The sequence below is a fragment of the Schistocerca cancellata genome, chromosome 11 (genome assembly GCF_023864275.1).
Source record: "Schistocerca cancellata isolate TAMUIC-IGC-003103 chromosome 11, iqSchCanc2.1, whole genome shotgun sequence".
In the NCBI taxonomy this organism is placed as follows: Eukaryota; Metazoa; Arthropoda; class Insecta; order Orthoptera; family Acrididae; genus Schistocerca; species Schistocerca cancellata.
Window position 1 is genome coordinate 129,789,535 of NC_064636.1, and position 72,089 is coordinate 129,861,623.

The 72,089-nt window shown below is 46.7% G+C and overlaps 1 protein-coding gene across 1 annotated transcript; it reads right to left on the reverse strand.

Moving 5' to 3' along the window:
* Positions 1-18,219: 18,219 nt before the first annotated feature.
* On the reverse strand, positions 18,220-42,254 carry LOC126108334 (WAS/WASL-interacting protein family member 3-like). The gene is made up of 7 exons (XM_049913551.1): positions 41,776-42,254; positions 31,079-31,316; positions 30,554-30,679; positions 30,186-30,347; positions 29,909-30,008; positions 29,532-29,676; positions 18,220-18,391 (listed from the first exon to the last, which is right to left on the reverse strand). Exons 1-7 carry the CDS (start codon positions 42,252-42,254, stop codon positions 18,220-18,222), a joined length of 1,422 nt encoding a protein of 473 aa, XP_049769508.1.
* Between the last annotated feature and the right edge of the window lie 29,835 nt (positions 42,255-72,089).

The window sequence follows — 72,089 nt, forward strand, 5'->3', positions numbered from 1 at the left end:
AGAGCGGCATACTAAGCTGCAGCGCCAGCAGGGAGGCGCGGATAGCCATTACTTACCCGACGATTGCCGACACACATGTTTTGCGTGGGGACGACTTTGGTTGACCGTCGGTCTGTCGTCTTATTAGGCGACGTGTATTTGGCCGGCGATTGGCTCTGAGCGCCGACTCGTGGTTCGTCCTCGTTACTGCTCAGTCACTCCCGTGAGCATCGTCTAGGCCTCGTCCAGATGTTCGTGCGGCTGTGTGCAGTTTATGTGATTTATACTGACAAGTTTATTTAAGGGGCTCTGGAAAGGCTCAAAATCATGAAAAGTTCCAGTTTTACTTTTTTGCGTTTTCTGAATCTGCATACTATTACCTTTTAATAGATATATAATTTATTCAATTCCGAAGACTACAACTATTTTTAAATTTTTTTTGAAATGTGTTCTACATGGGCGTGACCCACTGTGGCGCTGTTAAACTGCTGTCAAATGGTGTTATTATTAACGTCCGTGTTCATCAGGTACATTTTAGTGATGTGAGATAAAGTATGTGTTGTGGCTAACCTGTGATGGTTCAATATATATCGCTGGTGTGATTGTCGATTGTTTCATGTTTATTTACTCTGTCGTTATCTCGAAAATATTCATAATTAATTCTGTTTCTTGAGTCTCTGTTTTGTTGAAGTATAATAATGAGTAAAAGTAAAGTTATTAGAAATCCTCTGAAGGCTTTTAAGAAAATGAGAAATGTTGGAAAGCCAAAGGTATGCGTTATTACTGTAAATAATAACATTCTAACATGGTAGGAGCGATGCTTGCTTTAGACAAGGAACGCCTTCGGGCTGCAGACAGGGCTGTAAAGAGTCTAGAAATACAAGCAAGAGTAAACAGGAGGAGGAACAAGAGGAAGCTGGAGGAGGAGTTTGCAGAGGATGAAGATAATCCATCCTATGGACCTGGAATGCACTAAAAAGTTAATCCAATCTTTGTCGCTCGATTCCCAAAACTTTTATTTTCTCATACTAATTACATGTTTTCTAAGGATCTTCCAAACATATTTGTTTCAAACTTTCAGTAAATGTTACACAGTACCTTCTGCATAATTTAACACAGCCTTTTTCCAAAAAACTGTATATTTTTGAATATATAAATAAAAAATTGCAAAAAAATGTTGTGAATTTTCATTACATTTGAAAAAAAATCATCTTTAATAACTGAACTAAAATTTTGTAAAATCCCTTTGTTAAGTTGTAGCCCATATTCCAATAAATAATCTGTAAAAATTTCAACTTCCTACCTTAAATACTTTGTGAGGAAAGATGTAATTTATAAGCGTTATTTTAACATTGCAAGTATAGGGCGTTCCGGAGCCCCTTAAGTGTTGAGGGCGTACTGCCTCTGAGTTAGTCGGTCGTTTGATTAAACGACGTGGGTTTTCGAGTCGTCTACCCCTTATGGGTTGTCTGGGATCCGTTCCTGTTTGGTTCCACGGTCTCTGCTGTCAGCATCGTTGGACGTTTGGTGCAAGTGTGGAGCATTGGTCTGTTGACGGTCTGTCGGTTGGGTTGCCGTCGGATTGAGCGTGGTGCGGCCGACTGCCTGTCTCACCTAAGTGAACGTCACTGTTTCAAGCGCTGGCCGACCCCCGAAACTTCTGAGCGCCGTTCGCTGCACTGCCTTTTCTTCTTTTCTGTTGTGCGTATTTGTGTGGCTCACAGCCGGTGGTTTTGAATTAAAGGTGAATTGTTTTAAGTCATGGACCTTCAGCCTCTTTAAAATTAAAATTCCTTGCTTGTCAAGTGTTAGATTGTTTGAGGCCTTCAGCCTAATTTAAGATAAGGCTTTGTTGTGTACATTTATTTTACTTTGAGTTTTAAGACATGGGGCCTTCAGCTGTTTATAAATTAAAGTTCTTGTCTTTGAAGCATCAGACTGTTTGGGGCCTACAGCCTAATTGGAAATAAGGCTTTCTGCTGTGTGTTTCTTCTTTTTTTTAAATTAATTTTACCTGCAGTCTTAAATCATGGGGCTTCAGCCGTCCTTAAATTAAACTTGTTTGCTTTTCAAGTGTTAGATTTGTTGGGCCTTCAGCCAAGTTATAGAATTTACTTATGTGAGGCCTTCTGCCTGCTAAATATTCTGTTTTGGGTCTTAATCTTAAGTTAATGGCATTCAGCCGTTTTTAAATTTAAGTGGTTGTGCCCTTAAGGCATAAGATAGTGTGGCCTTTTAGCCGATAACTAAGTTCAAAGATTTGTGGTGTAACGTTTGGTCAAATAATAAAGTTATATGTGTTCGAGTGTAACTGACAGCAGCTCATTTTGGCCCCTTTCCACAATTCCAACTACCTGTCCTGTGGTGCAGAGTGTCTCAGGGCCTATGAGCTGGTGGTTCACTGCCACACACCACACGAATGCTGATGTTGCACTTGACGAAGCCAATGTGGATTGTCAACAGACCAATAGTACATGTTTTGGCAGTTTACCTGACCATGACTGGTAAATGTGACTTTATCATCAGACAAGGTCAGCCTACATCATACGTCTGGAGTATGCTGTTCTAATGCCTATGTACAGAAGGTAACACGATTCTCCCAATCGTTTCCGTGCAGCTCTCGATGGAGCCAGATGTGATGCGGATGGGACCTACGTCTATGGAGCATGCATAGGACACTTGCCTGACTCATGCCACTACATTCTACGGTTTCGCGAGGGCTAAAGTCCGGATCAGGCGCAACAGCAGCAACAACATTAACTTTCCTCCCCGTCTGGTGTTACTTGTTTCCTTCTGTTAGGTTGTCCAGATGTTGGACTGACACTTTCAAGTAACTGGTTGAAGAGGTTGACTTGTAACAACCGAGATGCTTGACGTCTGTTGGGATACCTTGGCGCATACACTGTACAAAAACGAACTGCATTACATCTACAGTCCCCGTATACCACGACCGTGTCGGCTTTTTCTGCATTGCGAAGTCCCAGCGACCACTCACGTCATACTGTTTAGACTGTCACTCAGTAACTAACTATCAAATCGTTATGCACTCAAGGAACACACAAGAAGCAAACAAATGTTGACCACGAAACAAACAAAACTTATCCGAATCTGAGGAAAAAATTAATATTTGGGTCAACAATTGTAAAACTCTGTTTCCTGTCTGTCAAACCCCACCGTTTGGGGCGACAGGGAGAGTTTTAGTTTTAGCGAATCAAAATTTAAGAAGTAAAGAAGTATTTTTTGTTTATCCGCAACCATATTCCACGCAAAAATGAGAACATACATTTTCTTGAGTTACAGGGCCAGCTACCAAGAATGAAAACAAATTTTTAAGACAAAATGTACGTAGTCTTTTATGTAGAATCTGATTCTGTAATAAAAAATGGGGGTTCCCATGTGAAATTTTAAAGTTTCCTCCCGCCGCACCCTGATAGGACTTGGGTGGCGGGCTCATTTTAGCACCAGCAGATGTCCCCCTCGAAAATAATCAACTTTGGATCCTACATATTTTTTCGTGTGAACCTTATTTTTCTAGTTATTCTGGGTTGTCAATTTAAAATTTACACCCTGTATACAAAAGTAAAACTGAAATAATTTTGTAGTATGTAGTACTAAAAAAAAACGTAAAAAAACGAAAAACACAGATAAGCTTTCTCACAGTCTTCTAGACTCAAAAAATGGTGCAAATTGCTCTGAACACTATGGGACAACATCTGAGGTCATCAGTCCCGTAGAACTTAGAACTACTTAAACCTAACTGACGTAAGGACATCACACACATCCATGCCCGAGGCAGGATTCGAACCTGCGACCGTAGCAGTCGCGCGGGTCCAGACTGAAGCGCCTAGAACCGCTCGGCCACACCGGCCGGCCTTCTAGACTCATCAGCACTTCGTTTCGACTGTGGGAACGAAAAATTAACGCACGAAAATTTCTAGCCTAGAGAAGATGTGCGTCACTGCACAGAATGAGGGGGCGTGGCAGTCGCAGATGCTCAAAGAAACATTTTTTTAAAATTATTTCTAGCCAGAAGTCGATCATGAAACTGTGCGATGCTATTCTTAAAGAACCGACCTAATGAATTTCGCATTAAAATATCTGAACTTTTTGTTTCCACAGGTTTCACCTGTGTCTGCCCTCAACGCCACAACACAGAGGGCTGCGTTGGGAGTGGTGCCGTGGCTGGGAAGCACGGACTGCTGGGGAGCGGCAGCCACTGTGTCCAGCGATGAGCCGCGGCTGTGACGGCCACAGCCGCCGAATATGGCGGCGGCCGGCGTACGGGTTCCACTCGTCCTGTGTTTCGGGGAGGCACAGCGGCGCCGCACGTGACGTCACGACGGCGTGGCCAGCCGTCGGGAGTCCCTTCAGGCCACGGCTGTTAGTGGCAGGTGCTACTGTGACGGCACAGCGGCACTTCATACTAGAGATGGGCAAAACTGTTCTTTTCAGAGATTGGATCAGAACTGTTCACTCCCTGAAATGAATTAGCTCTTTTTCATGACTCACCACTCATTTACAATAGAAAATAAATGGAAGGCACATTGCCCTTTAAACTTGGTTTATCCCAGTACTATACCTGTATTTTGAGGTTATTTGATCCTATTTTGAAGTAACACAGATAATGAGTAAGAATTTTGTATTGTTTATTGAAATTTCCATGATATGACAAAGTTTTTGATTATTGATTTATTTTGCACTATCGTGGTTTTTTGGGTGATCGGAAAATGTTGTAACTTGAGATTTACATTAACAATATATTTGGCTATAATGTATTAAAATTTCGTTAACCTCATACAAATACATCGCAAGCCATATATTTTTAAAGTGAACGTTTCCTTCCGAAGACGCCTAAAATCGCAAAATCCGTACCAGAATAAGAAAAACATATATAAATTTGACTGTAAAACGAAAGTGCTGCATATAGCCTTACGCAGAATAAAACAAGGAAAATATTGGTGTATCACATTTTGCGATACGTTTATCGGTTCGCTCGTAATTAAAGCGTAAATTCGACTGTCCATAATAAAAATCCTATAGTAAGAGGAGTCGTCAGGAACCTAATCTAATCAGTTTAAACAAATAAAAATAAAATAAAAACAATTGATGTATACATAACATAATAATGTAATATACATAGCGGTATTACTACGAAGAACAATATCCAGTAGGGACGAACTCCGATGCAGAGGCGCTGAGTCGAGCAGGTCGAGCCGCGAGCTGTATTACTGCGTGAGCTGAGACCGCAGAGACCAGCCGTGACACCTAAGTCGCTTTGCTCGACGCTCTGGCTAGAGTCGAGACGGTGGGGTGAGCGTTGAGCGGGCGAGTTCCGAGGGTGGGGGGAGCGGTGAACTAACCCGCTCCGAGACAAATCGTCCGTTCCCTTGCGAGCAGGTTGTTGCAAGTAGTTCCTATGTTATCCGCTAGGTGGCTCTCTGTCCTGTTGCTCGCATCAACTGCCCAGAGGGCAGGACGTGCGACTGAAACGATCGCCGACAGAGTGCGATGCGAAGTTAAGCTGCGCCAGACACTGCACGCGGCAGACGACGCACAGAGACGGCACGGCATATGAGAAACACAAAATCCAATGGGGCACTGCACAATGCAGGCAGCCAAGGTAGAAGCAGGGCAGAGGCCGGCGCCGGCTGTGTTGTGTGGCGTGCACTGTGCTCTGACCAGCAGAGGCGCTGCTGATATGCTCCGTCTCTCTCTCTCTCTCTCTCTCTCTGCCGTGGGAAACGTTTGGAGCTACCGTTCTTTTTTTCTGAATCACTGATTGTTCACTCCTTTGAAAGATTCAACTCTATGAATTAGTTCAAGAGCGGATCACCCATCTCTACTTCATACCCATCCAGCACTGAGGCGCCAGGGAAACTGGTACAGCCATGCGTGTTCAAACTCAGAGATATGCAAACACGCAAATACGGCGCTGCGATCGGCAACGCCTATGTAACACAAGTGTGTGGCGCTACAACAGATCTAAGTGGGTTTCGATGTGGTGTTATAATCGGCGCACGAGCGGTGGGAAACAGCATCTCCGAGGTAGCGATGGAGTGGGGATTTTCCCGTATCACCATTTCACGAGTGTACCGCGAATATCAGGAATCTGGTAGAACATCAGCTCTCCGACATCGCCGTGGCTGGAAAAAGACCCCGACAGAACGGGACCGACGATGACTGAAGAGAATCGTTCAACCTGACAGACGTGCAACCGTTCCGCAAATTGCTGATGATTTCAGTGCTGGGCCATCAACAAGTGTCAGCGTGCGAACCATTCAACAAAACATCACTGATACGGGTTTTCGGACTCGAAGGCCCACTCGTGTATCCTTGATGTCTGGACGACACTTACTTTATCCTCGCCTGGGGCCGTCATCACCGACATTGGACTGTTGATGACTGGAAACAAGTTGCGTGATGGGACGAGTGTTGTTTCACATTGTATCGAGCCTATGGACGTGTATGGGTGTGGAGACAACCTCAGGAATTCATGGACCCTGCATGTCAGCAGCGGACTGTTCTAGCTTTTGCAGGCTGTGTAACAGTGTGGGGCGTGTGCAGTTGTAGTGAGTTTCGGCCCCTGATACGTCTAGATACGAGTCTAACAGGTGAAACGTAGGTAAGCATCCTATCTGATCACCAGCATCCATTCGTGTCCACTGTGCATTCCGACGGACTTGAGAAATTCCAGTAAGACAATGCCACACTTCCCACACATGCAGAATTGCAACAGGGGGGCTCCAGGAACACTCTTCTGAGTTTAAACACTTCTGATGACCACCATAAACCCCAGACACGAACAATATTGAGTATATCTGGGATGCCTTGCAATGTGCTGTTCTTGAGATCTCCATCCCCTCGTTCTCTTGCGGATTTATGGACAGCGCTGCAGGATTCGTGGTGTCAGTTCCCTCCAGTACTACGTCAGACATTAGTTGAGTCCATGCCACGTCGTGTTGCGGCACTTCTGTGTGCTTGCGGTGGCCCTACACGATATGAGGTGTACAAGTTTCTTTGGCTCTTCAGTGTATTTCAGGGTGTTACCTCCCATGTAATACGCAGGGTGTTATCTCCCATGTCCTGCCCCCCCCCCTCCCCCTCCCCCTCCCCCACCCATGAACCATGGATCTTGCCGCTGGTGGGGAGGCTTGCGTGCCTCAGCGATACAGATGGCCGTACCGTAGGTGCAACCACAACGGAGGGGTATCTGTGGACAGGCCAGACAAACGTGTGGTTCCTGAAGAGGGGCAGCAGCCTTTTCAGTAGTTCAGGGGCAACAGTCTGCATGATTGACTCATCTGGCCTTGTAACGCTAACCAAAACGGCCTTCCTGTGCTGGTACTGCGAACGGCTGAAAGCAAGGGGAAACTACGGGCCCGTAATTTTTTCACCGAGGGCACGCAGCTTTACTGTATGGATAATTGATGATGGCGTCCTCTTGGGTAAAATATTCCAGAGGTAAAACAGTCCCCCATTCGTATCTCCGAGCGGGGACTACTCAGGAGGACGTTGTTATCAGGAGAAAGAAAACTGGCGTTCTACGGATCGGAGCGTGGAATGTCAGATCCCTTAATCGGGCAGGTGGGTTAGAAAATTTAAAAAGGGAAGTGGATAGGTTGAAGTTACATATAGTGGGAATTAGTGAAGTTCAGTGGCAGGAGGAACAAGACTTCTGATCAGGTGAATATAAGGTTATAAATACAAAATCAAATGGGGGTAACGCAGGAGTAGGTTTAATAATGAATAGGAAAATAGGAGTGCGGGTAAACTACTACAAACAGCACAGTGAACGCAGTATTGTGGCCAAGATAGATACGAAGCCCACAGCTACGACATTAGTACAATTATATATGCCAACTAGCTCAGCAGATGACGAAGAGATTGATGAAATGTGTGATGAGATAAAAGAAATTATTCAGGTAGTGAAGGGAGACGAAAATTTAATAGTCATGTGTGACTGAAACTCGACAGTGGGAAAAGGAAGAGAACGAAACGTAGTAGGTGAATATGGAATGGGAGTAAGGAATGAAAGAGGAAGCCGCCTGGTACAATTTCGCACAGAGCATAACTTAACCATAGCTAACACTTGGTTCAAGAGTCATAAAAGAAGGTTGTATACATGTAAGAAGCCTGGAGATACTAAAAGACAGATTATATAATGGTAAGACAGAGATTCAGAAACCAGGTTTTAAATTATAAGACATTTCCAGTGGCAGATGTGGACTCTGAGCGCAATCTATTGGTTATGAACTGTAGATCAAAACTGAAGAAATTGCAAAAGGTGGGAAATTGATGAGATGGGACCTGGATAAACTGACTAAACCAGAGGTTGTAGGGAGCTTCAGGGAGAGCATTAGAGAACGATTGACAAGAAAGCGGGAAAGAAATACAGTAGAAGAAGAAGAATGGGCAGCTTTGAGAGATGCAATAGTGAAGATAGCAGAGGATCAAATAGGTAAAAAGACGAGGGCTAATATAAATCCTTGGGTAACAGAAGAGATATTGAATTTAATTGATGAAAGGAGAAAATACAAAAATGCAGTAAATGAAGCAGGCAAGAAGGAATACAAACGTCTGATAAATGAGACCGACAGGAAGTGCAAAATGGCTAAGCGTGGATGGCTAGAGGACAAATGTAAGGATGTAGAGGCTTATCTCACTAGGGGCAAGATAGATACTGCCTACAAAAAAATTAAAGAGACCTTTGGAGAAAAGAGGATGACTTGCATGAATATCAAGAGCACAGATGGAAACTCAGTACTAAGCAAAGAAGGGAAACAAAAAGGTGGAAGGAGTATAAAGAGGGTCTATACAAGGGCATTGTTCTTGAGGACAATATTATAGAAATGGAAGAGAATGTAAATGAAGATGAAATGGGAGATATGATACTACGTGAAGAGTTTGACAGGAATACTCTCTTTCAAATTGTGAAGGTTGCAGGGGTAAAATAAAGGGAGCAAAAGGCCATTTACAATTGTTTTAGAAACCAAATGGCAGTTATAAGAGTCGAGGGACATGAAAGGGAAGCAGTGGTTGGGAAGGGAGTGGGACAGGGTTAGAACCTATCCCCGATGTTGCTCAACAGGTATATTGAGCAAGCAGTAAAGGAAACAAAAAAAAAAAAAAAAAATTCGGAGTAGGAATTAAAATCCATGGAGAAGAAATTAAAACTTTGAGATTCACCGATGAGATTGTAATTCTGTCAGAGACAGCAAAGGACTTGGAAGAGCAGCTGAACGGAATGGACAGTATCTTGAAAGGAGGGTATAAGATGAACATCAACAAAAGCAAAACGAGGATAATGGAATGTTGTCGAATTAAATAAGGTGATACTGAGGGAATTAGATCAGCAGATGAGACACTTAAAGTAGTAAATGAGTTTTGCTATTTGGGGAGCAGAATAACTGATGATGGTCGAAGTAGAGAGGATATAAAATGTAGACTGGCAATGGCAAGGAAAGCATTTCTGAAGAAGAAAACTTTGTTAACATCGAGTATAGATTTAAGTGTCAGGAAGTCGTTTCTGAAAGTATTTGTATGGAGTGTAGCCATGTATGGAAGTGAAACATGGACGATAAAGAGTTTTGACAAGAAGAGAATAGAAGCTTTCGAAATGTGGTGCTACAGAAGAATGCTGAAGATTACATGGGTAGATCACGTAACTAATGAGGAGGTATTGAATAGAATAGGATGGAAGGTGCCCGAAGGATCCGTTACCACAGGAATGTGGGCAGATTACTTGTCTCGAAAGCAGTTCAAATAAATACACTGTACTCAACTCGTGCAAAAGTGCTGCTGCTTTGCTGACTGACAACCTTTGGCAGGCGCGGCAGAGGCGCGCACCTAAGTGCATCGAAGGTTTCCATCGAAGCTTTCCCTGTGGGACTACCTGTCAACAACTCAGTGTTAACATTCGGCACGAACCAGCAACTAGATTTAATCTTGAACTGGAAGTCAGGCTACGATGACGTACCCGGGTAATATGACGTAGCGGGCCTATGGACGAAGCCACTTGCACTGAGCTGTGTAGAAACGTCGGTTGGCAACGCTGTTGGTCGACGAGCTGCCATCTTCCGTTTCGGTACCCTGAACGAAAAACTTAATAGCCAACCTTTTTTACTTTTATTCACATTTATTCATTCATCTGTACTGTAGGTAATTACATGTTTGAGAAAAGTATAAGCTATCTTGTAGAGCATACTTCTAGCTATGTTTAGAGAGGTAGAATGTTGTGCTAAACCACGCAGTAGTTGAACGTTTCTCGAATGAATCAAAGAAGGCGTTTCAGGCCACAGTGACATACCGTGTGTAAACTAAAATGACACGTTATGTCATTTAACCCTGACGTGCGTTCTAGTTCTGTTCTGGGTGATGTCTGATATCAGTTAAGCTATTTATTTTATGTATCTGTTCAAAATTAGCAACTGTGGGTCACTCTATAATGAAGTAAATGAAACATTAACATGAATTGATAAATGTGCAGTGATACACAACTTGAATGAATTTACATAGGCCAGATATAAGTACGTGAATTTCCTCTTTCAGACGGCAAGCAGTAGAGTAAGGAAACTGTCGATGCGGTGCAGACGCGGCAGGCAGAGGCGATACGGGACGGTTGCGGGCGTCGAAAGCATTCGGAGCGCCCCAGGATACGCCTATAAGACGAACTAGTCACACGATCAAAATCTTCAGTAGTGGCCACAAAGGCCTGAGTACATTGCAGCCATCTTTCAGCACTGCACTGGAGCGTGAAATGGAACTATTCGAGTCCCTCACTGAAAATTTAAACATTTTTTTAGCTGTGATGCAGCTACCATACGCTATTTAATTACAGGACATATACACTACTCACCATAAAAATTGCTACACCAAGAAGAAATGCGGATGATAAACGGGTATTCATTGGACAAATATATTATACTAGAACCGACATGTGATTACATTTTCACGCAAGTTGGGTGCATAGATCCTGAGAAACCAGTACCCAGAACAACCACCTCTCGTCGTAATAACGGCCTTGATACGCCTGGGCGTTGAGTCAAACAGAGCTTGGATGACGTGTACAGGTACAGCTGCCCATGCAGCTTCAACACGATACCACAGTTCATCAAGAGTAGTGACTGGCGTATTGTGACGAGCCAGTTGCTCGGCCACCATTGACCAGACGTTTACAATTGGTGAGAGATCTGGAGAATGTGCCGGTCAGGGCAGCAATCGAACATTTTCTGTATCCAGAAAGGCCCGTACAGGACCTGCAACATGCGGTCGTGCATTATCCTGCTCAAATGTAGGGTTTCGCAGGGATCGAATGAAGGGTAGATCCACGGGTCGTAACACATCTGAAATGTAACGTCCACTGTTCAAATTGCCGTCAATGCGAACAAGAGGTGACCGAGACGTGTAACCAATGGCACCACAAACCATCACGCCAGGTGATACGCCAGTATGGTGATGACGAATACACGCTTCGAATGTGCGTTCACCCAGATGTCACCAAACACGGATGCGACCATTATGATGCTGCAAACAGAACCTGGATTCATCCGAAAAAATGACGTTTTGCCATTCGTGCACCCAGGTTCGTCGTCGAGTACACCATCGCAGGCGCTCCTGTCTGTGATGCAGCGTCAAGGATAACCGCAACCACGGTCACCGAGCTGATAGTCCGTGCTGCTGCAAACGTCGTCGAAGTGTCCGTGCAGATGGTTGTTGTCTTGCGAACGTCCTCATCTGTAGACTCAGGGATAGAGACGTGGCTGCACGATCCGTTACAGTCATGCGGATAAGACACCTGTCACCTCGACTGCTAGTGATACGAAGCCGTTGGGATCCAGCACGACTTTCCGTATTACCCTCCTGAACCCACCGATTCCATATTCTGCTAACAGTCATTGGATCTCGACCAACGCGAGCAGCAATGACGCGATACGATAAACCGCAATCGCGATAGGCTACAATCCGACCTTTATCAAAGTCGGAAACGTGATGGTACGCATTTCTCCTCCTTACACGAGGCATCACAACACCGTTTCACCAGGCAACGCCGGTCAACTGCTGTTTGTGTATGAGAAATCGGTTGGAAACTTTCCTCGTGTCAGCACGCTGTAGGTGTCGCAACCGGTGCCAAGCTTGTGTGAATGCTCTGAAAAGCTAATCATTTGCATATGACAGCATCTTCTTCCTGTCGGTTAAATTTCGCCCCTGTAGCACGTCATCTTAGTGGTGTAGCAATTTTAATGGCCAGTAGTGTACGAGTATACAGCAACTTAGGCTGCACTTAATTTTGGCAATTGACCATTTTTTCGACTCCACTAGGGCAATCATCATCAGAATAAAGAGTTACGTGCATTACGTATAATCACACATTAGTTTAAAAGTCTTAGCAGAAGTGCTCTCGTCAAATGACATTTCTGTTTGATGACACGTAGTACATGTAACTTTTCAATCTGATGAAGATTCCGCTAGTGGAGTCGAAACAGTGGTCAATTGGCAAAATTTTGTGTAGCCGAATGGCTGTATGTACGTCCTGTAATTATATGGAGTCGCCATGTTTGGTAAGGTTGTGAAGTACAAGAGACCCTTTGCATTCCAAACAGCCGCGAAAGGCAAAACGCACAGAACACTGGTTAAGGGTCGAGCAGAGTACTTTGTGGGCACACGTTGAATGTGCTGGAGTAAGCCACGGAAAAAAAATCTTTGTTTATGATCTCTGCGAAATTATAGGATTGGGAAGAATTACTTTTTTCGAGAACGGAAGTAATTTTCTTTTTTCACCGATTTTTTTTTTTTTTTTTCTGGGTCATGAGTCTACTGACTGGTTTGATGCGGCCCGCCACGAATTCCTTTCCTTCATCTCAGAGTAGCAATTGCAACCTACGTCCTCAATTACTTTTTGACGTATTCCAATCTCTGTCTTCCTCTACAGTTTTTGCCCTCTACAACTCCTTCTAGTACCATGGAAGTCATTCCCTCATGCCTTAGCAGATGTCCTATCATCCTGTCCCTTCTCCTTACCAGCGTTTTCCACATATTCCTTTCCTCTCCGATTCTGCGTAGAACCTCCTCATTCCTTACCTTATCAGTCCACCTAATTTTCAACATTCGTCTATAGCACCACATCTCAAATGCTTCGATTCTCTTCTGTTCCAATTTTCCCACAGTCCATGTTTCACTACCATACAATGCTGTACTCCAGACGTACATCCTCAGAAATTTCTTCCTCAAATTAAGGCCGGTATTTGATATTAGTAGACTTCTCTTGGTCAGAAATGCCATTTTTGCCATAGCGAGTCTACTTTTGATGTCCTCCTTGCTCCGACCGTCATTGGTTATTTTACTGCCTAGGTAGCAGAATTCCTTAACTTCATTGACTTCGTGACCATCAATCCTGATGTTAAGTTTCTCGCTGTTTTCATTTCTAGTACTTCTCATTACCTTCGCCTTTCTCCGATTTACTCTCAAACCATACTGTGAACTCATTAGACTGTTCATTCCGTTCAGCAAATCATTTAATTCTTCTTCACTTTCACTCAGGATAGCAATGTCATCAGCGAATTGTATCATTGATATCCTTTCACCTTGTGTTTTAATTCCACTCCTGAACCTTTCTTTTATTTCCATCATTGCTTCCTCGTTGTACAGATTGAAGAGTAGGGGTGAAAGGCTACAACCTTGTCTTACACTGGATCCAATATCTCTTCTAAATCGACTCCTGTTTCTTCTTCTATCACATCAGACAAATCTTCACCCTCATAGAGGCTTTCAATGTATTCTTTCCACCTGTCTGCTCTCTCCTCTGCATTTACCAGTGGAATTCCCGTTGCACTCTTAATGTTACCACCGTTGCTTTTAATGTCACCAAAGGTTGTTTTGACTTTCCTGTATGCTGAGTCTGTCCTTCCGACAATCATATCTTTTTCGATGTCTTCACATTTTTCCTGCAGCCACTTCGTCTTAGCTTCCCTGCACTTCCTATTTATTTCATTCCTCAGCGACTTGTATTTCTGTATTCCTGATTTTCCCGGAACATGTTTGTACTTCCTCCTTTCATCAATCAACTGAAGTATTTCTTCTGTTACCCATGGTTTCTTCGCGGCTACCTTCTTTGTAGCTATGTTTTCCTTCCCAACTTCTGTGATGGCCCTTTTTAGAGATGTCCATTCCTCTTCAACTGTACTGTCTACTGCGCTATTCCTTATTGCTGTATCTATAGCGTTAGAGAACTTCAAACGTATCTCGTCATTTCTTAGTACTTCCGTATCTCACTTCTTTGCGTATTGATTCTTGCTGACTAATGTCTTGAACTTCAGCCTACTCTTCATCACTACTATATTGTGATCTGAGTCTATATCTGCTCCTGGGTACGCCTTACAATCCAGTATCTGATTTCGGAATCTCTGTCTGAGCATGATGTAATCTAATTGAAATCTTCCCGTATCTCCAGGCCTTTTCCAAGTATACCTCCTCCTCTTGTGATTCTTGAACAGGGCATTCGCTATTACTAGCTGAAACTTGTTACGGAACTCAATTAGTCTTTCTCCTCTTTCATTCCTTGTCCCAAGCCCATATTCTCCTGCAACCTTTTCTTCTACTCCTTCCCCTACAACTGCATTCCAGTCGCCCGTGACTATTAGATTTTCGTCCCACTTTACATATTGCATTACCCTTTCAATATCCTCATACGCTTTCTCTACCTGTTCATCTTCAGCTTGCAACGTCGGCACATATACCTGAACTATCGTTGTCGGTGTTGGTCTACTGTCGATTCTGATTAGAACAACCCGGTCACTGAACTGTTCACAGTAACACACCCGCTGCCCTACCTTCCTATTCATAACGAATCCTACACCTGTTATACCATTTTCTGCTGCTGTTGATATTACCCGATACTCATCTGACCAGAAATCCTTGTCTTCCTTCCACTTCACTTCACTGACCCCTACTATATCTAGATTGGGCCTTTGCATTTCCCTTTTCAGATTTTCTAGTTTCCCTACCACGTTCAATCTTCTGACATCCCACGCCCCGACTCGTAGAACGTTATCCTTTCGTTGATTATTCAATCTTTTTCTCATGGTAACCTCCCCCTTGGCAGTCCCCTCCCGGAGATCCGAATGGGGGACTATTCCGGAATCTTTTGCCAATGGAGAGGTCATCATGACACTTCTTCGATTATAGGCCACATGTTACGTGTCTTTAATGCAGTGGTTTCCATTGCCTTCTGCATCCTCATGTCGTTGATCATTGCTGATTCTTCCGCCTTTAGGGGCAATTTCCCACCCCTAGGACAAGAGAGTGCCCTGAACCTCTATCCGCTCCTCCGCCGTCTTTGACAATTCCGTTGGCAGAATGAGGCTGACTTCTTATGCCGGAAGTCTTCGGCCGCCAATGCTGATTATTTATCAAAGTTTAGGCAGTGGCGGGGATCGAACCCGGGACCAAAGATGTTTTGATTATGAATCAAAGACGCTACCTATAGACCACGGGTCTACCTTTCATCGATTAGAATTTGTAATTCTACGTTGTCTTCACATTTTGTATGACTGAACTGAGAAACGACAATTGATGGTGTTGGATAATTTTTTCAGCAATAGTCTTCAATTCGTTCTTAAGTGTAAATCTATTAAATATATCAATTATGAAATGTTTATCTCAATGTCTTACTTTGTCTTACTCCTATGTCGTTTTACCCTGACATCGGTCTAAAATGGTAAGTTATCCAGTATTTCAAAAAGGTATGGTTTATATTGCTTCAAAAACATGCCAGCAAGATAGAGAAACCTACAAGTGAATGAATCGCGATCCTGATATAAATTTTATTCGACATCGTTGTTTATGAAGCAATAATGACCTAAAAACAAATTGGTTCGTCATTTAGGCGGACTTCCCCTACCCACATGCGCGCCGGTTATATCATCATCTTGGCGGTCTTCACTCATTGGTCACGCTGGACCAGCATTCGGGAGAACGACGGTTCAAACCCGCGTCAGGCCATCCTGGTTTTGGTTTTCCGTGATTTCCATAAATCGCTTTAAGGCCGGGATGGTTCCTGTGAAAGGGCACGGCCGACTTGCTTCCCCACCTTTCCCCAAGCCGATGGGTTCGCTGTCTGGTTCCCTCCCCCAAATCAAGCAAGCAAGCCTTCATTGGGCGCGTCCTCTTATTAATGGCGAAGTTCAAAGCGGCCCACGCAGCAGTCTTTGAGGCTACGATACTACACGTAGCGCGCTGTTTAATTACTAACACCGCTGTTCTGAGTTTTTTCTTTGGTTTTTTTATCTGGTACTACACTGATGTGCCGGCCGGTGTGGCCGTGCGGTTCTAGGCGCTTAGTCTGGAACCGCGTGACCGCTACGGTCGCAGGTTCGAATCCTGCCTCGGGCATGGATGTGTGTGATGTCCTTAGGTTAGTTAGGTTTGAGTAGTTCTAAGTCCTAGGGGACTGATGACCACGGATGTTAAGTCCCATAGTGCTCAGAGCCATTTGAACTACAGTGATGCGCCCAAGAAACATATAACTACGCGTATTCAAGTGCAGAGGTATGTAAACATGAGCAATACGGCACTGCGGTCGGCACCGCGTCTGGCGCAGTTGTTAGGTCTGCTACTGCTGCAGGTTATCAAGATTGGAGTGACTTTGAACGTGGTGTTATAGTCGGCGCACGAGCGATGGGACACAGCATCTCCGAGGCAGCGATGAAGTGGGGATTTTCCCGTACGACCATTACACGAGTGTACCGTGAATAGCAGGAATCCAGTAAAACGTCAAATCTCCGACATCGCTACATCCGAAAAAAAACCTGCGAGAACTGGGCCAATGGTGACTGAAGAGAATCGTTCAAAGTAACAGAAATGCAACCCTTCCGCAAATTGCTTCAGATTTCAATGCTGGGCTATCAGCAACTGACAGCGTGCGAACCATTCTACGAAACGTCATCGAAATGGGCTTTCGGAGCAGAAGGCCCTCTTGTGTAACCTTGATGACTGCACGGCACAAAGCTTTGCACCTCGCTTGTCCCTGTCAACACCGAAATTGGACTGTCGACGACTGGAAACATGTTTCCTGGTCGGACGAGTCTCGTTTCAAGTTGTATAGAACGGATAAACGTCTACTTGTAAAGAGACAACCTCATGAATGCGTGGACCCTGCATGTCAGCAGCGGCCTGTTGAAGCTGGTGGAGGCTCTGTAACGGTGTGGGTCTTGTGCAGCTGAAGTGGTATGGGACCCCTGATACGTCTAAATAAAACTCTGACAGGCGACTCGTACGTAACTATACTGTCTGACCACTTGCGTCCGTTCGTGTCCATTGTGCATTGCGACGGCCTTGGGCAATTCCAGCAAAACAACGCGACATCCCAGACCTCCAGAATTGCTACAGAGTGGCTCCAGGAACACTCTACTGAGCTTAAACGCTTCCGCTGGCCACCGAACTCCCAAGACATCAACATTATTGAGCATATCTGGAATGCCTTGGAACGTGCTGTTCAGAAATCTCCACCCCCTCGTACTCTTACGGATTTACATACTGCCCTTCAGGGTTCATGATGTTAAGTCCCTCCACCCCTGCTTCACAGATTAGTGCAGTTCACGCCACGTGAAACAGTTCGTAGTCAGCAATATCAGGAGTTGTGCTGAGGAAGTAGATTAATTTACAGAGAACAATGTAGTCAGTATGAAACAGTTGTTTTTCTTCCGAGTTGAGAAATATTTTACTTTCGTGTAGATTTCGAGTCACAAATTACACTTCACGTCATGCAACTTTCATAACGTACTTCAGTATTGAGTTGCAGTTAAATATTTTTCGCTGAGTACAAAGTTAGTTACTTCTGCCATTTAATTAGATTACTTTTCATTATTTCAAATTAAAGTTTGGTTCACGACATTGTTCACATGCGCAACACAGAATCGAGCAACGGTCAGTATTGTTCAGCAGTTGACTACGATATCAGAAGCACACATTCCGCGGGGAGAAAGTCTTTACAAAAAGGAATATTCAGTACTTTCACTTATAGATAAATTTTCATAGAAAGCTTACAAGCTGATCGAGATGTTGGCTTCACAATGGTGACGTCATGCGGCGGCGTACACCGTCTGCGGTCTAAGCGTGACGCGCGCACGCAGCGAGTAGAGGATTTCTGACCAGAAAGTCGCACGTTTAAAACGGGCCCGAGAGAATGGATTGCCGCTTTTTTTTGCTCGCAGTGTGTTTTTGTCGCGCCGTGTGAGTGTAGCAGCTTTAATAGCGGCGGAGGGCGAAGCGGATGTTATGAAAAGTGCGCCGCTCTAGGTCAGGGGCGGCGTGCGGCGAGGGAGAAAGTGCCGGGGGCGGCGGGGGCGGAGGAGGCATGCCGCCCCCTGGCCGCCCCCGCGCTGGCGGCTGGGGGGGGGGGCGGGGCGCCGGGGGGCGCCTGCATGCAGATGAGGCGAGGGGGTGGTCGGCTGCGCTAGCTGACCAGCGTCCACCAGGAAGCGGAGGCGGAGGAGCAGAGGAAGAAGAGGGAAGGGCGGAGGGAAGAGGCGTCGGCGGGGGAGGGGAGCGCGGGGGGGGGGGTGGGGCCGAAGACGAGGCAGGGGTCGATGTCGGCGCCGGCCGCAGGGCGCGCGGTCGATACCGGACCACACCCCGCGGAGCCGAGCCGGAGGCCGCAGCCGGACGCCGCGCTGTTGACACCCCGCGCGCCTTCTTCTCGCCTCTCACTCTCCTTCTTCCTCGTCTCGCCGTCGCGGCACGGGCAAAAACACGCCGTCCCAATAGAGTTGCACGACTACGTAGGCCACCGTAGACTGCTGTAATGAGCGGCGACAACGGCAGTTTCCCTAGTAGCTCGCACCCGCATTACCTGTATGTTGCGCGCGTGGCATACCTATCAGACGTTACCTCGTTACGATCTCTTTCTTTACCATTGCGATCAGTGTCTTACTAGACTCCCCCAAAAACAGAAATTGGTGACCCATCTGGAAACTCAGTAAGCCGACCGTAGACTGCTATAATGAGCAGCGACTACGGGCGTTTCCCTAGTAGCTGTTGTCAGTAGCTCGTACCCGCATTACCTGTATGTTGCGCTTCTAGCATACCTATCAGGCGTTAACTCTTTACGATCGCTTTCTTTACCAATGCGATCAGTGTCTTACTAGACTCCCCCAAAAACAGAAATTGGCGAACCATCTGGATACTCAGTAAGTCTACCGTAGACTGCTATAATGAGTGGTGACCACGGCTGTTTCCCTAGTAGCTCGCACCCGCATTACCTGTATGTTGCGCGTGTAGCATACCGATCAGGCGTTACCTCGCTATGGCTGCTTTCCTTACCAATGCGATCAGTGTCTCACTAGACTCCCTCAAAAACAGAAATTGGTGAACTGTCTAGAAACTCAGTAAGGATATACGAGGGTTTCACAGAATGTAATGCACCGCATTTTTTCCTTCAACAATTTTCTGTTCAACTTAATAAGAATTATTCACACACACATAGTGTTTTATCTACACACGCTATTTTTCCTCGTAATCTCCATCCCGTTGTACGGCCTTCGAAATGAGGGCGTTTATGCCCTGTCGGTACCGATCATTCTGCTGGTGGCAAAGTCAGTGCTTCACTGCATGGACCATCGAAATGTCATCGACATGTCTTTCACGAATGGCCCAAACAAGTGCAAGTGCGAAGGGGCCAGGTTAGGGCTGTAGGGTGGACGGGCTAACACAGTCCAGCCCTGTTTTGCGATGTGTTCTGCAGCCATCTACTTGTGAGGGGCCGAGTGTTATCGTGTTGCAGCAAAACATCTCCTGCGTTGGTGTGGCGTCGAAATCGCCTGAATCGCATCTCGACTTATGTTAACGTGTTGACGTGTGCTTGTGTATTAATGGTACCGCCTCTTGGCAAAACGTCAATGAAAATTACACCTTCGCAATCCTAGAACACGGTGATCGTGACGTTATTGGCGGAAGCAGTTGCTTTGACTTTTTTCCTTCTGTGGGAAGTGGGAATGGCGCCGATCCATTCACTGTCGTTTTGTTGTTGATAATTCTTCAGGGTCATATGGCCGTGGTCCATGGAATTCTTCAATTCCTAACGTTCCGTCCAATACTACGTTGGACAACTTCAGAGGTATGGCTGGCCCTACTGAGTCCTGCTGAGTCGGCATGGACAAGGAAGGGGTCGATGGCGGCAGGACGCAGCAGGACCAGCCATATCTCTGAAGATGTCCAACGTAGTATTCGACGAATCGTTATGAATTGAAGAATCCCATGGACCACGGCCATATAACCTGGAAGAATTATCAACACCGTCGTTTTGTTTCAGGTTCAAAATGGTGAACCCAGGTTTCAGCACCTGTCACAATTCGGGACATGAAGGCCTGCCCCTCAGCTTCAAAACGTTGAAATCGAGACAAATAGTTTTTCTGTCCGATTTGTCATCCATCGTTAGAAACTATGGGAGCCATCTAGCACACACTTCTGAATATCCAAGAATATGGATAATTTCATCCACACTTCCTTTGCCGATTGACAGATACAGCGCTAACTGCCGAGTCGTAATGCGTCTAGAATGAGATTTTCACTCTGCAGCGGAGTGTGCGCTGATATGAAACTTCGTGGCAGATTAAAACTATGTGCCCGACCGAGACTCGAACTCGGGACCTTTGCCTTTCGCGGGCAAGCGCTCTACCATCTGAGCTACCCAAACACGACTCACGCCCCGTCCTCACAGGCGAGATACTGGCGGAAGTAAAGCTGTGAGGACGGGGCGTGAGTCGTGCTTGGGTAGCTCAGATGGTAGAGCGCTTGCCCGCGAAAGGCAAAGGTCTCGAGTTCGAGTCTCGGTCGGGCACACAGTTTTAATCTGCCACGAAGTTTCATATCAGCGCACACTCCGCTGCAGAGTGAAAATCTCATTCTGGGAACATCCCCCAGGCTGTGGCTAAGCCACGTCTCCGCAATATTCTTTGTTTCAGGAGTGCTAGTTCTGCAAGGTTCGCAGGAGAGCTTCTGTAAAGTTTGGAAGGTAGGAGACGAGGTACTGGTGGAAGTAAAGCTGTGAGTACCGGGCGTGAGTCGTGCTTCGGTAGCTCAGATAGTAGAGTGCTTGCCCGCGAAAGGCAAAGGTCCCGAGTTCGAGTCTCGGTCGGGCACACAGTTTTAATCTGCCAGGAAGTTTCGTAATGCGTCTGTTTTCGCGAAAGACGACATCAGCTCGGTGCAACATCTCAGGTGTGACAGCCGTCGATGGCCTCTCTGACCGCTGCAAATCGTGGAGCTCCGCCGAACCGCCTTCTGATGACGTCACCCTCCGTGCCCAGCGACTAACTGTACTCCTGTCGACAGCAGATGCTTCACAGACTTAACAAGAGCGCTTGTGAGTATTTCCCACAGTTTCTTTCTCTGCAGGGAGAAGTTCAATGATGGCGCGTTGCTTGTAACGTACATCACCTACAGACGCCATTTTGAAACTGTCCTGCAGCTACGCTATCTGTCGGAACTGAAGGAAACTTGCTCAGGCGACAAATAATACATACGTAACGTTTCGAATTGGTAGCATTGTTTTCGACTGAGAAAGTAATGCGATGCGTTACTAGCCCGACAACACTCGAATATAGAGGGCCAGGTAACGTACGGAACATTTTTGTTCTACATAGTTATTCTCCTGGCTGTTATATAAGAATAAGCAGCACATATATAAAGCAAAACTGCTACTGTCAATGTTTAATTCAGGTTTCATTCCAGTATTGTTGATTTGTAAAGTGAAACAGAGGTATATTATAGTAATAAATAAATTAAACATTACAGGTTTCTCATCTAGCGCTAGAAAACGCAAAATAAAAATATATCAGACATGGCTTGAGTACTTCGTCGAACTTACGTTTCAGCCTGTACACAGTATTTACATCAAGAGTAATTGCATTGCTCGTTTAAAAGTGTAGAAGTTACACGATAAGCGAATTTTTATTACTCATTAAACGTAATTTATGTTCTGTGAGGAAACTGAATAACACAATGGACTAAGACCGACGATGTGTCGTTCTAATACCAAGCAAACAAACAAAAAACAAAGAGAAGTCGCCTGCTGCCATTTTCTCTCTTACGCTTTTATTAACGGTTCTTTCCCTACCAGTTCTACCAACACTGCCGGTCATCCTACCATTTACTACGTCATTTATGTAGTGCACCAAAACTACTAGACGATAGTTTTCACAGAGCGCAACTCGACGTGCGACTTGGGCGTCAGGTCAAGCCATTATGTAACACACGGCGCTCGGGATGGCTGGGACGAACAAGGACGAGCGGAGATTCGTGAGTTCTTTCTCCACATCTACATCGACGCGAGAATGCTGAAGATTACTTGCGTAGATCGAACAATTAAAGAGGAGCTACTGTATCTAACTCGGGAAAGAAAGAAACCGAGCGGTCTAAAGCGCTGCAGTCGTGGACTGTGCGGCTGGTCCCGGCGGAAGTTCGAGTCCACCTTCGGGCATGGGTGTGTGTGTTTGTCCTTAGGGTAATTTAGGTTAAGTAGTGTGTAAGCTTAGGGAGTTCAGGTATACATGCCGACGTTGCAAGCTCAAGATGAACAGGTAGAGAAAGTGTATGAGGATATTGTAAGGGTAATGCAGTATGTAAAGGGGGGACGAAAATCTAATAGTCGTGGACGACTGGAATGCAGTTGTAGAGGAAGGAGTAGAAGAAAAGGTTATGGGAGAATATGGGTTTTGGACAAGGAATGAAAGAGGAGAAAGACTAATTGAGTTCTGTAACAAGTTTCAGCTAGTAATAGCGAATACGCTGTTCAAGAATCACAAGAGGAGGAGGTGTACTTGGAAAAGACCGGGAGATACGGGAAGATTTCAATTAGATTACATCATGGTCAGACAGAGATTCCGAAATCAGATACTGGATTGTAAGGCGTACCCAGGAGCAGATATAGACTCAGATCACAATATAGTAGTGATGAAGAGTAGGCTGAAGTTCAAGACATTAGTCAGGAAGAATCAATACGCAAAGAGGTGGGATACGGAAGTACTAAGGAATGACGAGATACGTTTGAAGTTTTCTAACGATATAAATACAGCAATAAGGAATAGCGCAGTAGGCAGTACAGTTGAAGAGGAATGTACATCTCTAAAAAGAGCCATCACAGAAGTTGGGAAGGAAAACATAGGTACAAAGAAGGTAGCTGCGAAGAAACCATGGATAACAGAAGAAATACTTCAGTTGATTGGTGAAAGGAGGAAGTACAAACATGTTCCGGGAAAATCAGGAAGTACAGGGAAGTTAAGACGAAATGGCTGCAGGAAAAATGTGAAGACATCGAAAAAGATATGATTGTCGGAAGGACAGACTCAGCATACAGGAAAGTCAAAAAACCTTTGGTGACATTAAAAGGAATGGTGGTAACATTAAGAGTGCAACGGGAATTCCACTGTTAAATGCAGAGGAGAGAGCAGATAGGTGGAAAGAATACATTGAAAGCCTCTATGAGGGTGAAGATTTGTCTGATGTGATAGAAGAAGAAACAGGAGTCGATTAGAAGAGATAGGGGATCCAGTATTAGAATCGGAATTTAAAAGAGCTTTGGAGGACTTACGGTCAAATAAGGCAGAAGAATTTCTAAAAATCATTGGGGGAAGTGGCAACAAAACGACTATTCACGTTGGTGTGTAGAATATATGAGTCTGGCGATATACCATCTGACTTTCGCAAAAGCATCATCCACACAATTCCGAAGACGGCAAGAGCTGACAAGCGCGAGAATTATCGCACAATCAGCTTAACAGCTCATGCATCGAAGCTGCTTACAGGAATAATGTACAGAAGAATGGAAAAGAAAATTGAGAATGCACTAGGTGACGATCAGTTTGGCTTTAGGAAAAGTAAAGGGACGAGAGAGGCAATTCTGACGTTACGGCTAATAATGGAAGCAAGGCTAAAGAAAAATCAAGACACTTTCATAGGATTTGTCGACCGGGAAAAAGCGTTCGACAATATCAAATGGTGTAAGCTGTTCGAGATTCTGAAAAAAGTAGGGGTACGCTATAGGGAGAGACGGGTCATATACAATATGTACAACAACCATGAGGGAATAATAAGAGTGGACGATGAAGAACGAAGTGCTCGTATTAAGAAGGGTGTAAGACAAGGCTGTAGCCTTTCGCCCCTACTCTTCAATCTGTACATCGAGGAAGTAATGATGGAAATAAAAGAAAGGTTCAGGAGTGGAATTAAAATATAAGGTGAAAGGATATCAATGATACGATTCGCTGATGACATTGCTATCCTGAGTGAAAGTGAAGAAGAATTAAATGATCTGCTGAACGGAATGAACAGTCTAATGAGTACACAGTATGGTTTGAGAGTAAATCGGAGAAAGACGAAGGTAATGAGAAGTAGTAGAAATGAGAACAGCGAGAAACTTAACATCAGGATTGATGGTCACGAAGTCAATGAAGTTAAGGAATTCTGCTACCTAGGCAGTAAAATAACCAATGACGGACGGAGCAAGGAGGACATCAAAAGCAGACTCGCTATGGCAAAAAAGGCATTTCTGGTCAAGAGAAGTCTACTAATATCAAATACCGGCCTTAATTTGAGGAAGAAATTTCTGAGGATGTACGTCTGGAGTACAGCATTGTATGGTAGTGAAACATGGACTGTGGGAAATCCGGAACAGAAGAGAATCGAAGCATTTGAGATGTGGTGCTATAGACGAATGTTGAAAATTAGGTGGAGTGATAAGGTAAGGAATGAGGAGGTTCTACGCAGAATCGGAGAGGAAAGGAATATGTGGTAAACACTGATAAGGAGAAGGGACATCTGCTAAGACATGGTGGAATGACTTCCATGGTACTAGAGGGAGCTGTAGAGGGCAAAAACTGTAGAGGAAGGGAAGACAGAGATTGGAATACGTCAAGCAAATAATTGAGGACGTAGGTTGCAAGTGCTACTCTGAGATGAAGAGGTTAGCACAGGAAAGGAATTCGTGGTGGGCCGCATCAAACCAGTCAGTAGACTGATGACCAAAAAAAAAAAAAAAGCTTAGTGACGAACAAGGACGAGCGGAGATTCGTGAGTTCTTTCTCCACATCTACATCGACGCGAGAATGCTGAAGATTACTTGCGTAGATCGAACAATTAAAGAGGAGCTACTGTATCTAACTCGGGAAAGAAAGAAACCGAGCGATCTAAAGCGCTGCAGTCGTGGACTGTGCGGCTGGTCCCGGCTTAACTTAGCAGTTAAGTCCCATAAGACTTCACACACATTTGAACAAAGAAAGAAAATTGTGGCGCAACTAGCAAAAGAAGACGAGATCGGTTTATGCAACGGATCTTGAGTCATCAACAAATCGTAAATTTGGTAGTGGAGGGAATTATGTGTATGTGAGTTGAAGAAAGTGCTTGCGGAGAAGGAACTGCATCAGACCTGTCTTCGCGCTGAAAAACACAACAGTGCTTTTGTTAGATCCATTCATTCGTCTACACCTAAAACTAGGTTTCCTTCATTTGTTTTACAGGCTTCCAGTTTGTAAAGTAAAAATTTGTCCATGCAGTGGACGAATTTTTTAGGTTAGATTTTGAAACTTAGTTTGTTACTAGTCAGACATGATGAAAATTTTTTGTTGATGCGTACTGAACTCCTGCGTGAGGCACTGATAGCTTTAACAATGCATCATCTTTTCCTTTAGTGTTATAGGAATGGGTATGAATATTGTTGTCAATTTTTGACGGATTATTCATAACAACTTTCATCAGCGAATGTACGCATATTGTGGAGGTGCAGTCAGAATGGGTAGCTACATACGGAGATACGTACAGCTAGTGAAAAGTAAATCTTACCATTACTGCTCGCTTTCATGAAATCAGTACGTTCTCAATAAGTGAGGGTATGATGTCTACTTCAGGTGTTTCGTTTCGTCTTAGGTCTTCCTGTGCTCTGTCAAATTCTTCTCGCATTTCCACTTCTGGCATCTCACTTTCATCTACTTCCAACTGCATTACGCCGCCTTTAAGCCCATTTTCCTTTACCCTTTCCATGTAATCCTTCCATATTTCAGTCTCTCGTTGTAAAACTGGGTTACCATCTGAACTATTGCTATTCATAATTCTTCATTTCCTTTCTCTAAAGATTCCTGTATATGACATCTATCTTTCTCATAATCATGAATGATTATACAGTTTTTAGCAATTCCTATTTTCATTTACTAACTTCCCGTCAATATTGTTTTTCTAGATGGAAGTATCATAATTTGGTTGCTTCATTTTCTCCTTTTGTCAATGACATTAAATATTTCGTGTGTCATACAAGGATTTTTCCTGGTGCTTGAGTTTTTGGGTATTTCATCCCCCGCTACATTCATTTCATTCCTCAAATGTATCAGTTCTATTCTATTCCTTTCCCGCTTTCGGTCGGTACTTCCCTAATGCTCCCTTCAAAACTCTCATCAACCTGTGGTTATTTGAATTCGCCCAGGTCCCACCTACTTCACTCCCTACTTGTCTGTAGTTTCAACGTCCTTAATGCACATTTTGTAACTGATAAATTAGACCGTATCATCACTAGGAGACGACTACGGGTTTAAAATCTGAATTTCTTGGTTTTTCGAAAGCCATTCTACCGCAGCCATGATAAATCATAAGGAGCATCTTCACAAATGTATGTCTGTTTCGGTGAATGTTTCACTAACAAACTGAGCAGGTTATAGTGATTGGCATATTTTCAACAGACCTCGAAGTAGCCCTGTGTGTACACAAACGAAAAAGAAAGGCACCTCTGATGGTTTCAGTACGTAACAAACAATTCATCAGGCAGGATCAGCAGGGGTACGTAGCTGTACACTGACGATGTTATTGTGTGCAGGAAATTGAAATAAGAACACCGTGAATTCATTGTCCCAGGAAGGGGAAACTTTATTGACACATTCCTGGGGTCAGATACATCACATGATCACACTGACAGAACCACAGGCACATAGACACAGGCAACAGAGCATGCACAATGTCGGCACTAGTACAGTGTATATCCACCTTTCGCAGCAATGCAGGCTGCTATTCTCCCATGGAGACGATCGTAGAGATGCTGGATGTAGTCCTGTGGAACGGCTTGCCATGCCATTTCCACCTGGCGCCTCAGTTGGACCAGCGTTCGTGCTGGACGTGCAGACCGCGTGAGACGACGCTTCATCCAGTCCCAAACATGCTCAATGGGGGACAGATCCGGAGATCTTGCTGGCCAGGGTAGTTGACTTACACCTTCTAGAGCACGTTGGGTGGCACGGGCTACATGCGGACGTGCATTGTCCTGTTGGAACAGCAAGTTCCCTTGCCGGTCTAGGAATGGTAGAACGATGGGTTCGATGACGGTTTGGATGTACCGTGCACTATTCAGTGTCCCCTCGACGATCACCAGTGGTGTACGGCCAGTGTAGGAGATCGCTCCCCACACCATGATGCCGGGTGTTGGCCCTGTGTGCCTCGGTCGTATGCAGTCCTGATTGTGGCGCTCACCTGCACGGCGCCAAACACGCATACGACCATCATTGGCACCAAGGCAGAAGCGACTCTCATCGCTGAAGACGACACGTCTCCATTCGTCCCTCCATTCACGCCTGTCGCGACACCACTGGAGGCGGGCTGCACGATGTTGGGGCGTGAGCGGAAGACGGCCTAACGGTGTGCGGGACCGTAGCCCAGCTTCATGGAGACGGTTGCGAATGGTCCTCGCCGATACCCCAGGAGCAACAGTGTCCCTAATTTGCTGGGAAGTGGCGGTGCGGTCCCCTACGGCACTGCGTAGGATCCTACGGTCTTGGCGAGCATCCGTGCGTCGCTGCGGTCCGGTCCCAGGTCGACGGGCACGTGCACCTTCCGCCGACCACTGGCGACAACCTCGATGTACTGTGGAGACCTCACGCCCCACGTGTTGAGCAATTCGGCGGTACGTCCACCCGGCCTCCCGCATGCCCACTATACGCCCTCGCTCAAAGTCCGTCAACTGCACATACGGTTCACGTCCACGCTGTCGCGGCATGCTACCAGTGTTAAAGACTGCGATGGAGCTCCGTATGCCACGGCAAACTGGCTGACACTGACGGCGGCGGTGCACAAATGCTGCGCAGCTAGCGCCATTCGACGGCCAACACCGCGGTTCCTGGTGTGTCCGCTGTGCCGTGCGTGTGATCATTGCTTGTACAGCCCTCTCGCAGTGTCCGGAGCAAGTATGGTGGGTCTGACACACCGGTGTCAATGTGTTCTTTTTTCCATTTCCAGGAGTGTATATATATATATATATATATATATATATATATATAAAGGCGGCAGTATTTTGACACCTTACAAAGATTCCGTCCCACTCCTATACAAAAGATTATAAACTGATGAGGTATCTACTGATGGGACTGGAACCGTTTATTAAAGATAATGAATATGAGTAACATCGTCAAGTAAACCTGCATTGCAGTTCACTTATTTGTTGGGTGTCGAACTTTTATATGGAATAGCCGCGTAAGCTTACAAGGAGAGGTCCCCAGCGGTCGATGCACTTTTGGAAAATACCTACACGGTGATGTAGTTCCGGATCCCATGCATCACACACTGCAGCCTATGCCCTCGTAGGTCCTCGTTTACGATTAGTTGACTAAAAAAATTCGAAATTTTGTGTAATACTCAGTAGCAATAAGAAAATTGAAATATGTCGTCTGATTGCGTGGTTTAATGAATAGGATAACAGCCTTGCATGCAGTGGGTTATGGGTTCGAATGTTGTCAGAAGCCGGCCGGTCTGGCAGAGCGGCTCTAGGCGCTTCAGTCTGGAACCGCGTGACCGCATGGATGCGTGTGATGTCCTTAGGTTAGTTAGGTTTAAGTAGTTCTAAGTTCTAGGGGACTGGTGACCTCAGATGTTAAGTCCCATAGAGCGTCTGCTGTCGACACAAGGGCAGTTAGACGCTGAGCACGGACGCTGAGGTCACGAGAAGGCGGTTTGGGGGAGCTCCACGGTTTGCAGCGGTCGGGGAGGCCATCCACGGCTGTCACACGTCACATGTCGTCACTCGCGTGGACAGTCGCATTACGACTCGGCAGTTAGTGCTACATATGTCGATCAGCAAAGGAAGTGTGGATAAAACTATCCGCACTCTTGGGTGTTCAAAAGTGTGGGCAAGATGGGTTCCGCGGTGTCTAACGGTGGATAAAAAAAAAAAAAAAAAAAAAAAAAGTAATGGCTCTAGGCACTATGGGGCTTAACATCTGAGGTCATCAGTCCCCTACAGCATTCCTCTATCGATCTTTGTTTTAGAGATATTTAATTTTGAAATCAGGAAGTCCTTTTCTGGACACCCTGCAACTGCCGTCCGGTTCCTGTACAAATTGTAAATAGCCTTTCGCTCCCTGTATTTTACCCCTGCAACCTTCAGAATTTGAAAGAGAGTATTCCAGTCAACACGAATATTTTTTTCGTCAGTTACTCGCAGACGAGGGCTCAGCAGGGAGAATGGCTGCAGTGTCTGATGCGTGGGAACTTCAAACAACGTCACAGTACTGATAGTTTCAGAACGTCTATCGCACAGCTGGGGGCGTCTCCTTGTTAGTGGCACCGCGGACGCGGGGCCAAACGGCTCGCCTAGCGGCTGTGTGAGGGCGGCGGGGGCGACGGGGCGGTGGGGCGGCGGGGGCGGCGGGGGCGGAGGGGCGGCAAATAGCGTTTCGCTCCCTGTATTTTACCCCTGCAACCTCCAGAATTTGAAAGAGGGTATTCCAGTCAACACGAATATTTTTTTCGTCAGTTACTCGCAGACGAGGGCTCAGCAGGGAGAATGGCTGCAGTGTCTGATACGTGGGAACTTCAACCAACGTCACAGTACTGATAGTTTCAGAACGTCTATCGCACAGCTGGGGGCGTCTCCTTGTTAGTGGCACCGCGGACGCGGGGCCAAACGGCTCGCCTAGCGGCTGTGTGAGGGCGGCGGGGGCGGCGGGGGCGGCGGGGGCGGCGGGGCGGTGGAGCGGCGGGGGCGGCGGGGGCGGCAAATAGCGTTTCGCTCCCTGTATTTTACCCCTGCAACCTTCAGAATTTGAAAGAGAGTATTCCAGTCAACACGAATATTTTTTTCGTGAGTTACTCGCAGACGAGAGCTCGGCGGGGAGAATGGCTGCAGTGTGTGATACGTGGCATCTTCAACCAACGTCACACTACTGATAGTTTCAAAGATCCGATCGCACAGTTGGGGGCGTCGCCTTGTTAGTGACACCGCGGACGCGGATCCACACGCCGCAAACGACTGGCCTAGCGGCTGTTTGAGGGCGGCGGGGCGGCGGGGGCGGCGGGGCGGTGAGGCGGCGGGGGCGGCGGGTGCGGAGGGGCGGCAAATAGCGTTTCGCTCCCTGTATTTTACCCCTGCAACCTCCAGAATTTGAAAGAGGGTATTCCAGTCAACACGAATATTTTTTTCGTCAGTTACTCGCAGACGAGGGCTCAGCAGGGAGAATGGCTGCAGTGTCTGATACGTGGGAACTTCAACCAACGTCACAGTACTGATAGTTTCAGAACGTCTATCGCACAGCTGGGGGCGTCTCCTTGTTAGTGGCACCGCGGACGCGGGGCCAAACGGCTCGCCTAGCGGCTGTGTGAGGGCGGCGGGGGCGGCGGGGGCGGCGGGGGCGGCGGGGCGGTGGAGCGGCGGGGGCGGCGGGGGCGGCAAATAGCGTTTCGCTCCCTGTATTTTACCCCTGCAACCTTCAGAATTTGAAAGAGAGTATTCCAGTCAACACGAATATTTTTTTCGTGAGTTACTCGCAGACGAGAGCTCGGCGGGGAGAATGGCTGCAGTGTGTGATACGTGGCATCTTCAACCAACGTCACACTACTGATAGTTTCAAAGATCCGATCGCACAGTTGGGGGCGTCTCCTTGTTAGTGGCACCGCGGACGCGGATCCACACGCCGCAAACGGCTGGCCTAGCGGCGGTGTGAGGGCGGCGGGGCGGCGGGGGCGGTGGGAGCGGCGGGGGCGGCGGGGGGCGGCGGGGGGCGGCGGGGGGCGGCGGGGGGCGGCGGGGGCGGCGACTGGGCCGCCCGCCTTGGCCGGCCACCGAGACGCGTAACAGCGTACGAACGCGGTCGCCGAGCCGGCCGGTGCCCCCAGACGCCGGGTCTTCACCAGGAGCGCAGGCGCTGAGTGAGTGGCGCGGCGGGTGCAGGCTGGCAGCTGCCGTGCTGCCTCGCACGCAGATCCTTTCAAACAGCTCCGTGGCCACCTGGAAGCGGCCAGGGTACAGGCTGGCGTCTCCAACCCGTACACCAGACTTGCTCCCAGCAACATTTTGAGTCGGACGTTCCGGACTGCCACATTTGCTTAAAGGGTTAGGACGTCAAACAGGCCGACTTGGAGCAGGAGAGGCATCACAGGACATTTTAATTTCCAGTGTGTATACTTTTACAAATAAATTCATAAAACTTTGTCAGCATCACTAGGAAGGATTCAAGATTGACACTCATTGCAGTGGAAGTTCGAAAGCATAACAAAATAATTTTTTTTACGTGTGAAATTTCATCATTTTTTCACATACTAATGGCTGCATTTGTTGCTACAGGTACACTTTTCTTCATAAGTTAGAGAGATTCTTCGATGAATTTTGCACAGCGTACATGCCATACTTACAAGTGTAGGAAACTCTAGAATTTATTTAATTAATGAAAAAACGAATGATCTGTTGTATTTTAAACTTCATGTTTAGAAAAAACACTAATTTTGTAGTTAATTACCTCAATTTTTACCACAGAATTTAACAGATTCGGAAAATTCTAGAGTTTCACACACTTTTAAGTATGGTTTGTATGCTGTGCAAAATTCATCGAACCATCTCTCTTACTTATGAAGAAAAGTGTACCTATAGCAACAAATGCTGCTATTAGTAAGTGAAAAAAAGATGAAATTTCACGTGTAAAAAAAATTACTTCGTTATGTTTTCGAACTTCCACTGCTATGAGTGTGAATTCTGAGTACTTCCTGGTCATGCTGACAAAGTTTTATGAATTTATTTGTAAAAGTATAGACAGTGGAAATTAAAATGTCTTGTGGTGTCTCTCCTGCTCAAAATCGGCCAGTTTGACGTCCTACCCCCGTTAGAGAATTGTTAGCAGGGATGCATTCTGGAAAAAACTTGAGTGTGATTGGCTGAAGCCGTTTAGTACGAGCAGACAGAGAGTATGCACCATGGGCTCTAAGCTGTAAGTTGCTCGTCCCTACCTTGGAGGAGGGAGGGGGTTTAAGAAAGTTTAACAAATTTGTGGTAACTTCCCATGGAGCCGAACTGCTGAGGTCATCCCTCCCTAGGCTGACGCTCTGCTTAATCTAACTCAAACTCACTTACGCCAAGGACAACACAGGACTCGAACCTCCTACGGGGGGAGCCGCGCGAACCGTGGCAAGGCGCCCCTGACCGCGCGGCTAACCCGCGCAGCTAAGAGAGCTGAGCAGGCGGTTTTGGCTACGGGATTCCTGTTTCACTCTGGAAGCAGCAGAACACCCTGCCTCAACTCTCGAAAGAACAGGAAGGTTTGCTTGTCTTTGCTCCCGAGAGCACAGAAGAGTTCTGTTTTAGCCTCACTTCGAACCAAAACTTCTCCCTTAGAGATAAGTTAGGGCCCTGTATTTTGCTTTGTATTTAAACACGACACTGTACTCCGCATTGTGCTGGAATTCACGTCTTACGTCTGTTGCTGGCAGTAAGGTGACAATATTCGGCTTTCCTTCACCAGGGATAGACTAAAGCGCGAAAGAAACTCGTATAGCTATGCGTATTCAAATATGTAAACAGGCAGAATGCGGCGCTGCGGTCGGCGACGTCTGTATAAGACAACAAGTGTGTGGCGCAGTTATTAGGTCGGTCCCTGCTGCTACAGTGGCAGCTTATCAAGATCTAAGGCAGTTTGAACGTTGTGTTATAGCCGGCGCACGACCGATGGGACACAGTGTCTCCGAGGTAGCGATGAAGCGGCGATTTTCCCGTACGACCGTTTCAAAAGAGTACAGTGAATATCAGGAATGCCGTAAAATGATAAATCTCCGACATCGCTGCGGCCAGATAAAGATCCCGCAAGAACGGATCCAACAACGACTGAAGAGAATCGTTCAACGTGAAAGACGTGCAACCCATCAGCAGATTTCTGCAGGTTTAAATGCTGGTCCATCAACAAGTGTCAGTGTGCGAACCATTCAACGAAACATCAACGATATGGGCGTTCGGAACCGAAAGCCCACTCGTGACTGCACGACATCAGAGCTTGACGCCTCGCCTGGGCTCTTCAATACCAACATTGGACTGTCGATGACTGGAAACATGTTGCCTGGACGGGCGAGTCTTCTTTCAAATCGTATCGAGTGGATGCACGTGCAGGGGTATGCAGACGACCTCACAAATTCATGGACCCTGTATGTCAGCAGGGGACTGTTCCAGTTGGCAGAGGCTTTCCAATGGTGTGGGACGTTTGCAGTCGGAACGATTTGGGACCCCTGATACGTCTAGATACGTCTCTGACAGGTGACACATACGTAAGCATCCTGCATGATTGAAAGGGTACAGTACCACCCGACATTGAAAATAGGTACAAAATACTTCATTATTTTTGTCAGAACAACACATTGTTTTTGTAAAATAACTCAATTTCAATTAATACAGCGAAGCCGGATACCAGTGTGGGAAAGAATGACAATTTATTTATTTAATTGATCACATGCGCACTCCCACAAAGTAAATCCCTACATCCAGTTTGGTGAGATCTGTGAAATGAATGAATGTATGGTCGTCTGCTAACCGCAGATAGTGAATGTGAATATATGATCATCTTTGAGACGATCCTTTGATGGGACCAAAGAGATGAAACTTACCTGCGCTTTGAGTGCCTGAAATGTAGCTGACCAATACGGTAGCAAGGTGCTCCCCCACTTCAGCAGAGGTGCGAGAGGACCTCGAGAATGGCCATGTTTCGGCACTCTGCCGCTGGATCTTGTGCTGTTATGACCTGTTTTAGTTGTGCTCCGTAATGACGAAAGAGTGGAGACATGGTATGCATGTGGAATATTTAAGAGTAGTTTGAAATAATAATTTCTCTATTTCAGGAACTTTTGTGGGGAGAATTAAATGTCAGGCAGGTAATATTAATGGGATTGTAGTAATCTTCGGAAGTGACCAACGGTCACAATGAAACCACGTGTAGCAATAAGTTGAAATACTTCTGTGTGCTTAAGTTAACCTGAATTACTAGCGTGTGTACAATAAGTTGAAATATTTAAGAAATAGCGTGTGTACCATAAGCTGAAATATTTAAGAAATGGCGTGTGCAGGACTTGAAATTAGACACGAGTACTTCCACGTGGTGAGTACTGTGTGAGTCTCAATCTGTGTATGAGACAAAGGATAAAGAGAAGTACTCGTCCATGGTATCAGTTGAGGACTCGCGTGTGTGATGAATACGTTCTTAATATTACTTTGCGTGATATGATTCCGTGTGACGCTAGATTCAAACTCTGAGAGAGAAGCAAGGTGAGTCAGCCGTCTATCCAGCAACGCCACTTGGCTTGCATTGCACAGGAAGACGCGCATATATCTCCAGAGTTCATAGTAGGAAAGTAGAATTACGAAGTGGGGCAGTGTCGTGTGGAACTGGGATAAATATTAATTGAAGTGGGAAAGCTTAAAGTGATAATGTTGTGACTATTACCTGTGTAGTATTTCATATTGTAGTGTGGTGTATGTCATGTAATTTGGGTATGTGTGGTTTGCATGGGAGAGTAGCGAGGTAGTTTCAAAAGATTAGTGGGTTATGCTTGTTCGTTCTGTACTGCTCGGTCTGGAGGAAAGTTTCGTAATGATGATTGTGAGAGTCGAAGTGTGAGAAATAATAAAAGATCCACCATCCTATCCAGAAAGTGCACTGTAGCGCTAAATAATTACGAGACCATAAGATAGAGATTCACCAATGTAAAGCCAAGCCCACTGGGCGGAATTTCTCATGTGTTATTGTTGTAGGTTATAGAATTTGTGTGTTTAGGTTATAGAATTTATCGGAATAAATAAGGTAGTGAGAAGAAAAAGATTGGTGGACTTTTCCTTCGAATTGTATGTTGTCATGATGTTCCGAATTCATAATGTGTGCGCCATTCATATTCAGTGCGGTGGCCACGTGTTGATAAAAGCCGTTAAATAAAAGACATAAAGAAAATGTGGTATTGCCTGTGCGTAGTGAACAGTCTGAGTTCTGTAAATCACTGATAGTCAGATGTGCGTTTCCGTTGCGTATTATTCATACAGGAGGTTAGTTTCTGACTTAATTGTGAGTACGAGAGTTCGTGTTACTCGATAAATAAGAATGAATCCACTCGCTTGGCAGACCACTCATCTTGCAAGCCTGACTGCTTGATGCCACAGTATGAGCAAGGCATGTGGGTGCCTCTCATGATCACTCCATCCGTTCGTGTCCACTGTGCATTCGTACGAACTTGGGCAATTCCAGCACGACAGTGCATCACCCCACACGTCCAGAATTGCTACAGAGTGCCTCCAGGAACACTTCCGCTAGTCTCCTTATTTTCCCGTAGATGAGCATTATTCAACGTATCTCTAATGCTTTGCAGCGTGCTGTTAAGAAGAGATCTCCAGCCCCTCGTACTCTTACGGATTTATGGACCGCCCTGTGGGATTCTCCAGCACTGCTTCAGACCTGAGTCCAGTCCATGCCACGTCGTACTGCGGCACTTCTGCGTGCTCGCGGGGGCCCTGCACGATGTTAGGCAGGTGTGCCAGTTTCTTTGGCTCGTCAGTGTAGACGGAAGTCTGCTGTCTGAGGTCTTAGCTTTTCAGCTGTCGTCGCATTTGCGGGGCTGCAGTTTTCTGACCCACGGTAGTTGCACGGAGTATCATCATTGCATTCAACCAGCACGCTTTTGCTACGTTGATGTAGGCAACAACACTGGCGACTTAAGGCAGACAGAGATGAAATTGTTGAGATCACGTATAGAGGTTACTTTATCGAGGTTACACGCAAGTCAATCGATTCCAGCAGCCGCTTCTAGTTTTTGGCACCGTAGACGAAGTCAGTCACAGCGCGTCGCATTTCTCACATCGCGTTATCCACTTTGGGCAGAAGCAAGCAGAAGTTTCGCAATATCAGTTATGTCCATTTATTTCACAACTGTTTGAGTCTGACAAGAAATGTAGCGTATCTATTTTGTGTCTTAAAAGTTCTGGGCTTTACTTTAAAATACACTACTGGCCATTAAAATTGCTACACCAAAAAGAAATCCAGATGATAAGCGAGTATTCTTTGGACAAATATATTATACTAGAAGTTACATGTGATTGCGTTTTCACGCAATTTGGGTGCATAGATCCTGAGAAATCAGTACCCAGAACAACCACCTCTGGCCGTAATAACGGCCCTGATACGCCTGGGCGTTGAGTCAAACAGAGCTTGAATGGCGTGTACAGGTACAGCTGCCCATGCAGCCTCAACACGATACCACAGTTCATCAAGAGTAGTGACTGGCGTATTGTGACGAGCCAGTTGCTCGGCCACCATTGACCAGACGTTTTCAGTTGGTGAGAGATTTGGAGAATGTGCTGGCCAGGGCAGCAGTCGAACATTTTCTGTATCCAGAAAGGCCCGTACAGGACCAGCAACGTGCGGTCGAGCATTATCGTGCTGAAATGTAGGGTTTCGCAGGGATCGAATGAGGGGTAGAGCCACGGGACGTAACACATCTGAAATATAAGGTCCACTGTTCAAAGTGCAGTCAATGCCAATAAGAGGTCACCGAGACTTGTAACCAATGGCACTCCAAACCATCACGCCAGGTGATACGCCAGTATGGCGATGACGAATACACGCTTCCAATGTGCGTTCACCGTGATGTCCCCAAACACGGATGCGACCATCACTATGCTGTAAACAGAACATGGATTCATCCGCAAAAAATGACGTTTTGCCATTCGTGCAACCAGGTTCGTCGTTGAGTACACCATAGCAATCGCTCCGGTCTGTGATGCAGTGTCAAGGGTAACCGCAGCCACGGTCTCCGAGCTGATAGTCCATGCTGCTGCAAACGTCGTCGAACTGTTCGTGCAGGTGGTTGTTGTCTTGCAAACGTCCCCATCTGTTGACTGAGGGATCGAGACGTGGCTGCACGATCCGTTACAGCCGTGCGGATAAGATGCCTGTCATCTCGACTGTTAGTGATACGAGGCCGTTGGGATCCAGCACGGCGTTCCGTATTACCCTCCTGAACCCATCGATTCCGTATTCTGTTAACAGTCATTGGATCTCGACCAACGCGAGCAGCAACGTCGTGATACGATAAACCGCAATCGCGACAGGCTACAATCCGAACTTTATCAATGTCGGAAACGTGATGGTACGCATTTCTCCTCCTTACACGAGGCATCACGACAACGTTTCACGAGGCAACGCCGGTCAACTGCTGTTTGTGTATGAGAAATCGGTTGGAAACGTTCCTCATGTCAGCACGTTGTAGGTGTCGCCACCGGTGCCAACCTTGTGCGAATGCTCTGAAAAGCTAACCATTTGCATATCACAGCATCTTCGTCCTGTCATTTAAATGCACTGCTGTCGACTAATATTGCAACACCAGAAGCAACGAAATTTTCCTATGTGTTCAGAAACACTGTAGTACGAAGAATAGACGACTAAATTCGTAGCTGATTTGGGGAATGTATACGGGGCGAAATTTAGCACGCCCAGATACCACATCTAGCAGAACGACGACTCTAACCGGTATGACCGATGAGCCGAACTTTATTTATTTATTTAGCGTGTGGCTTACAAAATTATTTTTTACAGGTGCAAATATTAAATTGATACAACAGAAGAAAAAATTATGATAAACAGCAAAATATATACAGAGCGGTCAGAAACAGCTTTTCACAATATATATAAATGACCTAGTAGATAGTGTCGGAATTTCCATGCGGCTTTTCGCGGATGATGCTGTAATATACAGAGAAGTTGCAGCATTAGAAAATTGCAGCGAAATGCAGGAAGATCTGCAGCGGATAGGCACTTGGTGCAGGGAGTGGCAACTGACCCTTAACACAGAGAAGTCTAATGTATTGCAAATACATAGAAAGAAGGATCCTTTATTGTATGATTATATGATAGCGGAACAAACACTAGTAGCAGTTACTTCTGTAAAATATCTGGGAGTATGCGTGCGGAACGATTTGAAGTGGAATGATCATATAAAATTAATTGTTGGTAAGGCGGGTACCAGGTTGAGATTCATTGGGAGAGTCCTTAGAAAATGTAGTCCATCAACAAAGGAGGTGGCTTACAAAACACTCGTTCGACCTATACTTGAGTATTGCTCATCAGTGTGGGATCCGTACCAGATCGGGTTGACGGAGGAGATAGAGAAGATCCAAAGAAGAGAAGTCACAGGGTTATTTGGTAACCGTGATAGCGTTACGGAGATGTTTAACAAACTCAAGTGGCAGACTCTGCAAGAGAGACGCTCTGCATCGCGGTGTAGCTTGCTCGCCAGGTTTCGAGAGGGTGCGTTTGTGGATGAGGCACCGAATATATTACTTCCCCCTACTTATACCTCCCGAGGAGATCACGAATGTAAAATTAGAGAGATTAGAGTGCGCACGGAGACTTTCAGACAGTCGTTCTTCCCGCGAACCATACGCGACTGGAACAGGAAAGGGAGGTAATGACAGTGGCACGTAAAGTGCCCTCCGCCACACACCGTTGGGTGGCTTGCGGAGTATAAATGTAGATGTAGATGTAGAAGAGCTTGTAAAGGTATGTCAGGGAAGGTTGTCCTAAGCAATGTATTTAGGAAAAAAATTCAATACGATGCACCATTCCGGGCTTAATTAGCACTGAAGTTAGCCTACCGGGCCGCTGCGCGCTCAGATTGAGCCACCCCATCTGAGCCGGCGTCGCCCTATCTGTTCTTCGTTTGCTTTCCTAAAACCGGCGCATAGAAAAATTGGGCTCGGGACGGTGGCAAGGACCGACGTAAGCCAAAGGCCGGGCGGCCTCGTGCGCTATGAGAACAGCTGACGCTCACAGTATCCGAAGGGCCGCTTGAAAATACTGACGGAAAAAAAATCGCAACATCAAAAATACACTCCGTAACGGTCGTCTACTTTAGTTACCCATGAGACTGGACGTGGTGACTTGATGTTAGTCAAAACCGGCTATAAGTCGACAAAGATGCCGTTATCAACGCCTCACTGAGTTTGAGGGACATCATGTAATAGGGCTACGAGAACATGGATGTTCCCTCTGTGATACTGCAGAAAAACGTCCAGTCCAGATGGTATACCAATCAGATTCCTTTCAGAGAATGCAGACACAATAGCGCCTTTCTTAGCAATCATATAGAACCGCTCACATGACGAAAGGTCTGTTCCTAAGGAAAGGAAAGTAGCACAGGTCACACCAATATTCAGGAAAGCAAATAGGAGTAAGCGATGGAATTACAGAACCGTATCACTGACCTCAATTTGCAGTAGGATTTTGGAGCATATACTGTACTCGGACATTACGAATCACCTTGAAGAAAATGACTTATTGATACATAACCAACAGGGATTCAGAAAATATCGATCTTGTGCGACAAAGCTAGCTCTTTACTCCCATGAGTGCTGTCGATAAGAGATCTTAGATCGATTCCATATTCCCAGATTTCCAGAAGGCTTTTGATACCGTTCCTCACAAGCGACTATTAATCAAATTGCGTGCATATGGAGTATCGTCTCATTTGTGTGACTGGATTCGTGGTTTCCTCTCAGAGAGGTCACAGTTCGTAGTAATAGACGGTAAATCATCGAGTAGAAGATCTGGCGTTCCGCAAGGTAGTGTCATAGGCCCTCTGCTGTTTCTGATTTACATAAATGATCTAGGTGATAATCTGAGCAGCCCCCTTAGATTGTTTGCAGATGACACTGTAATTTACCCACTAGTAAAATCATCAGACGTTCAATTCCAATTACAAAATGATCTAGACAGAATTTCTGTATGGTGCGAAAAGGCAATTAGCACTTAAAGCCGGCCGGGGTGCCAGAGCGGTTCTAGGCGCTACAGTCTGGAACCGGGCGACCGCTGCGGTCGCAGGTTAGAATCCTGCCTCGGGCATGGATGTGTGTGATGTCCTTAGGTTAGTTAGGTTTAAGTACTTCTAAGTTCTAGGAGACTGATGACCTCAGAAGTTAAGTCCCATGGTGCTCAGAGTCATTTTTAGCACTAAACAAAGAAAAGTGCGAGGTCATCCACATGGATACTAAAAGAAATCCGATAAATTTTTGGTATACGATAAATCGCACAAATCTAAGGACTGTCAGTTCGACTAAATACCTAGGAATTACAATTACGAGCAAACTTAAATTTTTCCTCACAAATTTGTGGTTTTTAAATGGCACATACATTTTTTTCTACGAAAATGAAAACTAGACGTACATCTAGTGACAGCAGACTTACTTTCACAGTCTCAACCTCATACATTCCAAAACATGTAGACTTGAAAAGTATAGAAATAGCGCAACAATTCCTGCTGCAGCGCACAGAACAAGGTTAGCATGTTAGCCGGCTTCAGGACAGTATAGGCAATTCACATTACGGCAGAACTGTAGCTCTGTTTCCATTCATTAAATTCTAAGTATTTCAGAACGTATAATGTTTTGAGCAGTGAAACCAAATCTGCCTCACTAATTGTATGCCTAATTTTCATTTTGGCATGTATCATTTTGCGTTTAAAATGACGTTTGTTCTTCTAGGGATTGTGCACCCCAGCCCATTTGTGAAACCCTCACTTAGGTGCATCCCTGGACAATTGCATTTTTCACATTTTGTTACACCTGCTCTGCGTCTCCTCCTCTTCCACCCCTCCTTCTCTCTCTCCACTACCACCACAACCTCTGTGTCACTCCTCTTCCACCCCTCCATCACTCTCCATTCCCACCACCTGGTCTGTGTCTCCTCCTCCTCCGCCCCTCAATCTCTCTCCATTCCCACCACCTGCTCCGCATCTCCTCCTCTTCCGCACCAACTTCTCTCTCTCCACTCCCACCACCACCACAACTACTGTGTCTCCTCTCACCCCTCCCTCCCCCTCTCTTTCCCATCCCACCACCTTCTCTGTGTCTCCTCCTCTTCCACCCCTCCCTCCCCCTCTCTTTCCCTTCCCACGATCTGCTCTGTGTCACCTCCTCTCCCACTCCTCTCTCTCTCTCCATTCCCACCACCTGCTCTGTGTCTCCTCCTCTTCCACCCCTCCCTCTCTACCTCTCTCCATTTCCACCACCCGCTCTGTATCTCCTCCTCTTCCACCCTCCCCCCCCCCTCTCTCTCTCTCTCTCTCTCCCTCTCTCTCTCTCCATTTCCACCATCTCCTCTGTGTCACCTCCTCTTCCACTCCTCCCCCTCTCTTTCCATTCCCACCACCTGCTCTGTGTCTCCTCCTCTTCCACCCCTCCCTCCCTCTCTCTCTCTCTCTCTCTCTCAATCCCCACCACCTGCTCTGTGTCTCCTCCTCTTCCACCCCTCCCTCTCTATCTCTTTCCATTTCCACCACCTGCTCTGTGTCTCCTCCTCTTCCACCCCTCTCTCTCTATCTCTTTCCATTTCTACCACCTGCTCTGTGTCTCCTCCTCTTCCACCCCTCCCTCTCTCTCTCTCAATCCCCACCACATCCTCTGTGTCTCCTCCTCTTCCACTCCTCCCTCTCTCTCTCTCCATACCCACCAACTAGTCTTCTCCTCTTCCACCCCTCTCTCTCTATTCTCCCCACCTGCTCTGTGTCACCTCCTCTTCCACTCCTCGCTCTCTCTCTCTCTCCATTCCCACCACCTGCATCTCCTTCTCTTTCACCCCTCCCTCTCTCTCTCCATTCCCACCAACTCCTCTGCGTCTCCTCCTCTTCCACCCCACTCTCTCTCTCACCATTCCCACCACCTTCTCTGTGTCTCCTCCTCTTCCATCCCTCCCTCTCGCTCTATGCCCACCACCTCCTTTGAATCTCACCCTCTTCCACCCCTCCCTCTCTAATCCCACCACCTGACCTGTGTCCTCCTCTTCCACCCCTCCCCACTCTCTCTCTCCATTCCCATCACCTCCTCTGTGTCTCCTCCTCCTCCACCCCACTCTCTCTCCATTCACCCCATCTGCTTTGCTCCTCTTCCACCCCTCCCTCTCTCTTTCAATTCCCACCTCCTGTGTCTCCTCCTTTACCACCCCTCCCTCTCTCTCTCCATTCCCACCACCACGCATCTCCTCATCTTCCACCCCTCCCTCTCTCTCTCCATTGCCAGCACCTCCGCTTCATCTCTTCCACCCCTCCCTCTCTATCTCAATCCCCACCACCTCCTCTGCGCTTCCTCCTCTTTCACCCCTCCCTCCCTCTCTCCATTCCCACCACATGCTTTGCTCCTCTTCCACCCCTCAAGCTCTCTCTCCATTCCCACCATCTGCTCGTGTCTCCTCCTCTCCTACACCTCCCTCTCTCTCTCCATTCCCACCACCTACTCTGTGTCTCCTCCTCCTGCAACCCTCCATCCCTCTTACTCTCTCTCCATTCCCGGGACCTGCTCTGTGTCTCCTCCCCTCCTCCCTCTCTCTCTCTCTGTTCCCACAACCTGCTATGTCCTCCTCTTCCACCCCTCCCTCTCTCTCCATTCCCATCACCTCCTCTGTTCCTCTTCCACACCCAATCTCTCTCCATTCCCACCACATACTCTGCATCTCCTCCTCTTCCGCCCCTCCCTCCTCCTCTCTTTCCATTCCCACCACCTGCTCTGTGTCTCCTCCTCTTCTACCCCCCTCTCTCCCACCATTGCCACCACCCTCTCTGTGTCTCCTCCTCTTCCACCCCTCCCTCTCGCTACATTCCCACCACCCCTTGCATCTCCTCGTCTTTCACCCCTCCCTCTCAAATCCCACCACCTGCTCTGTGTCCTCCTCTTCCACCCCTGCCCCTCTCTCTCTCCATCCCTCTGTGTCTCCTCCACCCCACTCTCTCTCCATTTCCACCACCTGCTTTGCTCCCACCCTCTCTCCATTCCCACCATCTGCTTTGTGTCTCCTCTTCTCCCATACCTCCCTCCCTCTCTCTCTCCATTCCCACCACCTGCTCTGTGTCTCCTCCTCTTCCACACCTCCCTCTCTCTTACTCTCTCTTCATTCCCGGCACCTGGTCTGTGTCTCCTCCTCTCCACTCGTCCCTCTCTCTCTCTATTCCCACCTCCTTCTCTACGTCTCCTCCTCTTCCACCCCTCCCTGCCTCCATTTTCACCACCTGCTTTGCTCCTCTTCCACCCCTCCCTCTCTCTCTCCATTCCCATCACCTGCTCACCGTCCCTTCCACTCCTCCCTCTCTCTCTCCATTCTCACCACCTCCTCTGCATCTCCTCCCCTTCCACCCCTCCCTCTCTCTCTCCATTCCAACCACATGCTTTGGTCCTCTTCCACCCCTCCCTCTCTCTCTCCAGTCCCACCACCTCCTCTGCATCTCATCCTCTTCCACACCTCCCTCCCTCCCTCTCTCCTTTCCCACCACCTGATCTGTGTCTCCTCCTCTTCCACCCCTTCCTCTCTCTCCCTCTCTCTCCATTTCTGCCACCTGCTCTGTGTCTCGTCCTCTTCCATGCCTCCCCCTCTCTGTCCGTTCCCACCACCTCTGTGTCTCTTCCTCTTCAACCTCCCACTACATGTCCATCTTCTCCTTCCTCTCTCTCCAACCATCTGCTCCTCATCCCTCTCCCTGTCAATCTGCTCCTCCCTACTCTGTCCATCTGATTCATTTCCTTTTTTTTCCTCTCCTCCTCCCCCCACTAATTTCATTTCCTTTGTGTCCTCTTTTCGTCAATTTCCTGTCTGCTCATCTCTTCCTCCTCATCTCTGTTCATCTCCTCCTCCTCCTCCTCCTATCTGTGTCTATCTCACCTTTTGTCCTGGCTATCTGTCCATCTCCTCCTCCTCCCTTTATCTCTACGTTATCACACATCCCATTAAGAGGCAAGTGGTCCTCAACCCTACATTACTTCTGTCTAATTCATACGTGAACCAAGTTTGGCAGGAATCGTTCCAGGGTTTCTGATGCTTTTTTTATCGTGACTTTGCTGGCAGACTCAGATGTCAAATTGTTTAATACATATGTAACATATTTCATGCTATCTGCAAACGTATTTCACCTGTATGTCTAACGAATTTCGCCTTGGAGTTTCGTTTTAAAGTAGCTTAAACTTAATGACGTCATATCTCCTGATCTATGTGCTGTACAATGGTGTAGTTTTGCACGTCCAGTGGTGTACGTGCCTACTGCCTGCAATATGTGTTGTGAACGGAGTGTGTAATAAAGAAGTAATAAATTAAAATGTCATGCATGATGCTGCAGTTTTGACATCATATTTTCTGAACTATGTGTTGCACAATGACCTATTTTTGTAGGGGCACTCAGTGGCAAGAGTGGGTTACGTCTAAGAAAAGTGTTGCGAATAGTTTTGGTAGTAAAGAAATAGTACATTTAAACGTCTTGGATGATGTGGTAGCTGTTCACGCATTCAGTCTTCATGGTGCCATATCTTGATACTGGCCGAGCAGTTCTAGGCGCTTCAGTCCAGAACCTCGTGGCTGCTACGGTCGCAGGTTCGAATCCTGCATCGGGCATGGATGTGTGTGATGTCCTTGGTACATTCAGTGGAATGTGTGGATACTGTCTGTAAACTGTGTCACGAATACAATTAGTAGTAAAGAAGTTATAAATTATAAGGCCATGCCTCATGTGCCAGTTTTTCTGCGTGAGCAGCGAAAATATAGTAAGAGACGAAGTTGTTTCCTATCTTCTTTTTGTAGAGTGAGTCCCCGAGAAAAACTTTAGTAAAGAATTGAAATTATGTGCAAAGTTAGTTGCAAGTCTCTAAGAGCCCTCATTCGCAAACACAGGATAACTTAAGTATGGGTGTACTGGTGTCGTGGTCTCCACTGGTTTTTCACCCCACCCCCAACCCATTGATAAGTAAGTGGTGCTTACCACTACTGGAGGAGATGTGGAACTTACATCCATATGTACATCCATTTTTATCATACAGGGTGCTTCAGAAGTGATGGTCAATAATTCACTCACGGATAGTACAGGCCAGAAATAGCTAAAGAGCTCCAATAAACATGAGTCCACAAATCATCCATTGCCGAGGTATCGCATTAATTCGAGGTGGGAACCAACTATAAACGCTCCTGGATACCCTATATTTACAATGGTATCTCAAGGTTTGGGATCGACTACCTGTTTGTTTACATATCTGAAGATACCGACCGAGCAGTTCTAGGCGCTTCAGTCCAGAACCTCGCGGCTGCTACGGTCGCAGGTTCGAATCCTGATCGGGCATGGATGTGTGTGATGTCCTTAGGTTAGTTAGGTTTAAGTAGTTCTTATTCTAGGTGACTGATGACCTCAGATATTAGGTGCCATAGTGCTTGGAGTTATTTGAACATTTTTTTGCAGCTCTTGCCTTTCCCCCTGTGTGCACTTTGCCGCACCGGCCTCGCAATCAGTTACTCACGCGAAGGCAGCATGGACAGAGGTTACACCAATGAAGAGTATGCTGACATGACCTTCATGTATGCCAAAGGGAATGGTATTGCCGTTGAGACTGCACGATTGTATGAAAAAACTTTTCCTCTCTGAATGTAGCCCGACAGGCGTACATTTAGCTGGCTACATCAGCACCTTAGAGAAACTGGGTGTTTCTCACACCATGTATGACTAGGTCGATCCAGATCCATAACACCTGATGTTGAGGACGGGGTGTTACACTTTACTTTCCAAACTTTACAGAAGGTTCGCAGGAGAGCTTCTGTAAACTTTGGAAGGTACGAGACGAGGTACTGGCAGAAGTGAAGCTGTGAGGAGGGGGCCTTAGCCGTGCTTGGGTAGCTCAGTTGGTAGAGCACTTGCCCGAAAAAGGCAAAGGTCCCGAGTTCGAATCTCGGTCGGGAACACAGTTTTAATCTGCCAGGAAGTTTGATATCAGCGCACACTCCGCTGCAGAGTAAAAATCTCATTGTAGAAGAAACTTTTAATTTTAAAATGGCTGAACGCCCATAACTCAAAACACAACTAAAATAATTTTTTGTAGGCAGAAGCTCAAGGCTTTATCCTTAAACAATAATTTAATCAGGCTGAAGGCCCAAACAATCTAACACTTGAAAAGCAAGGAACTTTTATTTTAAAGCGGCTAAAGGCCCATGACTTAAACACCACTAAAAACAATTCAGCATTAATTCAGAACCATCGGATATGAGCCATAGAAGCACACACAACGGAAAATAAGGAATGGCAGTGCAGGAAACGGAGCTGAGAAGTTTTGGTGGTCGGCCAGCATTTGAAACACTAACGTTCACTTTGGTGAGACAGGCATTGGGCCCAACCATTCGCGATCCTACGACAACCCAACCAACGGACAGTCAACGGACCCACCGACAAGGTAACTTGCGCTCTACTCGAAAACCACACGACTGGGAGTTCAACGCAAAAGTGAAAGGCATGGACGCCCACAACCGAGCACACATCAAGCTGTCGAACTACTCTCTGCGCTGGACAGCGAAAACACGGCGAGGAAATGACACTGCCAAAATTTACGTCAATGGCCAGGGCAGGTAACTAGATCGTTAACGGCCACAAGGCAGAAAATTCCGCTGGTGCACTTCAACTGCAAATAACCAAATACAGTTAGACTCCACCAGATGGTGGCTAAACCTTCGCCAACTCGAACACACACGTTGTTGCTCAGGAGAATGTCGCAACAGCCAACAATGAGAACCAAACGGCACAATGTGAACAGTCTCGACTTGCTGGTAAATTAAATCCAAACTCAACTTTCGTGTCCAGGGTCGGTGAGCCACGGACCTCGTAGCAATGGGAACAGCCCCACACACTCCAACATTGCGTAGAGACCGCCAGCAGAAGCGGCCAATTTTTTTTTTTTTTTTTTTTTTGCACTTTTCATTCTCTGCCCAGAGGGGACAGAGCGGGCTGTTTTAGGGCTTGCTATTTGCCCTTTTCAGCCATGGCTTTCTACATTTTATTTTTAAACAATTTTTACATTTGTCTTGCTACATAGTGCAAGTTTCCTTTTTGTCATTAACAACTACAAAGATCTTTAGATATTTTAACATTTACAATGGGATTTTAACAATTACAGTGATATTTTAGCAGTTTTAGTGGTAGTTTAACAAATACAATGAGATTTGGACAACTACAATGATATTTTAGCAATTTCAGAGGTATTTTAACAATTTTGTTAATATTACATTACAGTTTCGTCTTTCTTTAGTTTATTTTACATGCCTTTGTTCTTTGTCGTTAATAGTTTATAATTACAGATATCTTATAATATGGGCAACTTCTTATTTTACTATACATATGCATTTGTTTTATATTTCTTATTTAGTGTACAGAGCGAGGGAGGGGGAGTAGAGGGAGTTGGGTTAGGTGTATTTTGGTGGTTCTTTTTGGGCCATGTTCTTGTGTGTTTAGTGGTGTTTGTGTTTTATGCTTGAGTCCTTTCGTCTAGGTGTGGGGGGATGGTGGTGTTTGCTGTTAGTGGTGATAGTATTGGGGCGAGATCGGGGTACGTCTTAGCTGTGTTGTGGGCCATTGTGTGGGTGGGTGTTGTGTATTTGAATCTGGGTTTCCTTTTTGTTCTGTGGTTGACTGCGATTAGGTCCTCCATGTCCGGTCTTTTGTTTAGGATATGATTTCCGTATCTGGCTCTCATCTTGGCTAACCTGGTTTGTAGTGGTTCCATTCTGGTTGTCTCATATACTTCATTGCTTGGTGTCAGATACGGCAGCCTTGCGATACTTCGTATTAGTCTGCGTTCTGTGCTGTACAGTCTTTTCGCAATCGGCGCATGTATGCCTCCCATGGGGGCTGCAGCATACTCTAGAAGTGGACGAATGAAGGTGTTGTAGGTATGTAGTGCCGTTTGAATGTTGCAGCCATGGAAGCGTCCTTGCACTTGTCGTATTAGGTTTTGTCTGAGTCGGGTTTTGTTAAGGAGGTACGTCAGGTGAGTTTTCCAGTTGAGATGTTTGTTTAGGTATACTCCGAGGTATCTAGCTGTGTCGTTTAGTTGTAGGGGGCTGTTCCAGAGGGTTAGTCGGATGTCATGTTCGTTCTGTTGTTTCTGAAGAGGACTGTCTGTGTCTTGGCTGGGTTGCCATCCAGGTTTCTAGGCGGTGGAGGCATGTGGTCGTTTTTCGTTGCAGTGTCGTCGTGCGTAGTTCCGTACACCAGTAGGCCGTGTCGTCTGCATATAGTCCCATTTCTTCGTGGGGAGTAGACATCACAGACATAGAAATTGAAAACGCAATCTTATCAGGACGCAACTCCGCCCCCGGACAGAATGAAATCAGACGTATTCACCTACAAAAAGCCCCCCTCCACGTCATAATTCCCATCCTATCCCTTATCTTTTAATTCCTGCCTACACAATGAGACAATACCAACAAACCGGAAGACAAGCAAGACTATCATGATACCTAAACCTGACAAACCTAGGACAGACCCAAAATCATACAGACCGATATCCCTACTGGATGTGATAGGGAAAACATACGAACGAATAATAACGGACCGCATAAGGACTTATGTCGAGACGAAAAACCTACTCCCCCTCACACAAGCAGGATTCAGACACAACCACTCGACCAATGACCCCCTCCTTAAACTGACAGACAGCATCACCAAAGGGTTCAACCAGGGACACTGTACACTCGCAGAGTTCCTGGACATACACTCCTGGAAATTGAAATAAGAACACCGTGAATTCATTGTCCCAGGAAGGGGAAACTTTATTGACACATTCCTGGGGTCAGATACATCACATGATCACTCTGACAGAACCACAGGCACATAGACACAGGCAACAGAGCATTCACAATGTCGGCACTAGTACAGTGTATATCCACCTTTCGCAGCAATGCACGCTGCTATTCTCCCATGGAGACGATCGTAGAGATGCTGGATGTAGTCCTGTGGAACGGCTTGCCATGCCATTTCCACCTGGCGCCTCAGTTGGACCAGCGTTCGTGCTGGACGTGCAGACCGCGTGAGACGACGCTTCATCCAGTCCCAAACATGCTCAATGGGGGACAGATTCGGAGATCTTGCTGGCCAGGGTAGTTGACTTACACCTTCTAGAGCACGTTGGGTGGCACGGGATACATGCGGACGTGCATTGTCCTGTTGGAACAGCAAGTTCCCTTGCCGGTCTAGGAATGGTAGAACGATGGGTTCGATGACGGTTCGGATGTACCGTGCACTATTCAGTGTCCCCTCGACGATCACCAGTGGTGTACGGCCAGTGTAGGAGATCGCTCCCCACACCATGATGCCGGGTGTTGGCCCTGTGTGCCTCGGTCGTATGCAGTCCTGATTGTGGCGCTCACCTGCACGGCGCCAAACACGCATACGACCATCATTGGCACCAAGGCAGAAGCGACTCTCATCGCTGAAGACGATACGTCTCCATTCGTCCCTCCATTCACGCCTGTCGCGACACCACTGGAGGCGGGCTGCACGATGTTGGGGCGTGAGCGGAAGACGACCTAACGGTGTGCGGGACCGTAGCCCAGCTTCACTGAGATGGTTGCGAATGGTCCTCGCCGATACCCCAGGAGCAACAGTGTCCCTAATTTGCTGGGAAGTGGCGGTGCGGTCCCCTACGGCACTGCGTAGGATCCTACGGTCTTGGCGTGCATCCGTGCGTCGCTGCGGTCCGGTCCCAGGTCGACGGGCACGTGCACCTTCCGCCTACCACTGGCGACAACATCGATGTACTGTGGAGACCTCACGCCCCACGTGTTGAGCAATTCGGCGGTACGTCCACCCGGCCTCCCGCATGCCCACTATACGCCCTCGCTCAAAGTCCGTCAACTGCACATACGGTTCACGTCCACGCTGTCGCGGCATGCTACCAGTGTTCAAGACTGCGATGGAGCTCCGTATGCCACGGCAAACTGGCTGACATTGACGGCGGCGGTGCACAAATGCTGCGCAGCTAGCGCCATTCGACGGCCAACACCGCGGTTCCTGGTGTGTCCGCTGTGCCGTGCGTGTGATCATTGCTTGTACAGCCCTCTCGCAGTGTCCGGAGCAAGTATGGTGGGTCTGACACACCGGTGTCAATGTGTTCTTTTTTCCATTTCCAGGAGTGTAGAACGGGCCTTCGACAAACTATGGCACCAGGGCCTGCTGTTCAAACTAATCAGCATCGGCATCCCATCCAAAGTAGTCAGGATTGTCCAATCATACATCACCAACCGGACCTGCAGGGTTCACGTCGCCAATCAGGTGTCAGAAGCCTTTACCCCACAAGCTGGCGTCCCCCAAGGTGGCATCTTGTCCCCACTACTGCACACACTTTACACTGCTGACACACCTACCGTAAGCGGCCAAACCACATCCCGCGGAGAGTTCCTCGCTGCTCCATGCCAACTGACCGACTGCCACACGTCAGCACGGAGACAGCGCTGAAATAACTGAGCAGTCGGGCTGACAAGCTACACACAGTTTCACGGACACTTGCACGAAGGACTAGACAGTGCCAACGGCAGCGACTGTGCGATAACAAGGACGAGTCACGGGTCGGCACACACAGACAACCCACAAGCGATCGCCAACAACATACACGTCGTCCGACAAGACGACCGACTAATGACCAACCGAGGTGGTCCGCACTCAGGTGATACGTATCGGCAGCCGTCGGGCGAGTCACGGCTGTCCGGTGGTGGCGGTCAGTGTTTAACGTCCCGTCGACAACGAGGTCATTAGGGACGGAGCGCAAGCTCGGGTTAGGGAAAGGGTGGGGAAGGAAATCGGCCGTGCCCTTTCAAAGGAACCATCCCGGCATTTGCCTGAAACGATTTAGGAAAATCACGGAAAACATAAATCAGGACGGCCGGAGACGGGATTGAACCGTCGTCCTCCCGAATGCGTGTCCAGTGCGCCAACCACTGCGCCACCTCGCTCGATACGGCTGTCCGGACTTCACTGCAGCCTCGCCCCACTTCCTAAGTCAAAAACTGTCAGGTCCCAACTAAACTGTTAGTGCCTCCCAAATCACTGGCAGATCCGAACTAACTCCCAGCACATGACAACCGCGAAGTCATAGCAATGAGCAAAGATAATACACCAGGGTTTACATCGATAAGCGCCGCTGCTGCCGCTCACGGGCAGGCAAGGTGGCAACTCAGTGACACCAGTATTTTACACTACTGGCCATTAAAATTGCTACACCACGAAGATGACGTGCTACAGTCACGAAATTTAACCGGCAGGAATAAGATGCTGTGATACGCAAATGATCAGCTTTTCAGAGCATTCGCACAAGGTTGGCGCCGGTGGCGACACCTAAAACGTGCTGAGATGAGGAAAGTTTCCAACCGATTTCTCATACACAAACAGCAGTTGACCGGCGTTGCCTGGTGAAACGTTGTTGTCATGCCTCGTGTAAGGAGGAGAAATGCGTACCATCACGTTTTCGACTTTGATAAAGGTCGGATTGTAGCCTACGGCGATTGTGGTTTATCGTATCGCGACATTGCTGTTCGCGTTGGTCGAGATCCAACGACTGTTAGCAGAATATGGAATAGGTGGGTTCAGGAGGGTAACACGAAACGCCGTGCTGGATCCCAACGGCCTCGTATCACTAGCAGTCGAGATGACAGGCGTCTTATCCGCATGACTGTAACGGATCGTGCAGCCACGTGTCGATCCCTGAGTCGACAGATGGGGACGTTTGAAAGACAGCAACCATCTGCACGAAGAGTTCGACGACGTTTGCAGCAGCATGGACTATCAGCTCGGAGACCGTGGCTGCGGTTGCCCTTGACGCTGCATCACAGACAGGAACGCCTGCGACAGTGTACTCAACGACGAACCTGGGTGCACGAATGGCAAAACGTCATTTTTTCGGATGAATCCAGGTTCTGTTTACAGCACGACGATGGTCGGATCCAAGTTTGGCGACATCGCGGTCAACGCACATTGGAACCATGTATTCGTCATCGCCATACTGGCGTATCACCTGGCGTGATCGTATGGGGTGTCATTGGTTACACGTCTCGGTCACCTGTTGTTTGCATTGACGGCGCTTTGAACAGTAGCCGTTACATTTCACATTTGTTACGACCCGTGGCTCTACCCCTCATTCGATCCCTGCGAAACCCTACATTTCAGCAGGATAATCGACGACCGCATGCTGCAGGTCCTGTAGGGGCCTTTCTGGATACAGAAAATGTTCGACTGCTGCCCTGGCCAGCACATTCTCCAGATATCTCACCAACTGAAAACGTCTGGTCAATGGTAGCCGAGCAACTGGCTCGTCACAATACGCCAGTCACTACTGTTGATGGACTGTGGTATCGTGTTGAAGCTGCATGGGCGGCTGTACCTGTGCACGCCATCCAAGCTCTGTTTCACTCAATGCCCAGGCGTATCAAGGTCTTTATTACTGCCAGAGGTGGTTCTTCTGTGTACTGGTTTCTCAGGATCTATGCACCCAAATTGCGTGAAAATGTAATCACATGTCAGTTCTAGTATAATATATTTGCCCAATGAATACCCGTTTACCATCTGCATTTGTTCTTGGTGTAGCAATTTTAATGTCCAGTAGTGTAAATTAACATAACGAGGTGGTAGCACAGTAGAAACAGGATGTCAAATGAGATCTGGCACGAACAGCAACCACGCACGGCTCAAGTTGCATTTTGATTTCTGTTAGCGCTGACATCTCGATGCAACGCCATAGCTCTCAGTCGTTATGTGAACGCCGTCAGCCACTGCGTTGTCTGTGGTGAGAGGTAATAGCTGACATTTGATATTCTTGGCATGCTCTTGACAATGCGGAACTCCGGATATTGAACCCCCTAACGATTTCAGGAATGGAGTGTGCCATGGTTGTAGCTCCAACTTGTAGTCAGCATTGAAAGGCTGTTAATTCCCGTCGTGAGGATATAATCACTTCTGAAACCTGTTAACATTAGTCACCTGTGTACAAATGACAGCTCAACCGGTATACTGCCCATTTGTACCATGTGCATGCGCTACTGCCGCCACCTGGACCTGTGCACGGCTTCTGTCAGGTCAGTGTGAGATTCTCTTGATGGCAGGATCTGTATTTATCCCTTCTGAGACAACTAGAAGATGTTTTGTGTGGTGTCACCCCCAGACACCACACGTGCTAGGTGGTAGCTTTAAATCGGCCGCGGTCCATTACTACATGTCGGACCCGCGTGTCGCCACTGTCAATAATTGCAGACCGAGCGCCACCACACGGCAGGTCTTGAGAGACTTACTAACACTCGCCCCAGTTGTACGGACGACTTTCCTAGCGACTACACTGACGAAGCCTTTCTCTCATTTGCCGGGAGATAGTTAGAATAGCCTTCAGCTACGTCATTTGCTACGACCTAGCAAGGCGCCATTAACCAATTCTAGAGAGAGTCTCACTTGTATCATCAAGAACGCTGTATACGAATGTGGATTAAAGTTAAGTATTCCAGCAGCTACGTACTTTTCTTTACAGCATTCATTACGTATCCTGTTTCAGACCTAACGCCAGCCTGCGTGAGTTGACGCGTGCATTTCGGCCTCCTCTAAATTAGTGAGCGTTGTGTTGGCTAATCTGCCGACACAACATTTTGAGTGGATATATGTACTGTATACAGTATTGGTGGACAGTAACGTATTGTGTTTGTCGTATTTATTTTTTTGGTGCACAGCTGTAGAAATCGTGTACGAATGAAATCTTATACGTGATATTAAGTATCACCAAGTTCAGATGTAAGTTCGTACTGAGTGCTGCATTAAAGACTGGTGTCGACTACTACAGTAATGGAAATTTGCCACACACTATTCAGAAACATTTCGGATCCCACCCGGGCCTAACGACACGTAGAGGAAAGGTGCCTAATATGAGACACACTTTTGTAAACCTTTGTGAATGACATACAAATTAGTGCAATTGTATATTTTGTGTTGGTAACAATATCTTGCATTATTTAATTTTATCATACAATTATCGTATTTGCAATAATAAACAATCTTTCAGAGTAGTTATTCAATCTTCACAAACAAGGCATTTCGTAGAAATGAGATCAAGGTTTCCTAATAAGCGACAGTAATAATATTCTGTTTTACTTATTTTATTACAGAATAATGATATATGAATAAACAATTTTTACATGTTCATTCATTACTGTTATCCTTCAGTAATTGCACAATAGTCAGGTTTATATTTACGACAGCCGGCCCGGGTAGCCGAGCGGTTCTAGGCGCTACAGTCCGGAACCGCGCGACGGCTACGGTCGCAGGTTCGAATCCTGCCTCGGGCATGGATGTGTGCGATGTCGTTAGGTTAGTTACGTTTAAGTAATTCGAAGTTCTAGGGAACTTATGACATCAGAAGACTTTGGAAACAGGTTGGAGACTATGGGTCAAGCTGCTGGAAAACCATTCTGGAGTGTAATTAGCAGTCTTCGAAAGGGAGGTAAGAAGGAAATGTCAAGTATTTTGGACAGGTCAGGAAAACTGCTGGTGAATCCTGTGGATGCCTTGGGCAGATGGAGGGAATATTTTGAAGAGTTGCTCAATGTAGGTGAAAATGCGATCAGTAATGTTTCAGATTTCGAGGTAGAATGGGATAGGAATGATGATGGAAATCGGATCACATTTGAGGAAGTGGAAAAAATGGTCAATAGATTGCAGTACAATAAAGCGGCTGGGGTGAATGAAATTAAGTCGGAACTCATCAAATACAGTGGAATGTCAGGTCTTAAATGGCTACACAGGATAATTGAAATGGCCTGGGAGTTAGGACAGGTTCCATCAGACCGGACAAAAGCAGTAATCACACCAATCTTTAAACATGGAAACAGAAAAGATTGTAACAACTACAGAGGTATCTCTTTAATCAGCGTTGTGGGTAAAATCTTCTCAGGTATTGTTGAAAGGAAAGTGCGAGTATTAGTTGAGGACCAATTGGATGAAAATCAGTGTGGGTTTAGGCCTCTTAGAGGTTGTCAGGACCAGATCTTTAGATTACGGCAAATAATGGAGAAGTGTTATGAGTGGAACAGGGAATTGTATCTATGCTTTATAGATCTAGAAAAGGCATATGACCGGGTTCCTAGGAGGAAGTTATTGTCTGTTGTACAAGATTATGGAATAGAAGGCAAACTTTTGCAAGCAATTAAAGGTCTTTACATGGATAGTCAGGCAGCAGTTAGAGTTGACGGTAAATTGAGTTCATGGTTCAGAGTAGTTTCAGGGGTAAGACAAGGCTGCAACCTGTCTCCACTGTTGTTCATATTATTTATGGATCATATGTTGAAAACAATAGACTGGCTGGGTGAGATTAAGATATGTGAACACAAAATAAGCAGTCTTGCATATGCGGATGACTTAGTTGTGATGGCAGATTCGATTGAAAGTTTGCAAAGTAATATTTCAGAGCTAGATCAGAAATGTAAGGACTATGGTATGAAGATTAGCATATCCAAAACGAAAGTAATGTCAGTGGGAAAGAAATATAAACGGATTGAGTGCCAAATAGGAGGAACAAAGTTAGAACAGGTGGACGGTTTCAAGTACTTAGGATGCATATTCTCACAGGATGGCAACATAGTGAAAGAACTGGAAGCGAGGTGTAGCAAAGCTAATGCAGTGAGCGCTCAGCTACGATCTACTCTCTTCTGCAAGAAGGAAGTCAGTACCAAGACTAAGTTATCTGTGCACCGTTCAATCTTTCGACCAACTTTGTTGTATGGGAGCGAAAGCTGGGTGGATTCAGGTTACCTTATCAACAAGGTTGAGGTTACGGATATGAAAGTAGCTAGGATGATTGCAGGTACTAGCAGATGGGAACAATGGCAGGAGGGTGTCCACAATGAGGAAATCAAAGAAAAACTGGGAATGAACTCTATAGATGTAGCAGTCAGGGCGAACAGGCTTAGATGGAGGGGTCATGTTACACGCATGGGAGAAGCAAGGTTACCCAAGAGACTCATGGGTTCAGCAGTAGAGGGTAGGAGGAGTCGGGGCAGACCGAGGAGAAGGTACCTGGATTCGGTTAAGAATGATTTTGAAGTAATAGGTTTAACATCAGAAGAGGCACCAATGTTAGTACTGAATAGGGGATCATGGAGGAACTGTATAAGGGGGGCTTTGCTCCAGACTGAACGCTGAAAGGCATAATCAGTCTTAAATGATGATGATGATGATGATGATGATGAAGTTAACTCCCATAGTGCTCAGCCATTTATATTTACGACATCCGGGGCAAACAAAATTGTCTTCTGTGACACCGCAATCATCATGAGACCAGCGATAACATTTCGAGCACTGTGCCCATTTCTCCCCGTGTATGTCTTCAGAAAAGCGCCCAGTACAGAACAGACACTCTGCGTCATTGTCATCACTGCTGTCTGAATCGCCACTGTCATCAAGATTGACATCGGATGCCAAGTCACTAGACGATTCTTCTGCTTTAGGTCTACGATTTGAAGGTTTTCCACTCTTCTCCCCAAATAACTTTCCGGCTGCTTTCTTAGCTTCAGCCTCTGATTTCTTCTGTTTAGATTCTTGCAATTGCTTCACATTAGGAGTTCAAGTTAGTAACGCAGCAGAGCAATAACACGATTTTTGACCTATTTGACTATCTCCAGGTGGTTTCGCGACGTGTGGGAGAAGTGTGATGTCTGCCGGGCTGACAGTTTGACCATCACCGTCAGTAGTTTCATTTTCGTTTTTGGCCTCTCTTTCTTGAAGAACGTCAGCATGGCGATGAATTCAAATAACTTTCGGGTTTTCTGCCGGGTGATGTCGAACACCGCCGATATTTCGACAGGAGCGCACCCTGCCATTCTCAAGGCACAAATGCAAGGAAGAGAAAATGTGCAAGCAAATTTAACACCTCGGTTCATAGAGGAGAAACAAGGAAGACACCATACACAGAACAAGTCTCAACAAAACGAAAGATAACCAACATCAGAAATATCGATGAATAGTAACTATTAATCAACAGGTGAGGTAGCACTAATTCTGTCCCTCTGTTTTTTGATGAGAGACAGAGCCGGATTCCAAGCAGCATTTAAACAAAATCCACCATCTTTGTTAATAAGGTTGCTTGATAGTCTGATTTCAACAGCTTCCTTAATAACACTATCCCAATAGCTTGACGTGCAAGCCAGAATCTCAGTGTTGTTGTATTCCGTAGGATGACCGGTGTCAAGGCAATGTTCTGCAATAGCGGATTTGCTCGGCTGTTGTAAGCGTGTGTGACGCTTATGTTCAATACACCGGTCTTCCACAGTCCTGACTGTCTGACCGATATATGACATGCCACAACTGCAAGGAATACGATAGACCCCAGCCTTACGCAAACCGATATTATCTTTTACGGACGCCAACACGGCCTTAATCTTAGAAGGCGGTCGAAAAACACTAATTCTGTCTCTCATCAAAAAACATAGGGACAGAATCAGTGCTACCTCGCCTGCTGATTAATAGTCACTATAGATATTTCTGATGTTGGTTATCTTTGGTTGTGTTGTGAACGGAGGTATTAAATTTGGTTCAAATGGTTCAAATGGCTCTGAGCACTATGGGACTCAACTTCTGAGGTCATTAGTCCCCTAGAACGTAGAACTAGTTAAACCTAACTAACCTAAGGACATCACACACATCCATGGCCGAGGCAGGATTCGAACCTGCGACCGTAGCGGTCTCGCGGTTCCAGACTGCAGCGCCTAGAACCGCACGACCACTTTGGCCGGCTATTAAATTTGCGTGCACATTTTCTCTTCCTTGCATTTGTGCCTTGAGAATGGCAGGGTGTGCTCCTGTCGAAATATCGGCGGTGTTCGTCGACGTCACCCGCCAGCAAACCCGTAAGTTATTTGAACATTTGATTCGCCGGGAAAAGTTAAGGTGGCGATGAATTTTTTATAAGTACTGTAAACGGAGTATTTTGAATTTGCAGTTATATTGATCAACTTCTGAGCAAAATACTGCCTTGGAAGAGAGTTCCAGAAAACATTCCAATTTCTGATCATAAGACTAGTCAAAGTAATTCCTGTTTATGACAATTTAATCGAATTAAAATAAACGCAGTTGCCAAAATTTTACTACAATATATGATAAAATATTCTTATCTCATGATAGTATTGCGTAAATTACATATAACCAACCGTGAGAGAACGAGTTCCCCAATATGCGAGAGGTATCGTAATATGCGATACTGTCGCGTATTTGCATCCCCATGCTATAGCATTTTAGGAATTTTGCCATCTTACACAAAGAATCGCGGACTTGCTAAGAACTTTCGTTGGAAAATGAACCTAATTCCAGAATGAGATTTTCACTCCGCAGCGGAGTGTGCGCTGATATGAAACTTCCTGGCAGATTAAAACTGTGTGCCTGACCGAGACTCGAACTCGGGACCTTTGCCTTTCGCGGGCAAGTGCTCTACCATCTGAGCTACCGAAGCGCGACTTACGCCCCGTACTCACAGCTTTACTTCTGCCACTATCTCGCCTCCTACCTTCCAAACTTTACAGAAGCTCTCCTGCGAACCTTGCAGAACTAGCACTCCTGAAAGAAAGGATATTGCGGAGACATCCTGGCGGATGTTTCCAGAATGAGATTTTCACTATGCAGCGGAGTGTGCGCTGATATGAAACAAAGATCCCGAGTTCGAGTCTCGGTCGCGCGCACAGTTTTAATCTGCCAGGAAGTTTCATATCAGCACACACTCCGTTGCGGAGTGAAAATCTCATTCTGGAAACATCCCCCAGGCTGTGGCTAAGCCATGTCTCCGCAGTATGCTTTCTTTCAGGACTGCACCTTTCCTCCCTGTTTTCGACACTTCCGGTCGCTTCTGGGCGCCAGGCCCGCCTGCTCCTTGGCCGACGCCAGCCTCGACAGCCAGAGTTGGCGACCGCCAGGCTCCGCCGCCCCGGGTGACCCGGCGCGCACGTGGCGGCCGCCACCCCCGATCGAGCGGCGCCGCGCCTCCGCCCCCGCCGCCCCCGCCGCCGCCCTCGGCCGCCCTTCACACGTCCGCCGGATGCAGATCGCCCCTCGCCCCTCGCCCCTCGCCCCTTTCGCTCTCCCCTTCCGTCACCGGCCTCTCGCCCCCTGCCGCTGACCGCCGCTGCAGACGCCGCGCTGCGCACTTCTCCGGAGATCTCCGCACCCGGCCTACCGACCGGCGCTAACCGCCGGAGCCGGCGAGTCGTAGCCCTCTCCCAAATTCCACTCCACTCGTCTCGAACCCCGACAGGCTGACGCCGTCTTTTATCCCTCCCTGGCTTCCGTCTCGTCACGTTCCCTGCCAGCCCTGACTGAAAGTAACATCGGGTATGCTCCAGGGAACCATATCGCGACGCCGTTTATTGTAGCCGTGAGCGTTGTATCCTGCAACAAGTTTAAAATTTGCCAGCTCTGCAATAGCTTCCTGACACATTGCAAAATAAGTGCATAGAGTGTACAGTACCTAGACCGTACACGCTGAAGGGCCAATGTAACTGCCGGCCGCGGTGGTCTAGCGGTTCTGGCGCTGCAGTCCGGAACCGCGGGTCTGCTACGGTCGCAGGTTCGAATCCTGCCTCGGGCATGGGTGTGTGTGATGTCCTTATGTTAGTTAGGTTTAAGTAGTTCTAAGTTCTAGGGGACTTATGACCTAAGATGTTGAGTCCCATAGTGCTCAGAGCTATTTGAACCATTTGAACCAATGAAACTGGTACATCGTGCAGGGCCCACAAGAGCACGCAGAAGTGCCGCAGCACGACGTGCGATGGACTCGATTGATGTCTGAAGTAGTGCTGGAGGGAACTGACACGACGTATCTTGCAAGGCTGTCCATGAATACGTGAGAGTACCAGGGCGTGGACATCTCTTATGAACAGCACGCTGCAAGGTATCCCAGATGTGCTCGATAATTTTCACATCTAGGGAGTTTGGTGGAGAGCGGAAGTGGTCGGAAGAGTGCTGCTGGAGCCAGTCTGTAGCAATTCAGGACGTGTGGGGGATCGCATTGTCCTGCTGGAATTTCCCAAGTCCGTCGGAATGCACAATTGACGCGAACGGATGCAGGTGATCAGACAGGATGCTTTCGCAGTGTCACCTGTCAGAGTCGTATCTAGACGTATCAGGGGTCCCACATCACTACAACTGCACCCGCCCCACATCATTACAGAGCCTCCACCAGCTTGAACAGCCGCATGCTGACATGCAGGGTCCGTGGATTCATGTATTCCATACCTGTACACGTCCATCCGCTCGATAAAATTTGAAACGGGACTCGTCCGACCAGGCAACACGTCATCGACGGTACACGGGTGGGTCTTCGGCTCCGACAGCCCATATCGATGACGTTTCGTTGAATGATTCGCACTCTGACACTTGTTCTTGGCCCAGGACTGAAATCTGCAGCAATTTGCCGATGGGTTATACTCCTGCCACACTGAACGATTCTCTTCAGTCGTCGCTGGTCGCGATCTTGCAGGTTCTTTTTCCGACCGCAGCGATGTCGGAGATTTGATATTTTACAGGATATCTGGTATTCACGGTACACTCGTGAAATGGTCGTACGGGAAAATCCCCACTTTCATCGCTACCCCATGCTGTGTCCCACCGACTATAGCACCATGTTCAAAGTCAGTTAAATCTTGATAACCTGCCATTGTAGCAGCAGTAAGCCGTCTAACAACTGTGCCAGACACTTGTCGTCTTATGTAGGCGTTGCCGACCGCAGCGCCGTGTTATGCCTGTTTACATATCGCTGTATTTGAATACGCATGCCTTTCGCGCTTCAGTGTATGTAATCTTTTACCCTTGGAGTGGCCAGCAGGAAATCTGTTCTACCATCATACGATGTCGTGGGATGTTCTTCTGACGTGTTTCTGATGCTGTGTGGTTCTCCGTAATCAGGAAGTGGGGATGGTTGCGTACCCCATCTGTCCAAAAAAATATATATAAATAAATAAATAAATAAAATAAAAAAAATAAAAAAAGCACATCTGCCACGTTGTGTCCTAATTGTTTAGCGCTGACCGTGTTTCGCGTGGCAAGTCGAATACCGGTGGTTTTGGGTGACACACGGCATATTATTATTATGTTTTCTAGGCTATTCTCGATTCTTAGCGTTAGTAAGGTTGGACTCATCTTGCACAGCGACCAGCGCTGTTATTATTCGTTACTATCTAGAGCGGACGTCTTGATCCACATCTACAACCGTATCTAGACAAGCCACCGTACGGTGCGTGGGGGAGGGTACTTAGTACCACTACTAGTCATTTCCTTTTCTGTTCCCCCACAAACAGAGTCAGCGTGGAATGACTTTCCATATGCCTCTGTATCAGGCCTCACTTCTCGTATCTCTTATCTTCACGGTCCTTACGCGAAATATACGTTGGCCGCAGCAGAATCGTTCTGCAGTCAGCTGCAGTCCACTAAATTTTCTCAGTAGCATTGATCCAAAAGAACATTCCCTTACCACCCATCACACCTCGGGGATCGCAATTTGGGTTCCCGAAGCACCTCTGTAATACTTGCGTGGTGTTAAAACCTACCGGTAACAATTGTAGCAGCCACCCTTTTAAATGCTGATACAATAGCTCCCTACTTAGCAATCATACACAACCGCTCGCTCACCGATAGATCTGTACCTACAGATTGGAAAATTGCGCAGGTCGCACCAGTGTTTAAGAAGGGTAGTAGGAGTAATCCATCGAACTACAGACCTATATCACTGACGTCGGTTTGCAGTAGGGTTTTGGAGCATATACTGTATTCAAACATTATGAATCACCTCGAAGGGAACGATCTATTCATACGTAATCAGCATGCTTTCAGAAAACATCGTCCTTGTGCAACGCAGCTAGCTCTTTATTCGCACGAACTAATGGCCGCTATCGACAGGGGATCTCAGGTTGATTCCGTATTTCTGGATTTCCGGAGAGCTTTTGACACCGTTCCTCACAAGCGACTTCTAATCAAGCTGCGGGCCTATGGGGTATCGTCTCAGTTGTGCGACTGGATTCGTGATTTCCTGTCAGGAAGGTCGCAGTTCGTAGTAATAGACGGCAAATCATCGAGTAAAACTGAAGTGATATCAGGTGTTCCCCAGGGAAGCGTCCTGGGACCTCTGCTGTTCCTGATCTATATAAATGACCTGGGTGACAATCTGAGCAATTCTCTTAGGTTGTTCGCAGATGATGCTGTAATTTACCGTCTAGTAAGGTCATCCGAAGACCAGTATCAGTTGCAAAGCGATTTAGAAAAGATTGCTGTATGGTGTGGCAGGTGGCAGTTGACGCTAAATAACGAAAAGTGTGAGGTGATCCACATAAGTTCCAAAAGAAATCCGTTGGAATTCGATTACTCGATAAATAGTACAATTCTCAAGGCTGTCAATTCAAATAAGTACGTGGGTGTTAAAATTACGAACAACTTCAGTTGGAAAGACCACATAGATAATATTGTGGGGAAGGCGAGCCAAAGGTTGGGTTTCATTGGCGGGACACTTAGAAAATGCAACAAGTCCACTAAAGAGACAGCTTACACTACACTCGTTCGTCCTCCGTTAGAATATTGCTGCGCGGTGTGGCATCCCTACCAGGTGGGATTGACGGAGGACATCGATAGGGTGCAAAAAAGGGCAGCTCGTTTTGTATTATCACGTAATAGGGGAGAGAGTGTGGCACATATGATACGCGAGTTGGGATGGAAGTCATTAAAGCAAAGACGTTTTTCGTCGCGGCGAGATCTATTTACGAAATTTCAGTCACCAACTATCTCTTCCGAATGCGAAAATATTTTGTTGAACCCAACCTACATAGGTAGGAATGATCATCAAAATAAAAGAAGAGAAATCAGAGCTCGAACAGAAAGGTTTAGGTGTTCGTTTTTCCCGCGCGCTGTTCAGAGTGGAACGGTAGAGAGATAGTATGATTGGGATTCGATGAACCCTCTGCCAAGCACTTAAATGTTAATTGCAGAGTAGTCGTGTAGATGTAGATGTAGATGTCGACCTGATGCTCGTCTCAAACACTCCAGCATTATTCAATAACAGGTCGCGCCAGGGTCCTGTATGCGGTATCCTTTACAAATGAACCACACTTTTCTGGAATTCTGCCAATAGACAGGAGTCGACAATCCGCCTTGCATACTACAACCCTTACATGGGCGCCCTGATTCATATCACTTTGCGACGTCACGCGTAGTAGATATTTAATGAACAGGCAGCACACTACTAATGTTGTATCCGGACATTACAGACTTTTATCGTCTTGGCCATCCGCATTAACTTACATTTTTCTGCACTTAGAGCTAGCTGCCATTCATCGCGCCATGTAGAAATTTTATCTAAGTCATCTTGTATGCTCCTACAGTCACCCAATGAGACACCTCCGGCTGTACTACTGCGTCATCAGCAAACAATCGCAGACTGCTGCCCAATATGTCTGCCAAATCATTTATGTATGTAGCTAACAACAGCGCTCCAATCACACTCCCTTGTTGCACTCCTGAAGATAGCCTGATGAACACTCGCTGTCAAGGACAACGTACTGGGTTCTATTACTTAAGAGCTCTCCGATCCGCTCACATACTTTGGAACCTATTCGGTAAGCCCGAACCTTCCTTAAGAGTCTGCAGTGTCACTTTCCGGAAATCTAGAAATATGGAATCTCCATGCTGCCCATCGTCCGTACAGTACGACATCTCAGAAAAGGGCAAGCTGAGTTTCGCGCGAGCGATGGCTTCTAAAGCAGTGCCGTCTCTACGAAATTTATTGTATTTGAAATGAGAAAGTGTTCTCGAATTCTGCAGCAAACCCATGCCGAGGATACTGGTCTGTAATTCTGCGTGTCCGTTCTTTTACGCTTCTTATATACAGGGGTCACGTGGGCTTTTATCCAGTCTCTTGGGACTTTGAGCTGGGCGGGAGATTCTCAATAAATGCAAGCTAGGGCAGGGCCAATGTCGTAAAACCGAACTGGGATCCCAGCCGGACCTGGTGCCTTATTTGTTTTCAACTATTTCAGTCGTTTCACGACGCCAGGAATGTTTACTACTACGTCGTCCATACAAGAACCTGCGATTGTCCTGCGTGAACGATTTGTTAAACGCGAAATTTAAATCTTCTGCTTTCGCTTTGCTGCTGCCTTGTATTGCCACTCCGGACTTGTCAACCAGTCACTGGATGGGTGCCGCAGATCCACTTAACGATTTTACATAGGCCCATAATTTTGTCGGATTCTCGTCCGCATCTTTTCCGTTGGCAGCTGTTGCATGTTCCGCGGACAGGTTTTTCCCGTAGGCGCAGCAATTTCTACTAACCTTTGCCTGTCGTCATTTGCACGTTCTCTTTTGAACCGAGAGCGCAACAGCCTTTGCTTCTTCAGCATTTTCCCAATTTAGGCGCTAATTCGCGATGGGTCCTTACCGTCCTTAATCCACTTGCTACACACATACTTGTCCAGAGCACGATTTACAATCTGTTTAAACTTTGTCAGTAATTCTTGTATGTCCGTCATATTGGAATTAAATGATGTCACTTCATTGTCTAAGTGAAATGCCAACAACTGGTTATCTGCTCTTTCTAGCGGAAACAGTCTCCCAACCTTCTTATTAATCAGCTCTCGTAACCACAGTCGCTATGATGGCGCCATGATGACTGATCCCCGTCTCTATACTTACGCCATCGATAAGGCCCGGCCTACGTTGAGATTGACGTAGTACCAGCTGCTCAAGATTGTTTCGGAAAACGTCTTCAGAAAGAACTTCGCAAGACTGTCCGTCTGCCCCCTGTAGTTAATCTAGAGACGTCCCAGTCTAAGCAGGCTAAAGCCGCCTCCAACCCATTATAATCTGAGCGCTAATGACCGTAGACTTCCTTTGGATGAGTGTAGAACTATCACAGCGGAACCGGGTCGCCGGTAAAAACATCCAACAATTAACATGGTTTCGTCTAGACCTGTCACACGCGACTACATAATTCCACTGTCTATTTCAGTTTCGATCTCAATAGAGACAACATTTTTTTCAATTGTAATGAACACTCACCCACCTATGGCGTATGATCTGTCTTTCCGACATACATTTCATGACTGGCTAAATATCTCAGAGCTTTCTTCGGGTTTCAGCCAGTCCTCGGTCTCAAGAATAATTTCAGCGCGAGAACTTCACTGGAGGGCGGAAAATTCGGGAACTTTGTTACGAATACTTCGACAGTTTACCGATAAAATTCTGACAATGGAAGAGTCTTTACTCTAAACGCAGTCTGATGTCTTCGCTATTCGCATAACGACTGGCGAGTGTTCATTTAAGTACCTCTAAGGGTAGTGCACACCTGACCAACACAGATCAAACAAAATTTTGCGTCAGCCCGGTTCCCAGACCTCCTGAAGATAGACGTTGACTGTGGATACTGTATCACAGACACAGTCCCTTTGACTGTTCAGAGATGTCACCAAACTCTCCCAGAGACGTAAACAAGCACGCATGAGCAGCGTCTAGTAGACAGAGGGGGTCCGACACGGCTCGTGTTGTCTGTAGTTCAATCATGCCCAGACGGTCAATACCGTCTTTCGATCGATTACACCTTGTTACTTTGTCCCAGGAAGAGCTCTCAACAAGGGAAGTGTCCGTCTCGGAGTGAATCTAACCAATGTCGTTCGGACATGGAGGAGATACAGAGAGACAGGAACTGCCGACGACATGCCTCGCTCAGGCCGCGCAAGTTCTACTACTGCCGTAGATGACCGCTACCTACGGATTATGGCTCGGAGGAACCCTGACAGCAACGCAACCGTGAATAATGCTTTTTGTGCAGCCACAGGACGTCGTGTAACGACTCAAACTGTGCACAATAGGCTGCAAGATGCGCAACTTCATTCGCAACGTCAATGGCGAGGTTCATCTTTGCAACCACGACACCATGCGGCGTGGTACAGATGGGTTTAACAACGTACCGAATGGACCGCACAGGATTGGCATCACGTTCTCTTCACCGATGAATGTCGCAAATGCCTTCAACCAGACAATGGTCGGAGACGTGTTTGGAGGCAACCCGGTCAGGCTGAACGCCTTAGACACACTGTCCAGCGAGTGCAGCAAGGTGGCATTGTGTGGGGCCGACGTACACCGCCCGTGGAAGGCACCGTAACGGCTGTACGATACGTGAATGCCGTCCTTCGAACGATAGAGCAATCTTATCGGCAGCAAATTGGCAAGGCATTCGTCTCCATCGACGAGAATTTGCGCCCCCATCGAGCACATGTTGTGAATGACTTCCTTCAGGGTAACGACATCGCTCAACTAGAGTGGCCAGGATGTTCTCCGGACTTGAACCGTATCGGACATCCCTGGGATGGATTGAAAAGGGCTGTTAATGGACGACGTGACCCACCAAACCCCCTGAGGGATCTACGCCCGAATCACTGTTGAGGAGTGGGACAATCTGGATCAACAATGCCTTGATGAACTGGTGGATAGTATGCCATGACGAATACAGACATGCCGGCCGAAGTGGCCGTGCGGTTAAAGGCGCTGCAGTCTGGAACCGCAAGACCGCTACGGTCGCAGGTTCGAATCCTGCCTCGGGCATGGATGTTTGTGATGTCCTTAGGTTAGTTAGGTTTAACTAGTTCTAAGTTCTAGGGGACTAATGACCTCAGAAGTTGAGTCCCATAGTGCTCAGAGCCATTTGAACCATTTTTGAATACAGACATGCATCAGTGCAATAGGACGTGCTGCTGGGTATTAGGGGTATTGGTGTGTACAGCAGTCTGGACCACCACCTCTGAAGGGCTCGCTATATGGTGGTACGACATGCAATGTGTCGTTTTCATGAGCAATAAAAAGGGCAGAAATGATGGTGCAAAACTTTTTTTGATGTGTGTATTAAGCGGAGTTCTACAAATCCCCACCCGATAACGCATATCCAGAAAAGGATTGGTATATTTTTATTTTCTATGATATTCTTCTACTATTGATGAGAAAGTATATGCGGCGTAGTTGAGGATGTGGAATAAGGTTCAGATCTGGCAGCCATTTTGTAGGTGTTGTTTTAATAACGCTAGAAAATCATTCTCGTGGCGTTATTTTCTTGGACATCTACCTTTTGTGCATATGGTTTGTTTAGCCAAGTAGGGCACAATATTCAGCGGTTGCGAAGACAAGACCCAGGGCAGAGGATGGCGATGCTCTCAGCGTTGTACCACGTAGCTTTTGAATCACGGTTTTTGTTTTCAGTCTTTCGGCTGTTTTTGTTAGATGCTCTGTGAAAGATAGAATACCCTGGTTCTTTTTATTATGAGTGAATGCAGTGCTTCAAAACTGTATACCGACTTTTTTTTCTGGCAAGTTTATTATTTAGAGGAAACAGGAAACCTGATGAGAATAAGCGATAAAAATGGTCAAATGTGTGTGAATTCCTAAGGGACCAAACTGCTGAGGTCAGCGGTTCTAGACTCACACACTACTTAAACTAACTTAAAGCTAAGGACAACACACACACAAATGCCCGAGGCTGGACTCGAACCTCGGGCGGGAGGGGCCGCACGAATGAGAGAAGGAAGCTCCATTTAACATATTCTCAGGCGGAAGAAAGATAGGACAGAAAAAAAACTTTCTGTATGTGGGAAATTTAATGACATGGAACAGAAGGTGCACGGAAGAAATAAGGAGGAGTGTTTATATGCGAGGGAGAGCAACTGGAATGGTGGAGTGCCTAGTGACATCTGCATTTTGAGAATTGCAATGCAGCTGAGGGGAAGACCTGCTAAATGTTATGTCTGGAATGTAGCATTATACAACTGTGAATGATGGACAGTTGAAAAAAAAGAAAAAAGATTCCAGAATATAATTCAGTCGTCAGTTTCACACACATTTTTTTTTCGCTTTACCGGTTTTGACAAATTAATTTGTCCTCTCCAGAAACCTACAAAATTAGGGATATTATAAAGCATTAGAACTTGGCCATACATTTATTAGAGTATTGGAAGTGTATTGCAGAAGCTTTCTTAGTAATGGTTTAGAACTTACCAAACCTTCTTCACAAAAGCGTAATACCATGGTACGTCCAAAAATGTACGTGCTGTACGTTATTATTGAAAACACAGATTGGCAGACTCATAATTTGCAGTGAGTGAATCACATTTATGTACACGTCACTCGGTCGTGCTAGCAGCGCGAAACGTAGATAAAAGCGTATGAAAAGTGTAAGTAAGGTACGTGATGAAGTTCTATTGAATTTTTTTCTGAAATATATACTACAGCTGCTGAGAAATAAAATCTATGAGTAAAATAGAGAAGAAAGATATTCCGCAGATTTTAAAATCTGGGTTTGGAGGAGAATGCTTAAGGTGACAGACTCAAGACTCAAGAAATAATGAAGACTACAGGGGACGAAAGAAGGTTATTCGAATTAATCAGAAAGAGGAGTGCAACTTGGCTCTATAATCTCAACACTAAGGTGTAAGTACAATCGATAGTAGCCATTCTCATTAATTATATTATTCGCATTAATTACGTAAACGGCCTGAATTTCCTAGGGCACACTTCAAATGTTCCAAGTAGGAGTACGTCTTTATAGTGGAATGCCATTACAGAGAGAGTGCGATGTAGCTATGCATTCCATCTCTCGAAAACATTATACATGGTGATTTAAAAAGAATACCACAACTTTAGGAATTTAAAACTCTGCAACGACAAAAGGCAGATCTAAGCACTATCTGTCGGCGAATTAAGGGAGCTATAATGTTTCATTTAGTTGTACATTTGTTCGCTTGAGGCGCTGTTGACTAGGCGTCAGCGTCAGTTGATGCTAAGATGGCGACCGCTCAACAGAAAGCTTTTTCTGTTATTGAGTACGGCAGAACTGAATCGACGACAGTTGTTCAGCTTGCATTTCGAACGAAGTATGGTGTTAAACCTCCTGATAGGTGGTGTATTAAACGTTGGTATAAACAGTTTACAGAGAATGGGTGTTTGTGCAAAGGGAAAAGTTCTGGACGGCTGAGAACGAGTGATGAAAATGTAGCACGCATCCAGCAAGCATTTGTTCGCAGCCCAGGAAAATCGACTCGCAGAGCTAGCAGAGAGCTGCAAATTCCACAATCAACTGTATGGAGAGTCCTACGAAAAAGGTTAGTTATGAAACCTGAACGTCAACTACCTGAGGCGATGGATCGGCCGCCAGGCAGCCCGTGACAGAGCACTTCATCACTGGCCTCCAAGAAGCCCTGATCTTACCCCCTGCGATTTTTTCTTATGGGGGTATGTTAAGGATATGGTGTTTCTGCCACCTCTCCCAGCCACCATTGATGATTTGAAACGAGAAATAACAGCAGCTATCCAAACTGTTACGCCTGATATGCTACAGAGAGTGTGGAACGAGTTGGAGTATCGGGTTGATATTGCTCGAGTGTCTGGAGGGGGCCATATTGAACATCTCTGAACTTGTTTTTGAGTGAAAAAAACCTTTTTAAATACTCTTTGTAATGATGTATAACAGAAGGTTATATTATGTTTCTTTCATTAAATACACATTTTTAAAGTTGTGGTATTCTTTTTGAATCAGCCTGTATGTTCGAAAATGCTGTCGCAAATCGACGTTAATGATATGGGATCAGATCACCCCTGTATTCCTTCTTGAATACTGGTGTGACTCGTGCATCTTTCCAGTCTTTAGGTACAGATGTTTCGTCGAGCGAGTGGTTGTATATGATCGGTAAGTTTTGAGCTATTGTATCAGCATACCTAATTGGTATACAGTCTGGACCGGAAAACTTGCTTTTATTGATTTAAGCTGCTTCCTTCTAAGTTACTTACGTTGGTAGTTGTTCTTGGTTCGAATTCCGGAATATTTATGTTGTCTCCTTTGGTGAAGGAATTTCGAAGACTGTGTTTACCGACCTAGCTTTCGTGGCGCGTTCCTCGGTGATATGAGCATTGGTATCGCACAGTGAAGGCGCTGACTGCGTCTTGCCGCTGCACCAGAGTTTCTTTGGATTTTCTTCCAGATTTCGAGTGAGCGCTCCGTTGAGGAAGCCTTCAAGCGCGTCTCGCAATGAAGTCCGCGCTAAGTTTCCAGCTTCGGTAAAATCTTGGAGATTTTGTTTCCTTTTAAGTTCGGCATGCTTCTGCAACAGTGTTCTGACCCGTTCTGAACACCATGACGGGTCAGTACACTCTCTTTTTAATTTCTTCGATGTAAATCTCTCAGTTGCTACCGGTACCGTTTCTTTAAATTCAAGCAAAAACCTGGCCTGCACTTACTTGGACTGGAAGGAATGGTTGAAGTCAAGCGAATTTTTATCCGCTTTTTTAATAGCTACAGCAACAACTTTTTAGGACTCCATTATCAAAGAATCCGTTGGAATACGCATCGCGAGAAACCTGATGACCCATGACAGTGGTTATCAATTGAATAACGCGTGGAATCCCGTCATCTCCGGAAGACTTTGATAGCTGCGGCCAGCGACAGAACCGACGGCATCTGAGTACTGCAGTTCCACCAGCGACGGCGCTGCCGTTGGGCGGTGTGGCTCTTCTGTCTCCGCGACTGCACCGCATGCGCGGCAGTAGCATCAGCACACTATGTAAGACGGAGTGGAGAACGTCTTCGTCATATACCACCTCCCCCCCTCCCCCAATCTCCGGACGATCCAAGCTAAGGCACGTTCCCGACTCCGCATCCTCAAACTCCTGTCTGGCTGCTCGTGGGGTCTGGACACCTCCACCATCCTCCACACCTATAAATCCATCTTCTGCTCCATCCTCTGCTATGCCCATCCCTCCTGGATCTCCGCCCCATCCAAATTCTTGAACGCCACGCGCTCCGCTTCCCCTATCGCATCTGTCTCCCATCCCCCTCACGGATCCTCTTCGACTTGATTCTCTTCCCGCACCTTCTCCTTTTCCTCAAACGGATACGGATCCTTTATGCCTCCCGCAAGCTCGATCCCCCACACTCGCTAGTCTCTCCCATCCTCGCCCATCCCAGCCTGCTGCTGCGCCTGTATTCTTGCATCCCACCTGCTCTCCACCTTCACACCCTCGGTACCCTTTCCCACACTGGCTTCCGCCAACTCCCCCTCCCTGATGATGTCCTTGTCATCTACCCCTCCTACCAGCTCTCCTCCCATTCCCTCCTTTTCCCCCAGGGCTCCCTCTATCCCTTCTCACCTGCCTTCTCCCCCCTCCTCTCTCCCACGTCTCCCGCTTCCACCCCTTTCCCCAGGCTTCCAAACCCTCTCCTCTCTCCTCTCCTTGGTCACCCTTCTTTCTCCCACTGGCTCCACCCAGCTCCACCCCCCTTCCCACACTCCTACCTCTCCCTTTGACCTGGAGGCACCCCCCCCCCCCCTTCGTCAGTGTGAGTGCTTCGCTGATGACTGTTGCCAGTTCAAATGGTTCAAATGGCTCTGAGCACTATGGAACTTAACATCTATGCTCATCAGTCCCCTAGAACTTAGAACTACTTAAACCTAACTAACCTAAGGACATCACACAACACCCAGCCATCACGAGGCACAGAAAATTCCTGACCCCTCCGGGAATCGAACCCAGGAACCCGGGCGTGGGAAGCGAGAACGCTACCGTACGACCACGAGATGACTGTTGCCAGTGTTTCCATGTGTCAGTGTCTCTCCAGAGTTTTCATCAGTGTTCTACTACATTCGTGTCTCCAATTGGATGTCTTCATCTGTTCATCTGGTGCCACCCTTCATGTACAGTGCCTTCCATCGAACGACTCCTAATTTATTGTCCACTGTTCATCATGTGTTTACCATGCTTTTTATGTTTTCTCTATCTTCTGTCTATATCTTGTGTATACTAAGATGGTACCTGTTCTTTCGGACATGTTTGAAAGAACAGATACCATCGCTGACCATGCAGCTCGTTAGAATGAAATTACAATGAAATGAACACCCTTAGCCGCTTACAGGCGTTGACGTACGTCAATGGGGACAGAGTAATGAGTATAATGGGCGGGGGCACTACGAATGTAGTGCGGGACAATACGTTGAGAA

Excerpts from the sequence above, each read along its gene's own strand:
- LOC126108334 (XM_049913551.1), bottom strand. The coding sequence starts at position 42,254 with ATGCGTGGTGGTGGGAATGGAGAGAGAGAGGGAGGGGTGGTAAAGGAG. Across the intron at positions 30,680-31,078 it reads CCGGCCGGCTCGGCGACCGC|GGAGCGAAACGCTATTTGCC; the intron begins GTTCGTACGCTG and ends GGTAAAATACAG. Across the intron at positions 30,009-30,185 it reads ACAAGGCGACGCCCCCAACT|GGAGCGAAACGCTATTTGCC; the intron begins GTGCGATCGGAT and ends GGTAAAATACAG.